At 42.6% G+C, this 72,089-nt stretch overlaps 2 protein-coding genes across 5 annotated transcripts in view; both read left to right on the top strand.

Moving 5' to 3' along the window:
* OCSTAMP (osteoclast stimulatory transmembrane protein) overlaps positions 1-3,657 on the top strand; it is a gene marked incomplete at both ends in the record, with an annotated part of 6,015 nt that extends 2,358 nt beyond the window's left edge. The window contains 4 exon segments of the mRNA XM_080683783.1: positions 153-1,143; positions 3,176-3,529; positions 3,533-3,581; positions 3,584-3,657. Coding sequence (XP_080539909.1) covers positions 153-1,143; positions 3,176-3,529; positions 3,533-3,581; positions 3,584-3,657 — 1,468 coding nt within the window.
* Positions 3,658-32,197: 28,540 nt separating this feature from the next.
* On the top strand, positions 32,198-70,561 carry LOC308256152 (zinc finger protein 510-like). 4 transcript variants are annotated; one of them, XM_080684218.1, is made up of 6 exons: positions 32,198-32,312; positions 35,595-35,653; positions 41,910-42,036; positions 42,312-42,407; positions 55,388-55,565; positions 70,505-70,561. In XM_080684218.1, coding segments are annotated over exons 1-6 (474 nt in total). In that variant the 5' UTR covers positions 32,198-32,299; the 3' UTR covers positions 70,506-70,561. The 4 variants fall into 4 exon arrangements, with proteins under 4 accessions (XP_080540344.1, XP_080540343.1, XP_080540341.1 ...); XM_080684217.1 differs by lacking the exons at positions 55,388-55,565; positions 70,505-70,561 and adding an exon at positions 45,242-51,330; XM_080684215.1 differs by lacking the exons at positions 32,198-32,312; positions 55,388-55,565; positions 70,505-70,561 and adding exons at positions 33,046-33,188; positions 45,242-51,330.
* Positions 70,562-72,089: the final 1,528 nt, after the last annotated feature.

Below are 72,089 nucleotides of genomic sequence, written 5' to 3'. Positions count from 1 at the left end.
GGTTACTCTAATTGGCCCACCTGGGGACTGCCCACTCCTTTGGCTAATGGGTGGAGCCTGTTAGCAGACAAAGGGTTTGTGGGGCACAGACATTGGGCAGACATCCAACCCCCACCCTCCTGATAAAGGTTCCCCCAATTTCTTGTGTGCAGGTGGAGATTCTGGCTCTTGGGGCTCTGCAAGGCCCTTGTCCCACTGCAGGCTGCCTGGGTCGCCTTCTCTCAGCCTGTCCCAGCCAGCTGTGACCAGCTGTTGATCCAGCTTCTCCTGTGTGGTTCTCTAGCTGTTGCTGCTGCAGGTCTGGCCCACCACTGGCTGATGTCCTCACTGCTTTATCCTCTGGGGCCCTCGGCCATGGTGGCCTCTCTCTGTGGCCTCCTGGTCTTACTATGCCTGGGCCTGGTGCCTCCAGCTCGCTGCCTGTTTGCACTCAGCGTGCCAACTCTGGGCACAACACAGGGCCGCCGCCTGCTCCTATCCTGGAGTACTGCCACCTTGGCTGTCACCGTGGTGCCCAACGTCTTGGCTAACGTGGGCGCAGCTGGGCAGGTGCTGAGGTGTGTCACCGAGGGCTCCCTGGAGAGTCTTCTCAACACCACTCACCAGCTACACACGGCGTCCAGGGCTCTGAGTCCCACTGGCCGAGGCCTGACACTCCAGGCCCAGGGCAATGGCTCTGTCTTCCGGCTTCACATGCTCAAGGTCACTCAGCAGGTCCTGGAGGACTTCTCTGGCCTGGAGTCCCTAGCCCAGGCAGCAGCCCTGGGCATCCAGCGGGTGGTTACAGGGCTCTTTATGCTGGGCCTCCTGATAAACTCAGCCCGGTATCTCCATTGCTACCTGACTGACCTGCGGTTTGATAATGTCTATGCCACACGGCAGTTAGCCCAGCAGCTGGAAGAGGCCGGGGCCACACACCTGCTGGCCTCCCCACCAACCTGGCTGCTCAGGGCGGCTTGGCCAAGGCTGTCTCAGGGGGAGCTGCTGAGCTGTCTACTAAGGCTGGGGCTGCTCAGCCTGCTCCTGGTGGCCACAGCAGTGACCGTGGCCACAGACCACGTGGCCTTCCTCCTGGCACAGGCTGCCGTGGACTGGGCTCAGAAGCTGCCTGCTGTGCCCATTACGCTCATGGTCAAGTATGATGTAAGTGTGGTGATGGGAAGATGGGCATAGAGTCATTTTCTTGAGGGAAGGGGTAGGGTTTGTGAAATCCCTGACTTGCGATTGAATTTTACTTACCTTCAAGTCAGAGTCCTGGGGGAGGCTGTGGGACCTGGGGCATCACAGATGAACTTATTTAATTCCCACTACAACACAATGCAGTGGTTCTGTTCTCACCCCCTACTGAAGGTGAAAATACTGATACCCAGAGTTGTTAAAATAATCCCCCCTCCCCGCCCAGGTCACTCGTTTCACATGTGCCAGCATGTCCTAGCTCCTTTTCTCTCACTTGTACAAATGGGATCGATCCTTCTTCCCCTACAAGGTTATTGTGAGCTTTAAAATGTGATAGTCTCTAGAAGTACCTAGTATGCACCATGACCCAGAGGAGAAGTTTAATAAATACTGGCTATTATTAATAGCTCACATCTGTGTATATCAGACTGGAGGAGGGTTCAGGAAGGGTCTAGATCAGGAGTCCACTAACTATAGCCCACGGACCAATTCCTGGTTTTGTAAATGAAGTTTTATAGGGGGAATAAATGGAAGGAGACTAGAGTTGGGGTGGTGAACTCACTACACAATATACAGATGATGTATTATAGAATTGTACCACTGAAACCTGTATAATTTATTAACCAATGTAACCCCAATCTATAATAATAAAAGCATAATATGCTAATTAGACCAGATGTCCTTCCGGACGACCTTCCGACAAAGTCGGGCCTGCGAGGAAAGCCCGGGTCCTGGGTGCCAGAGGGAAGCCGGTGCCCGCAGCTGCGGGAAGGAAGGCCTACTCTTGCACGAATTTTGTGTATTGGGCCTCTAGTAAATCCAGTAAAGAATAATAAAATAAAATGAAAAAAAATTTATTGGAACACAGCCATGTAGTGTATGTAGGTACTGTTCGTGGCTGCTCTCTGAAGGCAGATTTGAGTGGTGGCAACAAACTGTAGAGCCAGCAAAGCCTAAAGTACTTACTATTTTAATAGTTATACATAAAACATTGACTATCTATTGACTCTTAGATATTTTCTATCTCATCAAGATTTGTGGTTTTCAGTCTCTTCTTTGGCCATTTTACTGAAATCACCAAGGCTCAGAGAAGCCAGGGAACTTGCCCAAATACATCCGACATGTAAGCGGCAGAACCAGGGCTGCACTTCTGTGGCCTGGGGCACGCTCACTTTCATGAACTCCTTCCTCCATTAAAAATATTAGTGACCCCACTGGGATAAACACAAACATATTAACAGTATCTAGTGAAACAATCTTCAACTTGAAAGTTCATTTTTAAATTCTGATTTTAAACGAAAACAGAACATTTTCACAGGCCCCTAAAGCATTGTGGGGCCCAGCACTGTGCCAAATGGGGAAGTTGGCTCTGGGCAAAGCCAAGAGTCAACCCAAGAAATCTGGTTTCCAAGTTCAAAGGGTTAACCTCTGACCTTCCTGCCTCTGTAGACACCATTCTTCCTCGCTCCATCATAACTCATGGAAGTTGTAGGACCTGATGCTTATGTCCAGGATATTGGGAACGGCCCAGGCTCGGATGGTCCCACTGCATGCATGACTTCAAGTTTCCATCTTTTACATGAAGTCCATGCAGGGAGGGACCTCACAGATTCGTGCCTATTTGATAGAAAATGCATCTACAATATTCGTTTACAAAGGGGTCAACAAAGTGCTAATGCCCAATAAGCATTAATTTGATTTCTCTAAATGAGAGTAATAATACAAAGTATTCTTCGAAGAGTAATATAAACGAGTTCATATTACTCTTCCAAGAGAAATAATAAAAATAGCCTTTGTCCGGTGCTTTTTATTTGGCAAAAAGCCAGTTTCGGACTCCTGATCTCATATGATCCTCCTCAAACCCCGAAGGCAAAGGTTGCTTTTGTGCCCATTTTGCAGATGAGGAAAGTTGAGCGGGCCCTGAAAGCGGCAAGTGGTGGGGGGCAGGGAATGGCTAGGGCGTCTGTCCGTTGACTTGGCCTTTTTCTCCTTTACGAAGGCTGTCTACACCGTCCTGGACTTCGTCCCCTTCCTCTTCAACCAGCCGCCTCTGGAGAAACCCTTCCACTCTGCCCACAAGTCCTTCCAGTGGGAGCTCCGCTTCACCTCCCCGGGCTGCCCGCTGCTGCCCGCCCAGCGCCCCCTCACGGCCGCCCCCCTGGCCGCCGGGGTCCTGCAGCTCGTGGCTGGTGCCATGGTCCTCCTGGAGACCTACGCGCGCCGACTGCGGCACACCATCGCAGCTTCCTTCTTCACGGCCCAGGAGGCGAGGAGGGTCCGCCACCTTCATGCCCGGCTCCAGCGGAGATACGACAGGAACCGAAGCCAGCAGCGGCCCCTGCAGGCTCCTTCCTGATCCCCACACCTGGACCTGCCTGCAAGCACCCAAAGTGGACAGACATGCCTGGACATACTGGACACCTGGAAGAACAGAGAGCCCCGGAGAAGAGGGGAAAGATCTTCGGAGTCACACAGACCTAAGTTGTAATCTTGGCCCTTCTGCTGCCTCCCTGTGTGACCTTGGGTGGTGGCTGCACCTCTCTGAGCCTCCTTTTCTGCAGCCACAGAATGACAATGATGTGAGCTACTTTCCACACGGGAATGTGGTAAGGACAGAACGAAGTATTGGGCACGAAAGGCCCCCATACACAGAGAAGGACTATGCCAAGCGGAAGGCATGGAAGTGCAGAAGTGGCTCAGGGCTCCCAGGCCAGGTGGGAGTCGGTCAAGGCTCTCACCCGCATCAGCTTGACCTGGTCAGTGGAGACTTCGCTTGTGAATGTGCCTAAATGCGCCTGGAACTTATTTATGTGCCCCCGAATCCTCTGAGCTTATTGATTGTCATCTAAAATTGTCCTTATTTTATAAATAATATATTTATTAAATCCTAAATTAGGTTAGCTTACTCTTTTGCTTCAAACTCCTTTAGGGGCTTCATTTAGGGCTGTCAGGTTTAGCAAATGAAAATACAGGACACCAGCTTCCATTTGATTTTTAGATAAACAACGAATAGGGATTTAATGTCCTGGAGACATATGGTTCTTATGCTAAACATACTTAGAACGTGCCCATAGTGGTTGTGTATCTGAAATTCAAACTGAGCTGGATAACCTGTACTTTATCTGGCAACGCTATCCCCATCGAAGTTATAATAAATTTAAATTCCCTGTGGGCTTGGTACCCCTTGTTTTTCCCTGCAGGTCATTATCTGCCCTTCTTCCACCTGCTGTCTTTCACAGGGGTCTGACCTATGGGAGTCTGTGAGTCATAACACCCGGGCTTGGTTGGACCGGGTCAATGAGAGGCACTGATAGGCCGTCCAAAGTGGGAGGGGCGAGAGAGGTCAGGGTATTTGTTCCTGCAGCCCTCTGGGCTGTTACTGGGCAGAGGTCCCATTCCGTTAGCAGGAATTACTTCCCAGCACCACGGCAGTGCTCTTCCACTACTCTACATTTCTTTTGAAGGAAGCCCCCACTATAGAAAATCTCAGCAGAATCCATGGTTTTAAAAGGAAGACACTCTTAGGTGATAGGCAGAACAACAATCAATTACTACAATCTACGTATTTAGTAATTAGAATGCAAAGACCTACATATTAACTCTATACTCTTCAATCAAAGCAAATGAATGATGGTAATTTCAATTCTATAACCTTCTATCTAGATCTTCATTCTCTTCCCTTTCTGGTTAAAAAAAAAATGGCAGGAAGAGAGGGCAGGGCACAATATACAATGTCATCCTATCGTGTTATGTAAAAATGCATAAAGTGCAATGTGTTTCTCTCACATTGATGTTTCTGTCTTTCCCTATCTCTTCGACTCTCCCTAAAAATCAAGGGAAAAATATCCTCTGGCGAGGATTAACAAAAACAAAAAAAAATCTCTGATCCACACCCCATGTGAAAAACAAATTCCCTAACTAGAGTATCTTTGTGTGCAGTTCTTATCTATAGACTTACAGAATGTAGTCAAATACTCTTTCCAAAATTATTTTAGTTCTTATACATCGTCTTCACTGCAGTTATGTTAATTTTAGTATACAGCAGGTCCTTGAACAATGTTGTTTTGTTCAACATGGTTTCATTATAAAATTGATGAGATGCCGCAGAAACTTTTTAAAATATATATATTTTTTATTGATTTCAGAGAGGAAAGGAGAGGGAGAGAGAGATAGAAACATCAATGATGAGAGAATCATTGATTGGCTGCCTCCTGCACGCCCCCTACTGAGGATCGAGCCTGCAACCCAGGCATGTGCCCTTGACTGGAATCAAACCTGGGACCCTTCAGTCCACAGGCTGATGCTCTATCCACTGAGCCAAAACAGCTAGGGCATAAGAACTTACTTCTTGTTTATATGAATTAGCCTGTAGTGACATTGGTTTTGTTATAGGTTGTTTCACCAAAATCACAGAACCTATCAACGATAAGTGAGAACTTACTCTACTTACGCTCATTTGTTACTGTTTATATACTATCTGGGGTTTCCCTTCCACATCCTGGTTGATTTTAATTATTTTGGGGGTATGTAACATTACCTTAATTCTAAGAATCAGGACTGTATAGAAAGATACACACAGAGAAGTGTCACTTCCTCCTCATTCCTTCTACCCCATTTCTATTCCCCCATTCTTTCCATCTATTCCCACCCATCCCAAAGGTAATCAGTTTTATTGATTTCTGGTTTATCCATTCTGTAATTCTTTTTGTAGATATGTGCAATTACATGTGTATTTCCTTTATCCCCTTCTTTCTTACATAAAAGGTAGCATATTATTATAGAGAGTCCTTTGTACTTTGCTTTTCCCACTTATCAGTGTAGCCTGGAAATCTCTCCATATCAGCTCATAGAGATCTTCCTCATTATTTATACATTCAGATATTGCTTTTGATCACTACTCTCTCTTCTCTGTCCTCTGAGCTCCAGAACCAAATATCCAACTGCTTACTGGGCATCTCTAATTGTATACTTCCCCACTTCGAGCACAGCATCCTGAACAGCAATGCATTCGCTTCCTATGCTCAAGTCTTTTCCCCCCCTTAATTTCAGCATGACGTTAGCACAGGGGTGGGCAAACTTTTTGACTCGAGGGCCACAATGGGTTCTTAAACTGGACCGGAGGGCCGGAACAAAAGCATGGATGGAGTGTTTGTGTGAACTAATATAAATTCGTAGTAAAGGAGTGGAGGGGAGAGCAAGAGAACCGAATAGAACAGCCTTAGCACGTACCTACCCAGTGGATCTTGCAGTATAGACTGGACATTACATCTCTCACTACACAACCTATTAGTGGTCAACTCTTCTTGCTCTTCATCATGTAGGATTGATTTCCTCCTTCCCACTCCCACTGGAACTACCTGTGATCATGTCTCACAGTGGTATGCTAGTTTTCTTCCCCTCTAATTTGACCTTTAAGCCATTCCCATTTTTCTAGAGTAGGAGACAACAAACATTTGCCTTAAGGACCAGAAAATAACTTCTTTTGGCTTTGTTGGCCATATGGTCTCTGTCCAATCTACTCAGCGCAGCTATTATAGCATAAGCAGTCATAGATCATGTGTAAACAAATGGGCCTTGCCGCAGTTGTCTGTCAATGGGTTGGACTTGGCAAATCCTTATGTTCTAGGCCAGTGGTCGGCAAACTCATTAGTCAACAGAGCCAAATATCAACAGTACAACGGTTGAAATTTCTTTTGAGAGCCAAATTTTTTAAACTTAAACTTTTTCTAACGCCACTTCTTCAAAATAGAATCTCCCAGGCCGTGGTATTTTGTGGAAGAGCCACACTCAAGGGGCCAAAGAGCTGCATGTGGCTCGCAGATCCTATTGTATATAATTGGAGACCACTGTTCTAGGACATTGCTTCTAAAATACAGAGTTGGTCACAAGACTCCAGTCCTTGCTAACAAATAGCTCTTCATGGATTTACATTATTCACAACAGTGGTCTCCAAAGTGGATGATAGGGAACACCCCAAGGATCCACTGGGCTTCTGTTCACATTGGTATTTTGGCTAAAAGAATCAGAAAATAATTAAGCTGTATTGATATTAACATATAGCTTAAAACAACTCAGATACATTATAATTTCCAGATAAAAGTATGTTAATTGTATGTGCACATTTTACCGATGTTATATCTCCAAAAAATGTGAACACTTTAATTCCAGAAAAAGTCCCTCTTTTCTCTGCCCTCTGTCCAGCTCATTATCCATTCATACTGAGATATTTATGGTCTCTGAACTTCCCATGTTTTGTGCCTGCATATATTTCTTAATGATCATATCCCTATAAAACACACTATGTTACAGTAATAAATTATCCCCTCATAGAAGCCTGATAATACAAAATAGAGCATGCTTTCTTCTTTTGTGATCACCCTTTATCTTTTACATATGTCCATCTATGCTCTTTACTGAAGATGTGTTTTCTATTTATTCCACCTTCTCAGAATGTACACTCCTTGAGGGTTGTATATTATGTGAGTTAGTAATTGAGGAATTAGAATAGCTCATCTAAGAATGGTGTGAGCTATTCAGGGAGGCTGATGTCTCAGAATTATATCCATTTAGATAAGGCAGCAGAAACCATCCGCCAACCGATGCTCTCGTGTCTACCCTCTTAACTCTTTATACTTTAATTCCTTGAACTGAAATCATCTTTTTGTTCTTTCATCATTCACTGGCAGTTTCTTTTTCTCTCATAGTTTTAATTTCTGATTCCAAAGAGATGGCTTTTCTTTTCCTAACTTAAGCTTAGATTGGGGTTGCATCCTCCCCCTACAAAAGTTTACAACTTTAGAGAGCTACCCCCATAAAAGTATGATTTTATTCATCCAGTGAAAATAGATTATGAACAGACAGCAAAATGAACTTTTCAGTGAGAATGTCTTGAATAGTCTAACTTTTGTATAATGGCTATCCTTTGATCCTATTGTATATAATTAGAGACCTATGGCTTAGAACTAGTGATAGCTCCTAGAAAACGTGGTATATTAGGAATATTTTATTCAGATGTAGTTTTCTATTGAGTCTGCTGGTGGCAACTTTGGAATTCTAGACTGTTCAGAACAAGCTATTCTAGCCTGACCTATTAAGCTTCTTTCTTTTCTCTTTTCCTCATAATATAGACTTTAGAATGAGCAGTTTGGTCCCATGGTGGAAAGTCTTAATACATTTGAAATACACAACATAGTTTCCTTTCAATTTTACTTTAATCTAGTATTTTAAGGACCAAAATTAGGAGTTAGTCTCATGCACAATTTTTTTCTCTGTATCCTATTCAATTTCCATGGTTGTATTGGTAACATATTTTTGTACTCATTTTAAAACTTATTTCAGTTGCATTTTAACTTATATAATTTGAAACCTATAATGTGTCTTTTATTTACAAAGAGTGAATTATATATACACCTTTCCAGTTGAGCAGCCCTGGGCAGTGTTGCTCAATGATTAGAGCATTGGCTTGCACACCAAATGGTTGAGGGTTCAATTCCCAATCAAGGGCATGTACCTGGGCTGCAGGTTCAATCCCCAGCCCCAGCTGGGGTGCATGTGGGAGGCAATATCCGATATTTCTCTCTCTCTGTCCCTTCTTCCCTCCCTTCCACACTCTCTAGAAAAATCAATGGGGAAAAAGTGTCCTTGGTGAGGATTAACAAAGAAAAAAATAGATGAAAGTAGACAACTGAGGGACCATGTCTGGGGATTACACAACAATTTAGCTCTGTGGCAGACACTGTAATATCCAAGAAAGCACTAAGATTCAAGAATGAGCCCCGAAGAAAAAACTGAATATCACCTTCCTATCATTTGCTATGGATTGAGGCCAGTCCTAAAAAAACTTGTAAGACCATGCCCATCCTACTTGACTGAACAGTATGGGAAGAGATGCAGGAAACTGTAATTAGATTTCTGACACAGGGCCTGAAATACATTCAACATTACACACCAGTGTTATCATATACTAGGAAACTCAGCATTTATTAAAACATACAGGAAATCAACTTATTGCAAATAAAACAACACTACAAGTAATGGAGTCTCCATGTCCTGAATCTAAGTCCTAGAATTGCAGTTTCTCCATCTCCTCTTTGTTCTCTAGATACATCTAAGGAGGGTGTGAACTCTTCAGGGAAGCTGGTGTGTCTCAGAAGTATATCCATTTGGACAAGGCAGCAGAAACCATCTTATCACCCGCCCACCGATGACCTTTGGATTTCTCGTGTCTACCGTCTTAACTCTTTATACTTCAGTTCTTTGAACCACGATCATCTTTTTGTTTTTTTGTCATTCACTGGCAAAATTTATTCTTCTCTCATAGTTTTAATTTCTGATTCCAACGAGATGGCTTTTCTTTTCCTGACTTAAGCTTAGATTGGGGTTGTATCCTCCCCCTACAAAATTAACAACTTTAGAGAGCTACCTCCATTAAAAGTATAATTTTATTCATCCAGTAAAAATAGATTATGAACAGACAGCAAAAATTAACCTGTTATTTTCACTATATCCTTCCAGATGCCCATTGACTTACTTCTCACAATAGGAACTGCCTTATCCAATTTCAAGTCTGGGTTGAATATGGTTAACCATTTTTGCTCAAAGAGCCAAATCAATATAATGTAGAAAGTACATTTCTGATCACATATCCCTGTTTCTTCAACATATATGTATTTACATTTCTAAAATATTTCATACAGGATGAACTCGTGCAGAAGAATTGGGCTTTGATCTCAGGTTTAAATTTTAAATTCCTGGTAACAGGTGATTTTTTAAAAATGCCTTTTTGTGTCTTCTATATTTAAAGTTTCTTTTTATCATGAATTTTCTGATGTCGGTTAAATTTCAAATTTCTAGTAAAAAGTGATTTTTAAATGCCTTTTTGTGTCTTCTATGCTTAAGGTTTCTCTTTATCGTGAATTTTCTGATGTCGAGCAAGTTTTGAGTTTATGCTAAAAGCTTTTCCACATTGATTACATACAAAGGGTTTCTCTCCAGTATGGATTTTCATGTGTTTATTAAGATTTGAATGATTGTTAAAATCCTTTTTACATTCACTACATTGATAGGGTTTCTCTTTAGTATGAATTTTTTTATGTTGCTTAAGCTGTGAGCTATAGCGAAAGTCCTTTTCACATTCATCACATTTGAAGGGCTTCTCATCAGAATGAAGTTTTCGATGTTTAATGAGGTTTGAATGATGGCTAAAAGCTTTTTCACAAACATTGCATTGGTAGGGTCTTTCCCCAGTATGAGTCCTTTGGTGTCGAGTTAGATCTGAGAAACGAACGAAGGTCTTTTTACAATTACTGCATATGTAAAGTTTCTCTCCAGTATGAAGTTGTTGATGGCGATTAAGATCTGAGAGCTGATGAAAGGTTTTTTTACATTCATTACATGAAAAGGACTTCTCTCCGGTATGAATTCTTTTATGTAAATTAAGATTTGAGATGGTTTTAAAGGACTTTTCACAACCATCGCATTTGTAGGGTCTCTCTTCAGTATGAACTCTTAGATGTATGATGAATTTTGAATATGGATTGAAGTCCTTTTTGCAGTAATTACATGTGTAGTATTTCTTTTTAATATGAATTTTTTGGTGTTGATTTCTTTCTGAGAAACTGGGAAAGGTCTTTTCACAAGATTTACAGGCAAAGACTTTCTTTTGAGTACGAATTTTTTTATGCTGAGTCAAGTTGGGTTTCTTGCCAGCATGAAACTTTCGATGTGTATTAAAGGATGAGAGAAACCTAAAGGCCTTCTGACATACATCACATTTGTATGGTTTCAGTTCATTGTGCATGTTCTGATGTTGAATAAACTTAGAAGCTCTGTTAAAGGTTTTGCCACATTGTTTACATTCAAAGTGTTGATCCAGAATATACATTCTTTGGAGTGTTGTAAATGATGCTTGGTGCCTAAAGGCCTTTGCACCATACCTGTGGGCTTTCACTACCTTGTGAATCCTCTGATGTCCAATAAGTTGTGAGATGTGGCTGAAAGCTATGCTGCAGTCATCACATTCATAACGCTGGACAGAAGAAGTACAAGGTTTTTGATCCTCAACGTGGTGAGAGCTTTGTCTGACGGTATTCACAGATTCTTTAAGGGCTTGATAATTCACCATTGCCGGTTGACATGCTATTAGGAAAACAGTGAGAAAAATAAAATTAAATCTGGACATCATAACAAACATCAAGATAATTAGTAAGTGGGGTAAGGGGAGGAAAGGGTTCAGTGACAGGGGACTTTAGAGGGGTAGCATGAGAAGTAGCAGTTTGTGGGGTGAGGAATGAGAGACGTTCTCCAAATAGTGCACAAGAATAATTAAATGATCAACATGCAGCCACTGACATTTTTCTTTGAATTTAAAATACTTATATTTGTGACTGTAAAAAATGACTTGTCGAAATTTTAATTACCAAAACAAAAAAGCTTAAAGAATTTAAAATTAATCACATGAAAGTCCCAGTATCGGTTAAAGTCATATTTTCATTAAGGTCCTTTAAAATATCTCTGTATAGATATAACAATTTGTGAAGGTGATTATATTTTAACTATTTTCCTTTAAATGGCAAAATTGGGGAAATTTATATTGGTAAATATAAATCTGGTGTAGCAATTTAACTGATATTTGATATTTTAGTGGATGACAGGCTCATCATTGATCGGGCTACTCATCTGTTTGGATATTTGAATTATATTTGTTTTTGTTATTGCTGAGAACACTCAGAATAATCTTATATATACATCTTTGTTAATTTGTTGAAATACACTCTAGTCATAGATTGTTAAAATGCAATGGAGTCCCCAGTATACACACACAGCACACACAGGTAAGTTCTTATATTGCATGAGCATACCATTATTTTTTGGTATCTTGATAACCCCAGACTCTATCAAACTTAAGACCCACATAGTTTGACCAAAAGATAACTTCTAGCATTAATTTTTTGGTAATAACTAAATCTAAATAAAAAATTGTTTAATTGCAACTGGACAACTGGAATCTCTGAAAGAGAATATCAAGGGATAAGGAAAGATCAGAAAAAATATTTAAGGAAATAACAGTGCAAATTTTTCCAACCACAATGAAAACTATTAACTCACAGATTCAGAAGCCCAACAACAGAATACACATTCTTCTCCAGTGCACAAAGAACATTTCCCAAGATGGACCACATTTTGGCCATAAAACAACAAACTTAAAAGGATTCAAGTCACAGAGTGTATGTTTTCAGACCACAATAGAATTAAATTAAAACTTAGAAAAATCCCTGGAAAATCCCCAAATACTTTCAAACCAAATAAACTTAACCAATCAGATCAAACAAGAAATGAACAGAGAAATCAGGAAGTTATTTGAACTGGATGCAAACCCAATACATAAGAATTTGTGGGATGTACATGGTAAAATTCAGAGCACTAAAGGCCTAGCCTATATAATAAAAGCCTAATATGCTAAGTGTCCCATCATTCAGTTGGCTATTCAACCAATCAAAGCATAATATGCTAATGATATGCTAAAGCTGCTCAACTGCTTGCTATGATGTGCACTGACCACCAGGGGGAAGATGCTTCCACCAGTAGATGAGCTTGCTGCTGGGGTCCGGCCAATCAGGAATGAGTGAGATGGACCAGACATGCCCTGGAGCCCTCCCACAATCCCTCCCGGGCTGGCCAACCTCCTGTGTCCCTCCCTGGCCCAGATCATGCACTGGTGGGGGTCCCTCGGCCTGGCCTGTGCCCCCTGGCAATCCAGGGCCCCTCAAGGAATGTTGGAAAGCCGGTTTCAGCCCAATCCCACAGGCCAGGCCGAGGGTCCCCACTGGTGCACAAATTTGTGCACCGGGCCTCTAGTCCTATCTAATAAAAGAGAAACATGCAAATTGACTGTACCTCTGCTATGCTACCAGCCAATAGGAGTGAGTATGCAAATTAACCCAACCAAGATGGCGAGGCCCATAGCGGCCAGGTGGCGCTGGGGCTGCTGGGGCAGGTGGGAGACACAAACCCCACCATGGCCACGCTGGGGCTGCGGGGGGCCAGATCAGAGACACAAACCCTCAGGGAGGCCGGCACCCAGCAGCCCCAAGCCCTGCCACTGCGGTGCTGGGACTGAGAGGGGCTGGATCGGAGACACAAACCCTCAGGGAGGCTGGCACCCAGCAGCCCCAAGCCCTGCCATGGCAGCACTGGAGCTGCAGGGGGCCGGATGGGAGACACAAGCCCGCAGGGAGGCCAGCACCCCGCAGCCTCAAGCCCCACCACCGCGGTGCTGGGGCTGTCGGGGGCTGGATCGGAGACACAAACCCGCAGGGAGGCCGGCATCCAGCAGCCCCAAGCCCAGCCACCGCAAACCTGGGGCTAGCGGGGGGCGGGGGGGGGGGGGGTGGATAGGATTGGAGACACAAACCCACAGGCCTGGCACCCAGCAGCACCAAGGCCCGAGGCAGAGGCGCTGGGGCTGCTGGGGGAGGTTGGGTGGGTTGTGGGGGCAGCAGAGACACAAACCCGCAAGAAACCTGTGGAAAGGGAGATAAACTATCATAACTTTATCTTCCTTTCCACAAGATGAGAAAACTGCCCCTGGTTTATTTAGTGATGTGGCCCACACCTTTCTACAAGCACAGGGTATCTTATGAACAGTCCCAGGAAGGTCTGGTCAGAATACCGTCTCCAGGGAATAAGGCTACTGTGGCAAATCATCTAAGGGAGGAAACAAGCTTTTGTTGGGTTTATTCTGAAGGTCAGAGAACATGCCACCCCAACCTATGCTGTGTTGTTATATTGATGATCTTGAGCTGCAGATGCTTGAAAAACAGCAAATGCATGCAGAGGCTTTCACTGAAGTCTCCTGATCTGCCTAAAATCGGACCCCCCTAAAGGAGCTTAAATGTCATAGGTCCCCTTGATGGGAGAAGTGTCATCAGGCAGAGAAGACTGACTCCTGTCACAGGACAGGAGAGTAGAAGTTGACATAACACCCAAACTTTGTTACCAACCATTTCCCCCCACCCCCATTCATCTTTCCTAAAAATCATTTACTCTCCTCTAAGAGGCCTACATCTCCTGTCCCCTTTCCCTAGGAAAAAGGTATTTAAATCTGCATTCTAAGCCACCTTGGGAAGTTACTCATTTTTCCCTGGGATCTCCCACATATACACGAGGTACACATGTAATGAACTTTTGTTTTTCTCTTGGTGATCTGTCTTTCATTACAAGGGCCTCCACTAAGAATTCAGAAAGGTAGAGGAAAACTATTTTTCCTCCTCCATAATTCTATCTCGGGAAATTGAGTCCCCAGCTGAACAATGAGGTTGGCTCAAGTACCAAGAAGTCTTGGCTGACAGGAGGGAAGTTTCTAGGGAGAAATCAATGATATTGGCATCAAAGTGGGATGGAGGGCACATGCATGGTTGCTGGTGGGAGTTTAAAGTGGTTCAACATTTTTGGAGGATGATTTTTCAAATTCGATAGAAATGTTCAAGGTACATCCAAGAGTCATCTTCTAGGAATCACATCTGCTGAGATAAAGCACAAGCGCATAAGCCCTGGTCAGAACCCAGGATGCTACTGCAGGCTCCCCTTCCACGATAGGAAAACCTGGGAACAACCTGCATTTTTAGGACAAGGTGGCATCTATACTAATAAAAGGGTAATATGCTAATTAGACTGAACATCTTCCGGATGACCTTCCGGACATCCTTCCTGACAAAGCCATGTTGGCGGGGCCAAGGCAGAGGAGGTTAGAGGCGATCAGGCAGGCAGGGGAGAGCAGTTAGGGTGAACAGGCTGTCAGGGGAGAGCATATTTAACAACATAGAAAAGATATATTACACTGGCTGTCATAGGGTAGGGAGAAGAATGAGATCATGGAGTCCAGATTAAGGGAATATAAAATAATGATGGAGTCTTAAATAGAACAGTGATAATTGGCTACCAGCTGAACAATATGATTGACTGAGTTCTCTGTACCTGATTTCCAGCCCTCTCACTATCACATTGCCAGCCATAAACAGTCTAATTTGTTTTATTTGAATAGATGTATTATTTATGTATGAAACACAAAACAGAACAGAAAGCAAACAGATTTGTTTTCTGAAACCACAAGGCAGTGGAGAGAGTAGGAAAATGTAGTAAATATAAAAGTGATCACAACTTGATAGAAAATATGCGGAAGGGCACAAAGAATGAAAGGCTAAGGAAAAGAGACAAACACATTAATGGAATAAAAATTCAGAAGGTGACTCATCTGTATAGACTAGTGGCCCAATACACGGATCCGTGCTCATTGAAAGGAAATTAATTAGAATAAATATTTTAATATCGCTATTCGCTCTTTCTCTATAATAGAAGTGTCAACCAAATTCACAATTGACAATGACAGATGGAAACACACACATGCGATGGCGCCACCGAGAGCTTTATATGTATCGTGCATGCGCGAGTACAACTTTATAGATGTAGAATAGACTTGCTTAATTAGACCTGCTTTCTGATTTAGCTAAACTTTATCCAGCCCAACTTCTCTTTCAGCTAATTGTCAGCAACACAACAGTAGAATATCAACACAAAGCAGATAATTATTGTAGATCACGCAGGGAGAACAAAGGGTAAACTATTTAAATGCAGCAGTGTTTGACTATATTCTGAGCAGTGAGAAAACCTGAAGTCATTTTCAAGGTCCACCATTTCTTACTTCTTTTCAGTTGGGTCAAGTTTCTAAACTTTCTAAACCTCCATTTTCCAGCTAATGAAAAGAAAATAGGATTCTACTGAGTCTCCCATCTACCTACTCCAGGACTTCTGTGAGGATCAAATGAGATGAGGCACAGGAAAATGCTTCACAAATATTTGGTTAAAGTGTAAAATATTTGCACCTGGCTATAAAGCAAGTTGTGTTCCTGGGCTGAAGAAACTGCAAGGAGGCTAGTTGCTAGGTAGAGGAAGCTGGATGTTGCTAAGTTACGTCATTACCCGGCACCCACAGACACCTTTTCTGGGCTGGGCTGGGCTGTGGGCCACATTTGTGCCATGGGGTCTTGGCAGCATTGGCTGTGATTTGGTGGGGTGTCACTACGGGCTGGTGGCGGGGCCTGTGTCCCACTTGGAGAAAGCTGAGTGTTGCTTTGTGGGTGCCAGGTCCACGGTGCCATTTCTCTGTAAATAGCAAGTGCGCCTCAAAGCAGCTCCTGCATTGAGTGTCTGCCCCCTGGTGGTCAGTGTGCATCATAGCAACAGGTCAGACAGTGGGAGGGATACTTGGCAAATTAGCCTTTTATATAGAGAGATGAATTAGCCAGGTGGGAGAGGAATTTGGGCTAACTTAAGTTTTTAAAGAGTAATCCTATCTGTGGTGGCTCAGTGGTTGAGCATCAATCTATGAACCAGGAGGTCTCAGTTCGATTACCAGTCAGGGCACATGCTCAGGTTGCGGGCTTGATCCCCAGTGTGGGGCATGCAGGAGGCAGCCAATAAATGAGTCTCTCTCATCATTGATGCTTCTATCTCTCTCTCCAGCTTCCTTCCTCTCTGAAATCAATAAAAATATTTTTTTTAAAAAAAGAATAAGAGGGCTCAGGTTTACTTGGAATTCTTGTGAACAATTCTGATAAAACCTTTGAATTTCTTTCTGGATTCCAGGACTACTTCCCAAAATGCCTACAGCATTTTATTCTACTCTTCAGACCTGATAATGACCCAAACTGAAAATCGCCTTTTCATCCCTTGACTTTCAGGAGTTTGTTAATGAGCTATCTTCTCAATTGTGCACTGAAACGTACGTTTCTATGAAATCCCTAGATGATCATTGCATTTTCTACTTTCTGTTAATGATGGGCGTATCATCTTTCTCCACTTAGATAGTAAATTTTCTTGCTTTCCTGGTTGGTTTGTTGTTAATCTTCACCCGAGGATATTTTTTCCATTAGATTGTTTAGAGTGAATAGAAGGGACAGGGAGAGACACAGAGAGAAACATCAATGTGAGAGAGACACATTACTTGGTTGCCTCCGGCATACACCCTGACCCAGGTTGGGGATTGAGCCTGCAACCAGGGTACCTGCCCTTGACCAGAATCAAACCCACAACCCTTCAGTCAGTGGGCCAACACTCTAACCATTGAGCACCCGGCTAGGGCCTGGTTTGTTATTTTATCTCTAATATACCTATTATCGAATCTAGATTAAAAATCCCTCTCTGTAACTCTTTCTTGGAAAGAAAGAAGCAAGGTTTTTCATGACACTTTTCTAGCTAACCCACTCATCCATTCTAATCACTGGTAAATTATTTGACCAGCTATTCATATTTCTGTCCCTTCGTGTGTACTATAAATTTTAAAAATTTACCAGCACAGTATTTAGTGTCCTAAGATGGGAGGTCTAACAAAAGGGGCACAGGGGAGAGTGGTGAATACGGGGTAAAAGTAAGATTTCTTTGGAGGCCTACGGGGAGGTCTCCTCTCCTGTTACCTCAGGGGTCCAGGTTGCTCTGACCAGCTGGGGTGTGAGCTGTGATGGCTTCCACCTGCTTATTGTTTGTCAATTACCTGGGCATGGAGGACCCGTCACCTCTTTCTCCAACATCCTGGACAGTTCCCCTCGCTTCAAAGAGGATATCACTTCTGCCTTGTAAGACCAGTGTCCTAAGAAAAACAAGTGACTTGGAGCATGCTGCGGTTATTACAGAACTTAGACCCACACTTTTGGTCGATAATGAATCTCACCTCAAAATCTCCCAGGAACCTCTAAAGCACTGTTTTTGTTTAAAATGAAAAAAAAAAAAAAGAAAAGAAAAACCATCTATATTCTAACAATTCCCCAGCTGTTTCATAGGCACACCATGGCCTTAAAAGTACAGTTCTGAAGCGAGTTGGGAGGCCAGCGAAGAATATAAAACTTGAGTCCTCACAAGATGAAAATGCCCGTTCCTAACATCACACAGCTCCAATACTTTTCTGAGAAATACTGAGTTGAAATGCAGTCAGGCATTTTCAGGGGCTTTGCAGATAATTCACACGGAAGGAAAATACCACGGGTCATTTTAAACTAACAAGGAAAGATCTCCTTACCCAACGACACGAGGTAATCACAGTTATCCAGCATCACATCCGTGTACAGTTTTCTCTCTTCCGGGCTCAGACAAGCCCACTGGTCCGGAGAAAAGACCACAGCCACATCTCCAAGCTTCACCGACTCCTGAAATAGCATTTCATACTTTATATGTGTACATGCTTCCACGTGGCCCTGAGATAGCGTTCAAGTTGGGCATAATTGGGAGGGAAACAGTATGAGGATATGTTAGAAAGTGTGGTCAAACTGTAATGGAAAGGGGAAACTGTAAAAAATATACCTTCTCCTCATAGAGTTTGGGAAGGCAAAATTACCTATCCTCTTTTTTTTTTTTTTTTTTTTTAAGCCGTAGCTAAAGAAACATGCATTTGTTGATGTCTTGGCTGAGGAGCCAATGGGGTAGTCTTGGCTGAGGAGCCAATGGGGTAGTCTTGGCTGAGGAGCCAATGGGGTTGACGGCTGAACCTGGGGGTTGGAATCCCACCTGGAGCCTGGAAGTTGGGATCCCACCCAGGTGAAGCGAGGCGGGAGCGCCCCCTGCCTGGCTGCTGGGCTGGGACACCAGCTGTTCTGCCTTCAGACGGGAGATGAAACATCACCCTTCCCAAGTCCCAAGCCTGCCAGACTTCCCGCTGACACCCGTGGCCCTCAGCTTTCAGACTGGGACCAGAACTACACCACCCTCTCTCCTGGGTCTCCGGCTTGTTGCCTGCAGACCTGGGCGTTCTCAGCCCCCATCATTATGTGAGTCACTTCCTTATAACAAATCGTGTGTGTATCCTGTCGGTGTGCCGTTTCTCTGGAGAACCCCAATTAATATCACTTGTTAGGGTCCATACAGTGTAGATTGATAAGGCTGATACAGGCTGAGGCACCACGAGAGGCTTTTAAAAATGAAGTGAATTGGAACTGCACATTAAATGCAAGGACGGCCACTTCTGGTTCCAGCGATAATGGAGTGGTTGCTCTGAGTTACCCTCTCCCTGTGAAGAACTGAAAAAGCTAGATAAGCATACAAATCACCATTTTATGCGCTGGAAAGCAATCTGTGGGGGCTGTGACCCTTGACATAATGAAAGCGCACATTATCCTGGAACTGGCTTTGATGGCATCTCTAGAGACAGTGCAGGGACAGGGACCCCCGCAGAGAGCAGGGCCTTGCCGGATGGAGAGGATATCAGAGTTTGGAGTTTCCCTCCAGCACAGCTGGGGCTTCGAGAGCAGGGGGCTACCAAAGAGCCCTAACCACCTGTGGGAGCTTTTCCCGCCGGTCCCTAGCTGACCCTGGGACTGTGTCTGCATAGGGCCACACGTGGGAGGACAGCTGTTGGGCTACTGAGTCAAACAGAGGTTTTGGGGGTCACACAGGGCTAGTAAGAAAGCAGGATTCCAGCCCAGCCAGAGGGGAGAAGGGGGTGGCCAGGCATTTCAGTTGAGGCCACACACGAGTTCTATGCTGAGTGCGGAAGTGCTTCAAAAAGGAAGGCAGAGCCCGGCCCGTGTGGCTCAGTGGTACAGCGTTGAACCATGAGCCCGGAGGTCATGGTTTGATTCCCAATCAGGGCACATAGCCGGGTTTTCAGCTCGATCCCCAGTAGGGAACATGCAGGAGACAGCTGATCGGTGTTTCTCTCTCATCATTGATGATGTTTCTATCTGCCCCCCTCTCCCCCTCCCTTCCTCTGTCTGAAATTATATATATATATGCAGAGATAAACTTATCCACTCAGACTTGAAAACTAGTGACTTCTCTCTTCCAGAAGAAATAACAAGCTTTGATAAATCTGTCTCGGTCTGTATGGATTCATAACAGCCCCGAAAAAGGGTACATTGAAGTCCTAACCCCAGTACCTCAGAATGCGACACGACTTGGATTTTTCTTACAGAAGTAGCCAAGTTAAAATGAGATTATTAGGGGGAGTCCTACTCCTATAGGACTTCTAAAGGGGGAATTTGGACGCAGAGGCGGACATGCAGAGGCACAACTATGTTCCCATGAAGAGACATAGGAAGAAGGCCAGGGAAGATGAAGCAGAGATGGGCCGACGCATCTACCAGCCAAGGCATGGCAACGGGTGCCAGCAAACCCCAGGAGCTAGGACAGAGGCCTGGATCAGATTCTCCCATACAGCCCCAAGAGAAAACCACTCCTAGGCCCTCCAAAGTGGTATTTTAGGAGGAAAATCTTAAGTAAGCAACTCACCTGCGATATCACCCTTAGAAATGAAAGCGCCATTTTCTCCTCCTCCTGCTTCTGTTCTCAGAGGAAAGCAGACTTCCGAGAAGTCTCACCTTAACATTGAGGGCAGAAGTAGGTGAGATCAATCGCCCCAACCTTCCACCTCCACCCCACATCACTACCACCTCAAGCACGCATGCACGGAAGAACCCAGGAATGCCAACAGCCACTGAGCCTTGGCCCCCAGGCTCCCCTTTCCTCCTGAGCCCCACAAGGAGCCCCCAGGTGATGCTGCTACAGCTGGGATGTCAGGTACATGGGGCCTCTCCCCACAGGCCAAAGTGCGCGCCTCGACTTCCCAGATCTGCCCTGAAACACATTCCCTCCACTGCCCAGTGGGACAGAGCACGGACTCACCCTCTCCTCCAGGTCAGCCCCAACACGCCAACAAGCCCGGCACGCAGCTGAGCCTGCTTATGTGGAGCCCAGATCATCGCAGGCAGGACCTTCTCATTTCCTCATCAAGGCCAGCCACTGCCCGCAGGCTCTAGCCCTTTGGGCCCGAGTTTGGTGGGAACAGGAAGGGTTAGGCAGGGAATGCAGGATTGCCTGGTCAAGGATTCAAGGGCTCTTTATCCACGCCTACTGTGCACCCAATGGTCAGGTCATATAATACACACTCCAGAGGGGCTGGTGGCGTACTTACTGCACCCTTGAATCTTGGAAATGAGGGGTCTCATGTGGTGCCCTTCACACACAAGAGGCAGCTGCAAGGAGGAGGCGAGGCAGTTTGGTGTGTTGGGCAGGGAGATGGTGTAAAATAACACCTCTACTTTCCATGCCCAGTGGTGACATGGGGAATCCAGCATGTGCCGATTGCCCCAGATGGGTTGGGAATGACAGAAGTGTGTGGTAGGTAAAACAATAACTCCCCCAGAGAGGCCCATGTCCTAATTACCAGAACCTGTGAATATGTTACTTTACATGACTAAAGGGCCTTTACAGGTTTATGTTAAGGATCTTGAGATGGGGGAGTAGCCTGAATCGTCCAGGTGGGCCTGATGTAATCAAAAGGGCCTTCCAAGAGGGAGGATATTACTTCACATGACAAAAGGGGGCCAAAAGCGAAGGAGTGGAAGCTGGAGATGGTAAGGGAACAGGTTCTCCCTAGAATCTCCAGAAGGCACACGGCCTTGCCATTGATCTTTAACCCCATAAAACCCATTTCAGAATTCTTACCACCAGAACTGTAAGATTATGAACTTGGGTTGTTTTAAGTCACTCAGGTTGTGGGAATGTGTTACAGGGCAAAGGGGAACTGACCCAGAGACTGAGAATGGCCTGGATGAGGATGAGGTGGACACAGCATGGATGCCCAGACCAGAGGCCATGATGAAGGAGGGATGTCAGGTCCAGATGCTCATTTGTGCCCAAAGACCAGGGGGACCGAACGCCGTAGCAGGACGGAAGCCCAAGCCCAAGCCCAAGCAGGGTGAGACGCCCTAGGCAGGGGCCAGCCAGGCCCATGGACAGCACCCAGGCCTGAGTCATCTTTCCCTGATCTTTCACTTCTTGTTCAGCCATCATGAAGGGAACACTTAATTCTGAGGCAAAATAGGAGGAAAGGGAGAGGGCTTTTGAGAGGAGAGAACATGCCTGAGAGCACATGGTGAAATTTGGAATCCGGGAATTTAATTTCTCAACCAACTGGCGTTAGGAGTCTGTTTTAAACAAGCACAAGCACTGAAGGAGAAAAATGGTGGCGGAATAGACAGATGTGTTCCGAGCCTTGTCCCAGAGCAGAAAGAAAGAACAGCTGAGGGTCGCACGAGGAATGTTTGTTGGCAAGTTAAGGGACAGCTAAACTCCAGGAGAAGGCGGGGGACTGCTAGACGGGGTTCCCCTGACCAGGAAGCCCCCACTGCGGCTGGGTCCCCTCCCAGAGCTACGGGCTCGGATGCGGAAACTGCGCCATCTTGAAAGGGAAAGTGGAGCTTATCGGAAGCCTGAAAATCCACAACTGCGGCACCCACCGAACAGCTGCGAGCCCCAGAACACCGGTCCCCAATTGGCACAAACACACGGGTTCAGAGGAGCTCTACACTCCACCACAGAAAGGTCAGATTTTGCCTGGGATAAGGATAGAGAGAACTACAGAACCAGACATCCAGAGAAGAGAGACCATGGGGAGACAAAGAAACAGCCTGCATATGAAAGAAAAGCAGGCATCGCCAGAAAAGGAAGTAAACGAAATGGAGGCAAGCAACCTTCCAGAGAAAGAATTCAGAGAAATGGTCATAAGGTGGCTGAAAAGAATGGAAGACAAATTTGACAATATGAGTAAGAACCAAGAGGAAATGAAGAAGAACCAAGAAGAAATGAAAAATGACATGCTGCTGTAAAGAACTCAATAGAAAGCATCAAGAGTAGACAAGCACAAGCACTTACTGAGTTGGATGGAGTTGTCCTGGAAGTGATCATCTCCTACTACATTTTATTACAGTAGGAAAATGAGAGCCAATGTCAGAAATTTATGGGAAATGAATTCAGGTTCCTCACATCTGCATTTATCAGTATGAGATATTTACATATTCCAGTAGAAAACAAGAGGGAAAGTCTTTCTCTAATGGAAGAGTTAAAAATAAAGACATTGAGATGGAGATGAGGTTGAAAATGGAGGGTCAAAGGTCAAATTGTGTGGGGCTGCCTGAGTTTACGATCTGAATTTCTGTGAAAGAGAAAGCATTGCAGGTGAAAGCAGTGTGGTAAAGGTTGCAACAGTTTTTAAGGGGAATGGAAAGGGGAGCTGGAGAGAATGAAATAAAGGAACTGCTCAGATGAAGTTTGAAGTCTGTGATTCTTACAAATATCCAAGCCATAGATGGCAGGGTAGGGACTAGAGCAGAGACAACAAGAATGGATGTGATCAAGCAAATATTGTAAACTCTGACTTAAGAAGTTACAGTGACAGACCAATGTTACTTTTAGATGAAATGTTGGAATATATAGGTTAGGTGACCTATGGTGTAGGTCCCCAATTCTTAGTAATTAAACTAGAATCTGAAATCCATTCTCCTAAAATCTCAGGCCAACTTTTCCCCCTAGGGCAATTTTATTAGATAATAGCTTAATAGCTCCTCAAAAAAGTGGCCATGGGTTTCTAATAGGAAGGATTTAATGACAAAAATTTGAAAGAAAACTAGACATGTGTATAATACTGTAATATTCAGATATGTCAAGATAAATATGTAAAATCATTCATGACTATAACTTTTATTGTTTTGAAAACACTGTGCTATGAAATGTAATAAGTTATTTATAAAGGGATATATTAAAAATTGGAAAAGTTAAACATAAGATGATTTTACCTGGAGTTCTTTGATCAAGATGTCTTTGAACAACCAAAATTTCATAATGGGTGCCTTTCTGTTTCTTTACTTCTTAAACAGTTAAATGCAAAACTTAATTCACAGGCCGAGATTGGCTCACCGTTAGTGAAAGCCCCAAGTAAACATGGCAATATATAGGGATAGAAGAAGATTAATTTTGGCCTTTAAAAATGAGGGACCAATTACTCTACAAGTCTGATGATGGCCTATTTGCAATACCAGCTTTTCAGAACAAGTTTCTTTAGTCTTATATTCAGGAGTTGTTTTTCGTTCCCTTTCCTGTCATTTGAATTCTAACAGCCCTATGCTGCAATAGGTCAACATCATCATTTTTCTCTAAATATATCTAAGGAGATTAATGATAATTCTATGAGACCAGATGTCACAGATGTTACTGCCATTCAGACAAAAAAGTAGAAGCATTCTGTCATCCTGAACATTTTCATTTATATTACAGATGTCAATACCCATCACCAATCACTCTCTAAGTTTTGGTTTCAAAATTAAGAAGCAAATTAGTCACCTTTTTTTGTCTCTGCATACAGGAATTTTCTTCAATAGTTTTAATCCCAGAAATATAGAGTTCACATTACTTATTTATGTCTACTTGTATTGGGTGTACAATTTTCCTCACAAAATCTTTTTGTCATTTAACATGTTGTCTTTATTTGTTTTAAAAAGTTTATTCATGATCTAATTTATTATTTTATTTCAATAAACAAACAATCTAAATAAAATTAAGTGTCTTAACTTCATTATTCTTCTTAGCTTTCTACTCTCAATATAGGGAATATGATAAAAGCAATGCTTTGGCTTATTTCAAATCCTAGGCTGAATATTCTCAGTCATTTTTCTGGTGGATAGTGCCAAGAATCATGGACATACACAAAGTAAAGTGGAATATACACCTGTAGTCATATAATGCTGTTTCCTTGCCAAGTATGTTCTTAAATTTTACATACTTATTTTATTTTTAAATTTTCATATAGTATGAAATTTGATGAAGGACAGTTAAATATTATAGTCACTATGGGAAGATATTTAGCTATAGACAGGATCTCTCTGGGTGAATTCTCAGGTGTTTAGTAAAGAAGATGTGATACCTAGAGACCTATTCATTATTAACATAGCTTTAGAAATTCTCTTTCTTTGGGTTTTCTGATGTTGAACAAAGTCTGTCCTTCTTTTAAAAAAAATTTTTGTACACTGATTACAAGAGTTTTACTTGTGAATATGTCCTTTTATGACAGTTTAGATTAGAGGCATTTCTTAAGGTTTTTGTCATACTAGCTACATCCATATGGCTTTTCTCCAGTATGAATTCTTTCATGCTGGATAAAAATCATTACTGCTAAAATCATGTCCACACATACAACAATGAAAAACTGTCTCTCCAGTGTTAATTTTTGATGCTGTTTCAGGACTTCTTCTTGGCTAAAGTCCTTTCCACATAGATCATATTTGAAGGATTTCTCTTCAATATGAGTTCTCCGGTGTTTACTAAATTGTGAGTATAACTTAAAGCATTTTTCACCAAATTTGTATACTGTTGGTTCAGTATAAATTGTCCAGTGTTCAATAAGCTTTGAAACGTTGTCAAAGGTACTGTTTTCCTGGAGTATTAATTCTGCTGTGTCATTTCAGGATTGCCTGTTGGCTAAAGGCCTTTCCACATTCATCACACTGAATACGTTTCTCTCCAGTGTGGATTCTGTGATGTCTAGTAAGGAATGAGTAAAATCTAAGGCCTTGTCACATGCATCACACGTGTGTAGTTTTGGTCTTGTGTGCTTTTTCTGTTGTTGCATAAACTTTGAAGCTCTGGTCAAAGTATTTCCACAATCATTGCATCCAAAGAGTTACTCTAATGCCTGAGTGTTTTGGAGAGTAGTAAACGATGAAGGATGCCTCAAGGCTTTTGCATACACATCATATTGTATGTTCTCCACTGTATGAATTTTCTTATGTTAAGTAAAGTGTGAAATGTGACTGAATGCCACCTTATAGCCATCACATGGCTTTGCATGACAGTGTAAAGTCTTTGCTGTACATTCAAGTGTGAGTTCTGTCTGAAGGCACTAATGGATTCATTAAGGTCAGGAGGGAAAAAATCCAACATGGTTGGCATATTAATGGGGAGACAGTAAGAGAGTAAGTTAAAATTAGACTGTCACACCACAATATAAATCACAATGAATTAGCCCTAACCGGTTTGGCTCAGTGGATAGAGCATCAGCCTGCGGACTGAAGGGTCCCAGGTTCGATTCCGGTCAAGGGCATGTATCTTGGTTGAGGGCACATCCCCAGTAGGGGGTGTGCAGGAGGCAGCTGACTGATGTTTCTCATCGATGTTTCTAACTCTCTATCCCTCTCTCTTCCTCTCTGTAAAAAATTAATAAAATATATATTAAAAAATAAATAAATAAACTGTTTAAATCACAATGAATTATTATATGTGTGTGCGAGTGTGTGGACAATACAAGGCTGTAGGTTGGGGAGGTGGCAGTATGTCATTGAGAAGTGGCAGTGTATGGGGAAAAGAGTGCAGCTATGCATTTTAAAGGTATCATTTAAAAGCAACACCAATGTTTTTATAAATAATAAGAAGGCACTGACATAATTCTTTCTTTGAACTAAAAATAATTTTTTCTGTAAGAATTACCTATTAAAAATGTTACACTTAAACAATGTTATGCTTAATAGATAAAGTGCTAATTGGGGTTTTACTTTCAAGTTTTGTTTTTAACCACAGATTTTAATGAGTTACTATGAGGTTAAATATAAATATAGTACATTGATATTAATGCTATTTGAATTCTAACAATTAGAGTGCCATACCAGACTTATCCATTGATTTATTACATAGAATTTGGATTGTGTCCATTTGTTGATTTAAAGAATGATTCACTAACTTGCATACAGATTTTTATGAATTTAAAGTCTTAGAATTCGGCTTTTTCAAAGAGAAATCACAATTACATATTTGCCACATTTTAAAGCACAAAACTCAAGTAAGTTCTTATCAATTTGTATTCTAAACTCTCATATATACATGGGTATATCATTGCTATCACAATTTCTATGACCATAAGTTCTACGTTCTACCTATATTTTATATTTTTGTTAAGCTGACACTAAGTTTTATCATTGATATTTTTATTTGGATTTATTCAGTGACTAGAAAAATGTTTCGTTTGTGTTTTATGAGATAAAACAAAGTAAATTATAAAAATAAAAAATAAAGAAGTAAATGTAAGACTCTCCACCACCACCACCAAAAAAAAAAAAAAAAAAAAAATGTAATTAGCATAGTATCCTGTTACTAGGCCTGCATTCTAGCCATGGATAATGGGATAATGTTACTATGTTACTCTAGTCTTAAATGGATGGATACGAAATTGCTAACATAAAACACAATCAGAAAGTAACTTTAAAAATAAAGTAGAACTTCGAGTATGAATACAGTAGGTAGCATAAATAGAAGTATAATACAGGCAAAGACAAATAGTAAAATGAGGAGTCTCTGAATAATTTAGAAAACTCCAGATTGGATTTAAAAGAATATTAAGTTTAAGACAAATGTAAAATAAAAGTACTGCTCTTTACTAACTATAAGCCTAAGAATAAAAGAAAAAAATTAAATTCAGGGGAAAATTTTCTAGAATGCCTGAATACTTCCCAGAAATAATATGTAAGTCTTAGTGGAAAGAATTTTTTCTTTCAGCATTTTGAAAGTATCATTCCATTACTTCTGTACTCCGTTGTTTTTGAATAATCAGCTGCAAATTATATTGTTCTTGTATATGATAGGCCATTTTTCTCTTGTGCTGATTTCAATATTTTCTCTGTCTTTGGCTTTCAACATTTTGATCATGATGTCTGTAGGTGTGCAATTCTTTGTATTTTTTTCCATGTGGAGTTTGTTCTAGCCAATCTACTGTTGAGCCCTTCTAGGGAAATACTCACTTCAGTTAGGGTACTTTTCAACTTCAGTATTTCAGTTTTTGTAACCTCTATCTCTATTGATATTCTAGAAATGCCCCACCCACATTAGCTGAATAAAAATCTTCATTTTAACAAGGTTCCCAGGTAATTCTGTGCACTTTGCCTAGTATATCCAATCAATGTTAGTGTTATTATCACAGGCTTCTTTGTTTAAGTATCTCGGCTTTGACAAGCTATGAAGTTAGTGCTTAAATACTTATTTTAATAAATAAGTAAAAGAAGTCTCAGATGTGAAGAGAAAATCATATGGCTAGTGAATAGAATTACTGCGATTCAAACAGATATTTTACTCCAAATTTTATTTGTTTAATAAATGCTTATGCCTAAAATAATGAAAACATGTCTGCATCATTTTATCCTTAGTATAGCTGTAACCCCAGGCCAAATCATTGTGGAGAAAATATTGAATTAATCTTCCTATGTGGTGATTGCATTTCTAAGGGTCAGGCAGGGAGGATTCTGAGCCTCTCCTTACCTCTCTAGCCCAGCCCAGATCTGTGCTCAGTAGCTTTTTAGAGTTTATAGCTCAGGCTAAGGTTTAGTTTGTGGCCCAAGTTAGAGGTTCTAGATCAAGTTCATCTGACCCCCCAGGCCCAGATCCAAGATTCACTGGAACACGAGCTCAAGAGAAGGAAGAAGGAGCTGGCTCTCTGAGTACCTTGGAGAGCACCCTCCCTAATCTGAGACCTTTTAAAAGGCCAGGCAGCGTAAAAGAATCCCTAGAAGAATTAGGTCCTAGATAGCTGGGCCTGAAGCAGTTATTGATTCTCCTGCTTATAGTGAACTAAGCTAGGATAATATCACCACATCCATGGGCCATCAAATACTATGTGACAGTGGAAGCTGTAGGCAAACTTTGAGAGGGGAGAGGTAAGCCAGGGCAGAGGGGGACAGGTTCTATAGGGAAATATACTTTATTGTAGGATGTTTGAAAATTTGGTCTTGGAATAATAGCTCACTAACTTCACCAGCTCCTCCCTAAACTACACACCAACTCTATTTTCTTTTTCCCAGGTTCTGGGCTGGTCCCATACTACAAATATTATCAGACCTGACTGGTATTTTCCCCTTAATTATGGCCAATGGGAAGGAAAGGTTTTCCTCTTAGCTACAGAAGAACTGAAAGGTAGTACTGGAGTGAACTTTGCAAGTTACCTAAATCTTACTCCTTGTTTAAAATAACAATAACATTAGGAGAGAATGAGTAAATGACTTGTCTAGGACCACATATATTGTTAGTGTCTACAAGTTTTTTAAATTTCAAAAATTGTAAGGAACCACATAACTTATAGCAGTAAAGCACACAAATGTGAATGGTCTGTTATTGAGGTTTGACTGTATCACCTTAGCAAATGAGCTAAAATGTACACATTTAGTAGTCAAGCCCAGGATTGTTAGTGTTCTTGATTAAGCATACTGTCACTAATGCTTTAGAATATGTTTGAATGATTTTATAACTTTGGCAGTTATTTTAATATTCACTGTTATTAAAATTTAATATATTTTAATTACTACACCAGTCTCATCAAAACATTCATTAAATAATAGTACTTTTAGGGGGGACTTACAAATTCATGAAGACCAATTATGTTGAAGTGGAAATTAGATGTTATAATATACCACAGAGACACTTAAGCAAACACCATAATGCACTGTGCAGTTAATTTAGTGAAGAACTCAATACAACATCAGAGCTAATGCTGAGAACATTAAACAGGCAGTATTAGAGCAGATATACTCCACAATAAATGTAAATTTATGCTCCCTGAGAACGTACCTTTCCTCTTATATGTCTATTCCTATGTGAATATTAGTATTGAATGATGCAGGTTTTGAATTTTTGCAGGTCTTTATAAAGAAAATCTTTGCATAGACTGCTCTACTGTTAATGTATGAGAATAATGTATTTTTAAATCTTTTTTGTTCAATTTTGTTCTTGCATTTGTTTTTATACCCTTAGGACACATGTATGGTTTTTACCCAAAAAATAAGTAAATGCCTTAAATTCTTGTGTAAAGAGAATTTTATTTGAAAATATATTTTAAACTCCCCACCATATTAATTAATATATCTCTGCATTATAATTTTTAATAGTTACCTGATGCCCCACCTTACAGATTCCTACAAGCTATTCTTTTTTTCTTTACATTTATATTTTTGACAGTGTGCTGCTGTTAATATAACTTATAAGAAATGTACTTATACATGTATCTTTGGACAATTATTTTCTTAGGTCATATTTTCTAATAACAAAATTGCTACATTGCAGTGCATGCTCCTTTTAAGTCTTAGTAGAGTGGCCTCTAAATTGTTTTATAAATTATTTTCCAAATAGAAATTTATGAGACTGAATTCTTCCCAAACTTATGCCCACCCTGGATATCATTTTTCTTTCTAATCTTTGCCAATGGTAAAGCCAAAAAACACTTGCATTTTTTATTCGCAGTTTATGTGTTGCTTTCACATATTTATTCCTCATTTGCATTTTTTCTTTTATTACTTTCCCCTTTGTATCCATAGATCATTTTTATGGTAGTGTGATCTTCTTATAAATGTGTAAGAGATAATTAAATGAAGTCAATAAACCATTTCTTTCACATACTTAACAAATATATTTTCCAAGTGATTTTTACTTGATTTTTTTCCCCTAGAAGTAAGGTTTTAAATTTTTCTAGAGTAAAATCTGGCAGTCATTTCTTTTATGGTTTGACAGCTTGCTATCCCTACCCAGAGACTAAATAAGAAAATTATTTTATGTTTTTCTCTAGGTTCTTGGCAGTTTACTGTAAGATGTTAAATCAAAAATCCACATGAAATTTATGTTATAACGTGTATGGCTGAGAGATATGCTCATCCCCTCTCCACCCATCGCCTCTAGTTTCCTAACATGGTTTCCTGCCCACCTCATTTCTCCCTTCCCCCCACTTGGAAATTCCCCCTTCATCATACTCTAAATTCTTATCAACTCTTGGGTTTGTGTCTGTACTTCTAAGGAGCTAGAGGCAATCTTTCAAATTTTATATTAATATTATACATATTCATGTATTATAGAAAATACTGATTTTTTTTTAGACCTGGCTGTTATCCTGTGGTTTGTTATTATTGTTGTTGGTGTTGTTGTTGTTGTTGTTGTTGTTCTTCATCTCCTCCTCCTCCTCTTCCTCCTTCTCCTTCCAGATGAAATGTAGATGTGTTCTGTTAAATAAAGTAAAATAAAAACAAAAAAATAAAGAAGTCACATCACCCAGCTTACTAAGGTTTTGATTGGATTTTGTTGAAGAATGTTGTGTCTTGCTATGTAGGAAAACAGTACATGTCTCCATTCACATCATTTTTTGTGTGTAAGTTCTGCCCAATTTTTGTTAATCTAGCCCTAAATACTGAATGCTACTGTGAATGGAACTTATTTCCTATTACTATCATTGGCATAAGAGAAACAGTTGATATAGTGACATCATGAGAATGAAACTGATCTGGTGTGATTTACTGAAAACATAACGGCCCTTATATTATGCCAAGAAATGTGTAATTTGAATGTAGTTGAAGGAAATGAGAGAGAGAAAGAGAGAGAGAGAGAGAGAGAGGAGAGAGAGAGAGAGAGAGAGAGAGAGAGAGAGAGAACGGGAGGAAGAGAGAGAGCAAAAGTGGCAAAATATTAACAACTGTGAATCTAAATAAACAGTTTATTCAGGTGTTTTATTCAGAATGAATCATTCCTGTAACTTTTCTGTACATTTGAAAATTTTCAAAATGAAAAGGTAAAAGGGGTAAGAAGATGACTAACCAATGTTTAATGTAAAGATCAAAACAACACAGAACTTTTAGGATCCTAGTTTAATAAAAGTATCACCTAACATAGTCATTCCTGGGAGGAACTTGTGTTTGCCTTTGATCAGATCTTCCTCTGAGTTTTGTGTACTTGGTGCTTTACCTAGTTTTAGAATATCACTTTTGAAATACAGTTTGGAGATGTTGTTTGCATTCCTTGGAGAAAACTTGCTGGTAGTGGGTATTAATCTTTCACTATATCACTGGCCTGTATTTTTTAGTAGTTTAGTTAAATATTTATGTTTTCATACGTGCAGCTGACATACATCTGTCCTTATCAAGGTAGCTTTGTATCTAAAGTGACACTGGTTGTAGGTGGAGCCAGTTTCAGATCCTGGGGTTTTGGGGGAACCAGGGCTCCCAGGGAAAGTAGAGATGATTTTGGACAACCAATCACCCAATTCACCAAATAAGGCGGGACTTCTAAAGACTGTCCCTAAGGAGAGGGGCTCGGAGACTTATGGGAAACGGAGTCCTGAATCTGATGGATTGCTGGGAGGAGGCGCAGGGAACTGGTCCTCGCAGCTCCTTCTGCGCATGTGCAGTTCTTCCTTATTGTTCGTCGGCTCCCTTGTTTCCAGTTTCGCGCGGCAGGCAGATAACCGGAGCCGCCCCGTGTACGCGTCGCGCACTGACCGGGTCCTGCACGAAGGATGTGCACTACAGGTGAGAAGCAGTTTGGAGGGTTGCTTTGTCAGGTTTGTGCCCACACCTGGTGGAAGCCGAAGCCTGCGCGAGCCCCACGCAGACTGACACCCCACAGCTCTTGTTCCCCGGTCTGCTCTGCATTTGCCCCTAGAGGAAGCCAAGCGACCTGCAGGTTCCAGGAAAGGGATATGGACGTGGGTTTCCTGGTCAGAATGAAGTGCGCCCAGAAAAGGCATCCGCGTGTTAAAGGACTGTTTCCAGAAGCTCCTCGAATTTGCATGTGCCCTGGCCCACCCTTCGTCAGGGAGTCACATCCACCACACCAGTGGAGATGAGACTCATTCTTGTAACGCGTAGGGTATGCCTGCGGGCTAAGGGCGGGTGGTGGGTCTGCAGGCTAGCAGGCTGATTCAAGAGTTCGAGTTTGAACTACAGATGGTGCAAATTCTAGCCTTGCCACCGAGTCTCCATGGGCAAAATGGTGAGCCTCTAAGACTCCGTTCCTCCATCAGCAAAATGAAGTTATTTCTAAAACCTGCCTCAAGGGTGGTCTGAGGATCGAACAAGGTAGCACCTGTAAAGCACTCAGCACAGGCCTGACATTCACTAAGCACCTGGGAAATGTTACTGCCTTTTTCGCTGTTCTTTTCATGAAGTATATTATTTGTTCTCAAAGACCCCCTGTAAAGTCGGTATTAATCATCCCATTTTATCCAAGCAGTAAGCCAAAGACTCTGGAGGTGACGTTTCATGGCCAGTAATCGAAGGAGCTGGGGTGGGAACCTCCAACAGCTTGACTTCCACGCCCCGTGCAGGGGGTTGCCCAGCGCACATCCTTCACAGCTCTTAGCAGAGCGGCACTTCTCTGGAGCCACCGGGAAGAACCTGGAGTGTGTAAGGACTGAGCCTTCCCTAGAGGCTCTGGAGGATTCTCGGCATCTGGACAGAACCCTCGGATTACTGCACCATTGAGCCTTCTAGACTCTTCCTTCATTGTCTGTCTGCCCAGTGCCCTCAGCAGTTGACAGACCCCGAAGTCATATTTTCTGGCAGTGATTGCCAGCATGCATCAGAATCACCTGGGGGGCTTGTTAAAACCCAACAGCTGCCTGGTCCCACCCCCAGAGTTTCTGGTCAGTAAGTCTAGGGAGGGGCCCAAGAATTTGCATTTCTACCAAGTTCCCAGGTGATGCTGATGCTGCTGGTCTGGGGCCACACCGGGAGAACTGGTGTAGGGGATGGTGAATTCCGAGAGACAGCGGGCAGGGCTGAAGATTCCAGTTAATTGACTTTACCCCTTCCGGCCAGGTCCAAATTTCCCTGATCACACCGCTCTTGGGAGGAAGAGGGTGGGAACACCAGTAGCAGGACTCCCACCTGGGGGATCCCCACCCCCACCCCCAGATCGGCTACCACAGCTGCAGGGCAGACATCCAAGAAACAAGCAGGGTCTGTCTTTGCTTGCTCAGAAGCAGTTCCTGATCCTTCTTGCCCTGAGGTTGTCAAGAACTGTCAGGCAGTGACAGCAAAGGCCGACTTTCCAAAGAGAGAGGTCAGCTGGGCTGAGGATGGGGAGCAATAGGCGGGCTTCGTGGGAAGGGGAAGCCCTGTGGACAGGATGATGAGGACATGGTCTGGGAGGGAGGCCAAGGAAACACTATCTCTCCCCCTCCCAGAAAATCCTCCCCACACCAATTCTCTCATCCCTCTCCCGGGACCCTGCCCAGCCCTTAAACCATGCACATCGCCACATCTGGAATTTAGGGATATGCTGCCACCTGCCATTCCTGCCTTCATAGGAGCACAGGAAGGGTTTTCAAGGGTTCTATAATCCTGCCTCATTTTATTTTTTTAAATATATTTTATTGATTTTTTACAGAGAGGAAGGGAGAGGGATAGAGAGTTAGAAACATGGTTGAGAGAGAAACATAGATCAGCTGCCTCCTGTACACTCCCCACTGGGGATGTGCCCGCAACCAAGGTACATGCCCTTGACCGGAATCGAACCTAGGACCTTTCAGTCCGCAGGCCGACGCTCTATCCACTCAGCCAAACCGGTTAGGGCCCTGCCTCATTTTAAAAGTGAACAGTATTGGGCCTGAGAGAGTCATTGGCATGGGTTTAAGTGTAAGGTCTCTGGAGCCAGACTGCCAGGGTCAGAGCATCACTCCACCATATTACTTTAACGTTCTCCCCTTCAATTCCCTCTATAAAATGGGAGTGATAAGAGCACCTACATCTTGCTTTATTTTAAGGAATAAACGGGGTCACATATATAAAGTACTTAGAACAATGCCGTTACATAGTGAGCAATATACAACTTTTGTCAGTATCATTGATGTTCTTACACCTGGATTATTCTCTCCATTTACATCACTCATTCGTGGCAGAACTAAAAGGAGCAACAAGGCCCCCTGACTGTGAATCCCAAGCCACGGTTTTGTCCATCCATGTCTCTGTGAAATCAAAGCAGGTGTCTTAATAAGAAGTCCTTTGAGGACACTGCAAACCAAGGAGAACAAATTCTTTAAAATAAAAAAAGGATTTTCTTAAAGCACACCCATTCCTGTGGTCAGAGGTTCCTATGACTTCTTTAACCACAAGGAGTTAAAAACATAAAAGTATAAAAGTAAGTGAGCAGATCTCTATCAGGTTTTTATTGTTGTGTCGTCTTCTACATTTTTTAGTGGAAATATTTAAAACATACAAAATAAAGAAAATTACATAATGACTCCCATACACTTGTCATAGCTTCAGCAATTTTCAAAATATGGGCCATTTTATTTCATCTATGCTCCCCCAACAGACACACACACACACACACACACACACACACACACACTCACACACACTTACACTCCACCTTCCACCTTCCTCTACTGGATCATTTTAAAGTAAATCCTAAATATCAAAAAATTTAGGATGTAACATGTTTCATAATGGACCAAAGGTTGGCATATTGTCCTTCCTATGCTACGATTTGTATAACCAGGTCTTTCTGAGTTGGACTTTGCCTTGTATATTTGTCGGCTATTGAATCGAGGGGGGGTTATACCTTGTAAGAAACCATTAAGAACAAATATTTACTCTCCCCAGTGGAAAGCCTGCCTCTCTGAGCTCCTCATGGTTAGACCAGGGTTGCAAGAGGCCCCTCGACATACCTGCCCTCTCTGAGAGGTCAAAGACATTCCACCCCTGTGTGCTGTGGCAGCTAATACGTGTGGATTTCTAGACAATGCCAGGGGGACTTCAAGGTAGACCATAGTTCTCATGATATCTTTTCTCCTTCCCTTTCTCCAGCTCTGCCTTCATGGTTCTCTAAACTCTTCCAGGAGCAGAAGAAAATGAACACATCCGAGGTGAGTTGTTTACTTATTACCAATTTTTTCCCCATGAAATCTAAGAGTTCCTTTGCATTTTCAGTAAACACATTTTCTTATCAATTGTTTTTCTTTATTTTTATCATTTCCTGCATTATTATTTTACTTTCCTTTCTTAATCTTCAGGTAGTTGCCAAGGTCTACATTTTCTTTTTATTCTCCTATTAATTACCTTTGATGTGTTTAGCACAGATGTAAACATATGTTTCCCTCAGCATCAGGAATGGTTTTTATAGTATCATCTAAATAAGATAGACTCCTCCCCCATCTCAAGTTTTGTGGAAAAACCTTATGCTTTTCTTTTTTCTCTTTTTTTAATATAATAAATATTATTTGGGAGTTTTTAGTTAACAGTTGCATCACACCTTTTAACTACTTGGATAATAATTATTTAAATTTTAGCATCCATTTTCTGACTATTTTTGCTGTCCCAAGGTTGAAGACAAAGTGACAAAATAATAATAATTGGTCAGTTATAGTATTGCCTACAAGTTAGGGCTGCTTGTTATGTTCTAGTCACTGTTAATTTTCTTACCTGGATTAGCTCAGATAATTCTGATGTTATGAGGTAGGTACCTTTTTTTTAACTTTTTTTTCTATTTTTTTAGGTAGGTACTTTTATTATGCCCCTTTGTGGAGGATATAAGTAACAGATTTAAGTAACTTTTTAAGAGCTTGTAGATGGAATAGTTCTAAGGATACATCGTTAGAAGTTTGGCCAGAAGGACATTTGAGGCCACATTCACTGCAAGCTTTCCACGCACTGTTGGTTGTAAGTTATCATCTGTTTATGTTTCAACTTGCTCAAGAACTTGGGAGATGTCTTAGGTGTAGGGTTGCCAGAGAAGACACAGGGCATATAAAACAAAGTACATCCTGCATGAGACACACACATACTAAAAACTTATTTGTTGCTTATCTGAAGTTCAAATTTAACTGGCAACCCTACTTAGATAGAAAGAGGGTTTCAGGTGCCCGTGCTGACCAATGGAGCTGGCGGTCCTAGCTCAGCCAGAGGCCCTGACCTTCCCTGTCTTCTATGGCTGATCGCATTACCCCATCCTAGAGGGCCTGTCATGGAACCGACGAGGCCACTGTAGCATCACCGTCAATCCCTGCAGAAGCTCCTCTTCCAAAGTTTCAGGAATTCTCAGGCGTGGTTCCCACAGCTTTGTCAAAAAATATAAAACTTTGCCCACATACCCTTTATAAATAGCTTTAAAACATGTTTCCTGTTCAGTTAGCCCCATGCACTCTTCCCTTTCACACCTGTCAGCCACCCACGGTCAGTCCTTTCTGCTCTACCGGAACCAGTTCTTCAGCCATCTATCTGCCTCCATGATCCTGGATGCCAGGTCTTCTTCCTCAGATTCTGCTGAGTTTTGATAGAATCTCCTGGAGGGTTGCACAGAAAGACTGTGTGGTTACAGGCCTTCTGAGGCTGGGTATCTGAAAGTGCCTTTATTCTGCCCCGTTACATGAATGATGGATTGCTTACAGGATGTGGGTTTGAAATCCTTTCCTTCAGAGTATTAGGAGAAAAGATGACCTCCAGGGTCTCCTGGCGTTTGGAAAGACGTGGAGAAGTCGTGCGGCAGTTTATTCGCGCCTTTTCTGCAGGTGACCTGTTTTGTTTGTCCTTCTTGCAAGTTTGTTACCCTCGGGTTTCAGATACTTCACCAGGCAGTGCCGTTATTTGTTCTTGTTTAAGGCTGCCTGCTTGGTAACGGATGGTCCTGTTAGGATGAAGGCTCACGCGTTCGGGATGTTTTCCGTCACTTCTCAGATGGTTTCTCCTTCCCTCCAGCTCTTTGTTCTCGTCGCCCAGAAATCCCATTAGACTGTCAGTGCCTCTCCCGATCTTACTTTTCCTTCATCATTTTTCTTTTTCTGTGTCTTTTGTTCTATGTGTTGAGAGATTTGCTCATTTTTGTCACCTGTAGGGTTTGTTTTCAAGCCTTCTCTCAAGAGTTTTGTTTTTCTGTTTTCATAAGTCAGCAATAAAACATTTAGTGTCTGTGGACTTCTTTTTCCATACCTCACTTTTCTCATTGCATAGAAGACTCTTTCACCAATTTGGAACATCTGTTTGAATTCTTAAAAGTTATTCTCTTTGGTAGGGGAATTAAACTTGTTTTCATAGTCTTCGATCTGTTCTCAGTACTCACCTTTCAGAAGGGCCGTTGATTTTTATTGACAGTAAATTTGTTTAACAGTCTTCAGGAAAGGTACAAAAGCCTTTCAAATTAAACTTAAATATAATAAAATAATTTAAAACTAAAACAAATAGAAAAGAACAAAATGTGTAAACAGTAAATTAAACATTTTTCTCTGTTCTTGAGGCTTATTTTTCAGATTGTTGTTTCTCCTCCTACATGGAGGCCTTTTTTGTTTTCTGTGTGAAAAGAAAGGTAAAAACCTCGTTATATCAATGTGGGGAGCTGATGTGTGTTGCTTGGCAACCAGAGGCCTGTTTCCTTGGCAAGCTTTTCACTTGAATGAAAGGATGACTCGGGGTCTCCCACGTGAATAGTTGGGACATGTGTACAGACAGGCTTCTCTTTAGTCTGTACAGAGGGGGACAACGCTCGAGGGGACCCCGTTTCCCCTGCCAAGTGGGGCAGTGCCTTATCTGAGCATATTAGTCTGTTTCCCCAGAGTTGCCTTAAAAGAAAAGCTGTGACCGTATCCGGTGCTAAGCACAGTACTCTGATTATCTCTTGGGTTGCAGAGTTCATGCAGACACGTGGAGGCAGTTCCCTGCCTTTTCTAGAGACCTGGCCTCCTGAGTGTTAACCCTCAGCTAACCACCCCCCTAGCAGGGAAGGAACCACCCGCGGAGGAGGCGGTCCTGCTACTCCTGCTCCCTCTTCTGCAGCCCCACGTCCACGGTCCACTAGGTCCACCAACGTTTCCTGAGCTGGGAGGTCGCGCCAGGCTCTGCTCGGAGCCTGAGACTTCGCTACACTCTGTATGAAGGGGTGAGCACAGTGCTGCCACCATCTCCCTCCTCCTCGGCATCTTCCAGAAGCTAGTCAACGTTTCTCACTTGCTGCCATCCTCTTTCCCAATACGCCTCTGTTCTGAGAAACATATTCGTGTTTTTATGTCTCTCCTTGCTGTAGTTTCAGAGGCAGAGGAGGTAAGTGTGGGTGTGTGTGTGTGTGTGTGTGTGTGTGTGTGTGTGTGTGTTTGTGTGTGTATGTGTGTCCCATTGCATTGAGTTAGGAGATCACTTATTCTTGAAATTGTCACCACCAGACACTCTTCATTTAATTGACCGCTGCTTTTTGGACACCACAGTGGACCAGACCAGGACTGTTCTAGATGCTGCAGATACAGCTGCTAACTCCTGGTTCCTGTTCCTTCTTAGTCACCAGGCCCACTGGCCTTGTGCTGCTGCCCCCAGGCCCTGTGCCCTTGGTCTCCATGCTCTTTGTGAGCAAGGTCCCTGTTCGGATGACTTCTGCTACCACTGAGATGTTCCTGGTTTCTAAAAATACCTCCTAACCCTACACCTCTCTCCTGAGCCCCAACTGTCACCTCAACATCTCCACCTGTGCGTGCCACAGACGCCTGCAGTATAACATGTCCAAGAATCAGCTCTCTCTCCTTCTGCCCAATCTGCTCCCTCTCCCATTTTGCAATCTCGGTATCTGGCATCAGCATTGACCCAGCTGCCCTTGCACTTATCTGGGACTAATGCTCCTTCTCCCCACTCATTCCATAAACAATTACTGATTAATTCCATTTGGAATCAGCTCCCATTTCTAAATCCTTTTGCTGCTACATTAAAGTAGGTGGCCATTTCTTTTCATAGTCTAACAGGGGTCCTCAAACTACAGCCCGCAGGCCACATGTGGCCCGCTCAGGACATTTATCCGGCCCGCCGGGTGCCGCTGCCTGTCCTGCTTAACAGCCAACTCGTCCTTGGCCCGCAGTGCGCATAGGAATTTGTTCATAGTTTTTTTTTTTAAGCTATAGTCTGGCCCTCCAACGGTCTGAGGGACAGTGAACTGGCCCCCTGTTTAAAAAGTTTGAGGACTCCTGGCTAGTACCTTCCTCTTTGACTTCTCTTGGAAACAGGCTTTCTTAACCTTCAACACTATCAATATTTTGGGCCAGATAATTCTTTTTTTAAAAAAAACAACAACATATTTTTATTGATTTTGAGAGAGAGAGAGAGAGGAAGGGAGATGGATAAAGAGATAGAAACATTAATGAGAGAGAAACATCACCCATCAGCTGCCTCCTGCACACCCTGCAACCCAGGCGTGTGCCCTGACCAGGAATTGAACCAGTGATCTCTTGGTTACTGGGTCGATGCTCAACCACCGAGCCACCCCAGCCAGACCAGACAAGTCTTTGCTGTAGAGGCTGGCCTATGCATTGTAGGATATTTAGTAGCATCTCTGGTCTCCACTCACTATATACCAGTAGCACCCTTCCCTCAGTTGTGACAACCAGAAATGTCTCCAGACATTGCCAAATCCCCCGCGAGAGGCAAAGTGATGTCTGATTGAGAACCACAGCTTCGAAACACCTTGCACTCGGCCTCTAGAACACTACTTTCAAATTGTAGTTCTGATCGTGTCACTTATGTACATGGCCCCATCGTCCCAGAAGCAATCTCCAAAGCAGGCATGTTGTTCCCAGAGAACTGCACCATCAAGTCTTCCGTGGCGTGTAAGTAAAGCACTAGAATGCACTTTTATGTTTCCTTTGTATCTAAAAAGCTCAGGAAAGGTAAGCTTTACTTTTGGTGTATGGCTGGAGAGTCACATACATCTAGTATAATTTATAAGAAATACCCAGTAACGCCCTAACCGGTTTGGCTCAGTGGATAGAGCATCAGCCTGTGGACTGAAAGGTCCCAGGTTCGATTCCGGTCAAGGGCATGTACCCTGGTTGCAGGCACATCCCCAGTAGGGGGTGTGCAAGAGGCAGCTGATCGATGTTTCTCTCTCATCGATGTTTCTAACTCTCTATCCCTCTCCCTTCCTCTCTGTGAAGAAATCAATAAAATATATTAAAAAAAAAAAAGAAATACCCAGTAACTTTTTTTAAACTATATTTTTATTGATTTCAGAGAGGAAGGGAGAGGGTGAGAGAGATAGAAACATCAATGATCAGAGAGAATCATTGATTGGCTGCCTCTGGCATGCCCCCCACTGGGGATAGAGCCCGCAAACCTGGAGAAATACCCAGGAACTCTTACTGATGGGGTGACCAAGTATTTGGAGGCCAATGGTCTATAGAGGAAAGTCCAAAATTTCTCCATGTCTGACCATTAAATACCTCCTATCGTTCTATGTCTCATCAAAGCCTCCAACCTTATTCTATCATGCTGTACTACTTGCAATTCCCTTAACTCAGTGATCGGCAAACTCATTAGTCAACAGAGCGGCAAACCGCAGCTCGCGAGCCGCATGTGGCTCACGAACCGCGGTTTGCCGACCACTACCTTAACTGAAAGTGCATTTTTAGTGTGTCTATATCTTTGCTTATACTATTGCCTCTTATTCACACAAAACTCACTATTGGTGTGCAACCACTTCTTTATCCCCTCAATGAAGCGTAACCTGAAAAAGCACACAAAGAAATGTAACCCTCTCTCCCCTTGTGACCTCACTCTGTCCACACAGTTTTTCATGGCTCCCATAATTCACTATTGCGCATGTCTCTTTCTGTGGAAATTCACCTCATCGGTCTGTAAATCCCTTAAGCACAGGGCCAGTGTCTTATTCTCCTTGGCGTCCTCCAAAACCAGGACAGTTCTAGGCAGGTAGAGGAACTCAGATAGTTTTATGAATTAACAAACAAGTATGGCAGCAGAGTATTTCTGTTATGATTTCTGTTTTTCCCACAAGTACACAGACATCCCTTGTAATATTGCCTGGTAAACTCTTTTTTTTTAAATATATTTTTATTGATTTCAGAAAGGAAGGGAGAGGGAGAGAGATAGAAACATCAATGATGAGAGAGAATCATTGATCAGCTGCCTCCTGCACAGCCCCCACTGGGGACCAAGCCCACAACCCAGGCATATGTCCTTGACCGGAATCAAACCCGGGACCCTTCAGTCCACAGACCGATGCTCCATCCACTGAGCCAAGCCGGCTAGGGCTCCTTGGTAAACTCTTAACGGTGAACACAGTAGGATTAGTTCCCAGATGTATTTCTCGTGCCCTCTGGTCTTGAGCACTTCAGACTGAGCAGGATTGGGCTATTCCAGGGGTCAGTATCATTCGAGGATATATCTGTGGCCTTCACCCGGGATGAGTGGCAGCTGCTGGACTCTGCACAGAGGCACCTGTACAGGGACGTGATGCTGGACAGCTACAGGCACCTGTTGTCCCTGGGTAAGCACAGCCCCATGCAATTCCCAACAGCATGCACTTCCTTTCTTAAGAACCAAATCAATGTAGAATATTACGAGTTTTCAGCTTGAGAATTCGGATTAAAAGATCCTTTTAAGGAACTTGAAAGAATATTGTATTCTCACCTCCCCAGTGAAAGAGTCTTTTTCGACAAGGGCTCCATCATTGTACAGCTTCTAAAGCTTCTCCCTTCTGAATCTTCAAAGGGCCTGAACCCTAAGAAACGTTGCCAAGTCCCCTGTCATTTCCCATAACAGGGCACTGTGATACCAAACCTGAGCTGATACTCAAGTTGGAACAAGGAGAAGAACCATGGACATTAAAGGGAGAATTCCCGAGTCAGAGCCATCCAGGTGAGTTAATGAAGTCAGGTCAAGGCAACTGGTAGATACTGAATCCCAAAAGTCCAGTTCGGGGGTTGGTATCTTTGAAATATGTTTCAGAAATCTCTTATAGAGGCTCCACTTTCAGACATGACTAAAGACAAATAAGTACCATACCTTAGATATTAAACCTCCAAATTTCAGTTTCATATATAACTTATAAATTTTCTGTTTGACATGTACAGAGAGAGATTTGCTTGGTTTTTGTGGAATCCATTTGCTGCCTCCCTCATCTTAGACTTTTATTTCTCTGTTTTTCTCTCTATTCAATAATGGCCATTGTTCACCTTCCCACCAGTGCTACCCTCTCTCTAGATATGCATTTATTGATACATTCTTTTATTCAACAAATACCTAGTTATTTAATGCCTGCTGTGCACAGTCATGTTCCAAGCATAGGGGTACAAAAGCAAGGTCTCTAGTCCTATCCATAGATCTGGTGAGCAGGGAAATATGCAGCATGTCCGGTAGTAATCAGCACTCTGAAAAATTAAAGTCAGGTGAAGGGGATAGAAATTGGCAGGGAAGTCAGGAATGGCCTCTTTGAGGAGGTGAACATTTGAGCAAGAAAAGTGGAATAGAGTGAGACATGGGTTACCTGAGAGATTTCCAGATGGAGGGAGCAGCAGGTGCCACGCCTCTGAGACAGGAGTGGACTTGGTGTAATCAGCGAACAGCAAGGAAGTCAGAGAGGGTTTATTGAGGAGAAATTAGCAAATGATGGCAGAGAGTTAACTGGGGGCAAAACTTTACATGGCTGGAAAAGACTGAATTCTACTCTGAGTGAGACAGTAGGTAGGAGAAGAAGTCAAGAACTATACCCTTAAGCACTATATTTGCAAGTCAGGAAGACACGGGATTCTAGCAAGAGAGGTGAGAATGAGCACCCACTCTATAGGGGGAGAGTCAGGAGATATGGGGTGTTCAGAAGCCACATAAACAGTGTTTTTTGAAGGAAGGAGTGAATTCCAATATACAGATGCAAGTGTAAAGTCAGCCTTGTCCTTTCTTTTCCTGAAAATTACCCAAAGGCCACAAGGAAAAAAGTCAACTCTGTATTTGTTGTAGGTGGGAGGCAGCTAAAATCCCAAACATAATAATAATAATTTTTAAAATGTGGAAAACTAACAAAAGCAATGGATATCAGGCTTGATCATGAAAGTAGAAGTGCTTAGGAAATAGTGTGAGAACATATTGTACAGATAGTATTTACGTGTAATATTTACCACAAATGGAATTTAAAAGAATGAGGATATATTTTTTAAACAACAGGAAAGTAGCATTGCCCTGAAGGATGCCTAGGTTCTGAGAAGAGCTAAGGCTGGAATGTGTGCTAACTCAGTGAAGAACATGAAAGTGGGTTTGCGTTTGAAAATGCACAATATATGGGGTCTAATATCCTGATTTTGTAGAAGCTAGCAATATTGTAGACTTGTGGGATGATCATTTGAACATATATTATGAATTTAGGCATATGAAACTAGTATCAACTCTTAAGTATAAACATTCAACATCAAATTTTCCTCTATCTGCTACAGAAAAGTCATAAGCTTTTAAGCACACAGTTGATGTTACTGAATAAAATGAGAATAGCAGAGGATAACAATAATTACCCATAGACAAAAATGTTTAAGATGAAAATTGGTAATGGTCCTAGGATCAAGTTGAATAGCCAGGTACTTGAGCTCCCACAGACAAGAGAAATCAGAGAAGAAGAAAACATGACATAAACATGAAATTAAAAATTAGTATTGTGCCCTAACCGGTTTGGCTCAGTGGATAGAGCGTCAGCCTGCAGACTGAAGGGTCCCAGGTTCGATTCCAGTCAAGGGCATGTACCTTGGTTGTGGACACATCCCCAGGAGACGGTGTGCAGAAGGCAGCTGATAGATGTTTCTCTCTCATCAATGTTTCTAACTCTATCCCTCTCTGTAAAAAATAAATAAAGTATATATTTTTTAAAAAATTAGTATTGTGACTGCAGACTGAAAGTGGAACAAGTAGAGTGTCAATCAGGACAGATTATATTGATTAACTCTGATAGGTCAAATGATAGCGCCAGCAATCAAAACACAGAGGGGAGTTGGATCCTGTTGTAAGCATGGCTTGTCCTCTCATATATTTTAACATTCTCTTTGGACATTGTTTTTCCATATCACAGCTATATGGAGAGATGGAGCCAGAACTATAGGACTGACCTTTAGACCAGAGGAAATGAATGATTTTATAAATATAAGTGTGAGTTGGTATGCAGAATGGAAAAGAAGAGGTTGGAAGCATGTAGACTGTAAGAAGGATCCTGCTGCATTAATTAAAGCATAAGGAGAGGAGGATAAGATTCTAGTCTTTAATCTGCCCCCAAACTTAATCTTTGCTCTGATACATCCCTTGGTCACCCTTTAGTCTTCCTTGTCTCCCTACTCAGTGTCCCTTATCTTTGCCCCATTCTTTGACTAACCTCCATCCTTGGATCAATTGTTTTCCTGACATCCTTTGTTCTCAGTTCACCATTCCTTCTGCTTTATTTCAAACTCTCTACCTATTTTAATGTTATATTTGTAACAAGCCAAACCTACTTGATTAATTTTCAGCTTTTTCTCTCTTTTTCTACTATGGTATGTGTTTTTGTCTTTGTTTTCACATTATCAAACAAAAGAGTTAAATATTTGCTTAAGAGTTCTTTCATCCCAGGAGACTATGTCTAAAACCTAAGGATCAACTCAACATAGGGCACTTGTATACAACCCCATTGCTTTAAGAATATGTTAAGATTTATAATGTATGTTAATTTTTAATATTTATAGAAGTCCAGAAAGTCAATAACATGAAAGAGAGAAGCCAAGAAAATGAAGATATATATCCAAAGCAAGCTTTATTCAGCAACAACAAAACACTGACTAAGGAGAGAAGTAAAACCTTAGAAGAAGAATTAAATATGGCCACAAACCCAGTGTCTTCAAGAAAAATATCTCATAAATGTGACTCATTTGGAACAAACTTGAAAAATGTTTCAGAATTAATTCTTAGTAATAGAATCCATGAAATAAAAAAGCCCAACAATTTCAATGGATGTGTATTCCTTGATACTATGCATGAGAAAACTCATACAATGAGCAAGCCCTGTGACAATGATCAAAAGAAGTCCCACAGTCATAATGATTACTTTAGTCAACATGAGAAGAATTCAGCTTCAGAACAAATTCTTAAATATAATAATTGTGGGAAAGCCTTTCACAAAAAGCAGCCTTTGTTACATATAAGAGAGTTCACACAAGAGAGAACCCCTCTGAAGGTAAAAAACATAGAACAACCTTCAAGCAAAAGTTGAAGTTCAGTGCTTATCTGAGAACCCTTAGGGAAAGGCAGCCACATGAATCCAGTAAAAACGGGAAATCTTCATGGGTAAAGCCAAAACGTACACATCAGAGAACTCACACAGGGGAGAAACACTCCGAATGTAATAAACTGGAGAAATCATGTAGCAAGAAGTCAAACCTTACTCAACATCAGAGAATGCACACAGGAGGAAACCCTGATGAGTATAATGAAAGTGAGGAAGCCTTGCAGAAGTCATACCAGACTCAAGATGAGATAACTCACAAAGGAGAGAAAATCTATGACTGTAATAAATGTGGGAAATCCTTCCATGAAAAGTCATGCCTTTCTCAACATCAGAAAATTCATACAACAGAAAAACACAGTGAGTGTAATGGAAGTGAGAAAGCCATAAAGAAGTCACACCTCACTCAAAACCAGAGAATTAACACAGGAGAGAAGATCTTTGAAGGTAGTAAGTGTGAGAAATCCTCCTGCAAGAAGTTGAAACTCGGTCAACATCAGAGAACACACTTGAGGAAAAGAACCAATAAATGTAATGAAAGTGGGAGGGCCTTAAGTAGTAAGTCAGACCTCACTCAAAATCAGAGTGTTCACAAAGGAAAGAAAACCTATGACTGTAATAAATGTGGAAAAGGCTTCCATAAGAAAACAGACCTTACTCAACATCAGAGAACACACATAGGGAAAAAACCCTATGAATGTAATGAATGTGGAAAGTCCTTCTTTGTGAAGTCCAACCTCACTGAACATCAGAGAACTCACACAGGAGAAAAACCATATGAATGTAACGAATGTGGAAAATCCTTCTGCCAGAAGTCAGCCCTCACGGTGCACCAGAGAACTCACACGGGAGAGAAACCATATCGATGTAATGAATGTGGGAAAACCTTTTGTGTGAAATCAAACCTTACTCAACATCAAAGGACCCACACAGGAGAGAAACCCTATAAATGTAATGAATGCTGGAGATCTTTCTGTGTGAAATCTAACCTTGTTGTACATCAGAGAACTCATACAGGAGAGAAACCCTACAAATGTCCAGAATGTGGGAAAACTTTCTATGAAAAGTCAGCACTCACAAAACATCAGAGAATTCACACAGGGGAAAAACCCTATGAATGTAATGAATGTAGCAAAACCTTCAGCCAGAGGTCAGCCCTCACCAAACATCAAAGAAGAACACACAAGAAGAAAACTTCTGTCAACAATCTCCATGGGCAGAAGCCTGCATGTACAAGTCAAACTTATTGAACATCAGCAAGTTTGCAGGGCAGAAATGCTAAGATGTCAACACATAGGGAAGTCTTTATCAATAGGTTATAGCTAATTGAAATGAGAGGATTAATATAGGAGTGAAACCGTTTGTATACTTGGAGTGCATGAAAGCTTTCAACAAGTACTCAAAGATGTTGAGGGAAAATATGTCATTTTAGGAATATGAATTAAAATGTTATTGTAGAAATATTGTTTAACTAGAGATCATATTTCAGATGTAACATCAAACCTGTTACAGAAAAGATAACAGAAAATATTCGGTTTTAAATGGAATGTGAAATGTGGAGCTATTGTAGCCAATTATTAACTGATATGTGAATTCAACTTGTTCATATTGTTTGTGATAACTTATTGCTTTTTATTTTTATTTATGTTTACTGTACTTTGATTTTTTTTCATTTTTACTTTCATCACTTTTTATATTTTGTTCAAGGTTCATATTATTTTTAAAAATACTAGGAAACAAAGGAAAATAATACAATCAAGAAAATCAAGAAGGCTAGGCCCAAATGATGAGTGGTGGAGATACTTGAAAAACGTTTTGAATGCAGAAAAATAAATGAAAGAAAAAAATCTTAACTATGATCCTCACACCAAAACATCACTTTTGCTAACATTCTAATGCAATTATTTCAAGCCTGTTTCTTGAAAATTAAGTCCTATATAATAAAAGCCTAATATGCTAAGTGTACGGTCATCCAGTTGGCCATTCAACCAATCAAAGCATAATATACTAATGATATTCTAAGGCCTCTCAACTACTTGCTATGATGTGAACTGACCACCAGGGGGCAGATGATCTGACTGGTAGGTTAGCTTGCTGCTGGGGTCCGGCTGATCAGAACTGAGCAAGACGGGTCAGACATGCCCTGGAGCCCTCCCGTGGTCCCCCCCAGGCTGGCTAACCTCCCATGTTCCTCCCTGTCCCTGATAGTGCACCAGTGGGGTCCCTCAGCCTGGCCTGTGCCCTCTCGCAATCTGGGACCCCTCAGGGGATGTCAGAGAGCCAGTTTTGGCTTGACGGCAGAACAGCTGGTCGCTATGATGTGCACTAACCACCAGGGGGCAGACACTCAATGCAGGAGCTGCCCCCTGGTGGTCAGTGTGCTCCCACAGGGACTGAGGCACTCCAGAGGCAGGCATGCGGAGTGGACAGGCCCGCCTGGGGGTGGACCCGGCCTTGCCATGCCCCTGCCACCCCGGCAGGGCTGAGGGGACTGGGCGCCACCATCTTGTGGCTGTGGTGCCACCATCTTTGAGGGCAGGGCAGTCAATTAGCATATTCCCTCCTTATTGGCTACGGGCGCCGCCATCTTTGAGGGTGGGGAAGTCAATTAGCATATTCCCTCCTTATTGGCTGTGGGTGTCGCCATCTTTTGCAATGGCGTGAGGGTCAATTAGCGTATTCTCCCTTTATTAGTTAGGATTATATGAAAAGACATGAATATATAAAGTGAATTATATACCATGGAGTTCATTGCAAGAATGCAAGGCTGGTTCAATACTTGAAATAAATCAATGTAATCCACCATATTAACAAACTAAAGAATAAATTATCTTTGGTGGCTATCACATGATCATATCAACCAATGAAGAAAAATCAAATTGACCAAGTTATTTGAAAGTCATGACAAAAACTCTCAGAAAAATAGGAATAGAGGGGAACTTGATAAACAACATCTGAAAAAGCCTACAGCTAACATTATACTTAATGGTGAAAGACTGGATGCTTTACTCCTAAGAGTGGGAACAAGGCAAGGATATCTGTTGTTACCATTCTTATCCAGCATAGTGCTGGAAGTTCTAACCAGTGCAGTAAGGCAAGAAAATAAAATAAAAGCATACACTTCAGCAAAGAAGGAGTAAAATTGTCCTGTTTGCAGATGACATGGTGATTGTCTAAGTAGAAAAATCCCAAAGAAACTAAAAAAATAAAAATCTCCTCTAACAAGTGAGTTCAGCAAGGTAAACATACAAAATTCAATTGTATTTCCATATTCCAGCAATGAACAAATGGCACCAAAATTTAAAATACAATATCATTTTTTTATTTTTTAATACTTTTAAAAAATATTTTTATTGATTTCAGAGTGGAAAGGAGAGAGATAGAAACATCATTGATGAGATAGAATTATTAATCAGTTGCCTCCTGTACACCCCACACTGGATGCCCTGACTGGGAATTGAACTGTGACCTCCTGGTTCATAGATTGATGCTCAACCACTGAGTCATGCTGGCCAGGCAAATCTTACTTTTTTTCTGTTGATTCATGTATTTATAATCATCTTGGCCTTGGGTATGTCTCCAGGTCAATTAAATTTGGTAAGATTTGATAATAATTGCAGCCATGGGTTTTCATAACATTGTTTCTCCCACAAGTTAATTATGTCCTTAGTCAAATAAATTGCCATTACAACATGAGAAATTTATCAAGTACTCTAACAAATTTACCAACTATAGGAAAACAAAACATTCAAAGCAAGTATTAATGTTTTAAATGAAATTCTATGGATCCAATGCCTGGATTAAAAGAATATGACTTAAAACATAACATTTTATTATTATGGTTTTTAAAAAACACAATTATATATCGGTCTTTACCTATATTAAGAAAATCTTGTTTACAGAGATTTATAGATTTAAGAAATTAATTTGACAAAAGATATAATACAATATCATTTTAGATTCAGGCTCTGTCCTGGCCCAATCAGGGTGAGGGCAGAAGGCAGCCAATTGATGTATCTCTTCACATAGGTGTTTCCTTCTCTCTCCTCCTCCTCCTCCACTCTCTCTCTAAAAAAGTTAATGGAAAAATATCCTCAGCGGTAAAGATGTCAATTCTCCCCATATTGATATCTAGATTTAATGCAATTCCTATCAAATTCCTGAAGGAATTTTTTGTAGCTATAGGCAAGATTATTCTAAAGTTTATATGGAAAGAGAAAGAAACTAGAAGAGCTAAAACAATTTTGAAAAAGAGGAATAAAATTGATCAGTTTGCTGATTTGAAGATTTATTATAAAGCTATAATAATCAATACCATGTGGTATTGATGGGTAGATAGACACATGATCAATGGAACATAACAGAGAACCCAGAAATAGACCCACACAAATATGCCCAACTGATTTACAAAGATGCAAAAGCAGTTCAATGGAGGAAGAAAGACTTCAACAAATGATGCTGGAGCAATAGGACATCTATAGGTGGGTAAAAGAGCCTCCACCTCTAGAGGAGGAGAGAATGGGCTTTAGAACTGGACAAACCTGACTTGAATTCCAGCTTTGCCATTTATCACTGTATGGTTTTGACTCGGTTATTAAACCTTGCCGAGCCTCAAACCCAAGCCTCATCCATGGCACATTACAGATGCTGGAGAAACAAGTACATGAATGGGCTATTTAACTTACGGAGGCAGTTTCCCAAAGTGGCCAGCAGGGGGCTCTAGTTACACATGAAAGACTCCACCATGTCTCTGCTCTGAAAGGTGCCTGCCTTCCAAACCACCTTCTCATTTCAGCCACCCATCTTCATTAACCCATATTAACGCATAGTGCTGGGGAGACATTTTTCACAGTTATGTGTGTTACTACGTTTCCATCAAAGAGTCAGAGCAGATTATTTTAATTATAATACCACTACTTCCTTGCCTGCTTTAATTTTTTTTTTTTTCTTATGGAATAGGCCTGCATTCTCAATAGGGCCAATATTGAACCCAAGGTGGTGAAAATTAGTCAAATAAATGTTCTTCCCCCCCCCAAAAAAAAAAATCTTATATATTACAGTGGTTTGTGGTCCTCAAAACACCACAGTACATAAACAGATATATGGTATATCTATGGTATTAAATGTTTATGGGGAGGACACAATTAGTGAAAAATATCTTAAAAGTCTCCTTGCGGGTGGGGGTTGCTACAACTTAAACTTGAACTCAACTGTTCCATTCTAATCATCCCCACAAGTTTCCCTTCTTCCCATTTCCCGCCCCTGCATCCCCAAGCAACCATGAATCTGCTTTGTGTCACTAAAGATTAGTTTGCTTTTTAAAGAAACTTATATAAACGGAATCAAACACTATGTACTATCTTTCTGACTTCTTTCACTTGGCGCAATTATTGTGAGATTCATCCATGTTGTTGGATGTATTAACAGTCCATTCTTTTTATTGCTGAGTAGTATTCCATTGTAAGGATATACACAATTTGTTCGTTCATTCATTTGTTAATGTCTGTTTGGGTTGTATTCAGTTTGAGGCTATCATGAATAAAGCTGCTATGTGTATTCATGTGCAAGTCTTTAAATGGACATGTTTTCATTTCTCTTGAGTTAACACCTAGGAGTAAAATTACTGGGTTGTTTGGCAAGTGTATGTTGCTCTTTATAAGAAAGGGGCTGTTAATGTCCCCTCCCCAGGCAATGGGGCCCCTTCCCCATGCCTCTGGGAGAGGCCACCTCGATTCTGGTTGCTTGCTCATGCAGCTCCCTGCTGCCACCTGGTCCTCCTCTGCTCAGTCCCAGATGTACTGGGGCCACCCATCCTGGCATGCTGCCGGGTCCATTGATCTTAGGAGTTGATTGATTTGACAGTATCCAGCTCATTGTGGATAGTTCTGGCTGCACAGCCATGTGCATGCCATGGTCAGGGGCCCATCCCTACCTGGGCAAGCAGCATACGCACCTTACAGAAAGGTGTGTGCTTCTATGCTGCAGGTGATGTGGCCTGGCTCCAGAACCCGAGGGACCCGAGTTGTGTTTTCCCCACAGGACTCGACCAAAACTCCACTCGGCGTCTTATCTCTAACCCGTAGGGCCTGCTGGCCAGATGGGCCAAGCCTGGGGGCCACGTGCACTGCAGTCTAGACCTGCGGCCAGGCTCTTTCCTGCTCTGGACCTCTCTCTGTGATGGAAGCCTTCATTCCAGGAGTCTTTCCAGGGGAGACTTCTTAAGTGATGCCAGATACCCACCCCCACGCTTTGGAGAGTGGGGAGTTGACAGCCACTTCCAACTATGCCAAGATGAGTTTATGCACCTCTCTCCAGAGAAGAGAAAACACACATAATTTCAGGCGTGGTGGAGTACACCTGCTATGGCACCAAAGTGTGAACAATACAGGAAAGGACCACGAAGAATATGAAAACCGTCCACAACACCACCATACTTACCACGAGAGGTGAGGATGGCTAAGTCTGTGGTGTTTCTTCTAGTCTTTTTCCTATGCGTATTACACATAGAAATGTGTGGTGTGTGTCTCTTCCACATGTTTTTCCCAATTTAACTTTCCGGATCAGGTGGTTGGCCACTTCTCAAGAGTCACAATATCTTACTCAGTTTCCAGATCTGAGCCAGTTTTAGGATTCCAGACACACGGAATGAAGGAGAGGCTGGCAGTGTGGCTCAGTGCTTGAGCGTTGACCTATGAACCAGGAGGTCAATTCCCGGTCAGGGCACATGCCCGGATTGTGGGCTTGACCCTCGGTAGAGGGGGGAGCAGGAGGCAGCCTAATCAATTATTCTCTCCCATCATTGATGTTTCTGTCTCTCTGTGTCCCCCTTCCTCTCTGAAATCAATAAGACATATTTAAAAAGGAAGGAGGAGGAAGAGGAAGAGGAGGGAGAGAAGGTGGCTCCCTAGAAGTCTGAAAGCTCGTGACAAATACCCATATGCCGGGGAAAGGAAAATACACAAACATCTTAAGAGCTATTGGCACAGGATCCAAGTTGGCCACAGAGAAGGAAGCACTGGGCTGGGTAGACCTCTTTGGATTCTGGAGGCAGCATGTCCAAACCTGGGACTACCACACAGATCCAAGCGCTGGGGGGAATGAAGGCTTCCATCACAGATAGAGGTCCAGAGTAGGAAAGAGCCTGGCCGCAGGTCTAGACTGCAGTGCACGTGGCCCCCAGGCTTGGCCCATCTGGCCAGCAGGCCCTACAGGTTAGAGATAAGATGCCGAGTGGAGTTTTGGTCGAGTCTTGTGGGGAAAACACAACTCGGATCCCTCGGGTTCTGGAGCCAGGCCACATCACCTGCAGCATAGAAGCACACACCTTTCTGTAAAATGTGTATGCTGCTTGCCCAGGTAGGGATGGGCCCCTGACCATGGCATAGCACATGGCTGTGCAGCCAGAACTATCCACAATGAGCTGGATACTGTCAAATCCATCAACTCCTAAGATCGATGGACCCAGCAGCATGCCAGGATGGGTACATCCGGGACTGAGCAGAGGAGGACCAGATGGCAGCAGGGAGCTGCATGAGCAAGCAACCAGACCCCCATTTCACCCACTGTTGCCTCTCCCTCTGCTTACCCCTGTGGCTGACTGGGATGAATGAGGGTCCCTCATGACCAGTCCACAGAGGAGGACGAAGCCTCCGCTTGGTGTATGGATGTGTTGCCCAATTTTGATGGTAAGTGGACGTGCGCATCCATTGCGGCCTGGGACCAGGGAGGGCTCAGATCCCTGAGGAATGAGCGTTGAGGTCACACCACCAAGTAAGCTACCAAGACCAGCAGAGGCGCTAAGGGTGAGGGGAATCTAGAAAGGACAGTAGAGAGGAGAGCTTTTCTGAGCAGCTGCCCCAGCTCAGCACCACCTACCTACCCTCCTCTTGTTACAAAGGCAAAATGAATTTCTTGTGTTTAAGCCACTGTGATTCAGGTTTCGGTTGCATGCAATTCTTACTAATACAGTATTCCTGAAAACAGCACATGTCTGGGTTTTGTTCTTTAATCTTATTTAGCAGACTTTGGGTTTTAATGGGACAATTCATCTCATTTGAGATTAGTATAAAATGGATACGCTTTATTTTATTCCTTCCACTTTAATCCAGGCTTACTATTTACTTTTCTTTGTTATTTCTCTCTTCTTTTTCTTACCTTTGCTGGCTTGACAACATAGCCATTTATTATCTTTTCTTCTTTCTTTCGGATTTTGGTATTCTATAGAATAGCAGTTACTTTTCCTTTTTAAGGAAGGCACGTTGGTATTTTCCTTTGCTGGCTCACAGGGGTGCACGTTCAGAATAAAATACATAATCACACTTATATCATCTTCCATTATATAAAAATGCCATCTATTTCTCCACATTAAGATGACCCGTTTACAATACGTTTACATCTCTGTGTCCCCAACCCCCAAAGAAATGTAAATGCTTTTATTCTCCATCTCCCCAAATACCAGATTGAGACCCTTCCATACTTAGAGTCCCGTATTATTAGTCTTTCCCTCAGGATTCTTATTCCCCCTCAGAAGTTGGTAGGTATTATTACTTCATTATTTGCTTCCAGTTGCAGATGAAAAATCATTGTTTGCTTTCAGTATTTCAGATAAGAAGTCCAATACTAGTCTCATTGTCTGTCTTTGTAAGTCACCTATCCTCCCTCGCTGAAAGCTGGGAAGCTTTTTATTTATACTTGGAGCTCAGTCCTTTTCCCAGGACGTGCCTAAAGGGGAGTATCATCTATATATATAAAAGCCTAAGCGACCGAATGACCGGAAGGACTGGAATGACCAGGACAACTGGTCAACCAGTTGCTATGATGCACACTGACCACCAGAGGGCAGGCACTCAATGCAGGAGCTGCCCCATGGTGGTCAGTGTGCTCCACAGCCAACCTCCCGTAGCTGGCCAACCTCCTGCAGCCCCTCCCCCTAGCCGGCCAGCCCCCGTTCGGCCCCAATTGGGACAGGGCCGGCCAGCCCACCTCCTGTGGCCCTTCCCCCAGGCCGGCCAACCTCCCATGGCCTCTCCCCCTGGCCGGCCTGGTCCGATGGATCCAGATTGCTGGCCAGGCTGAGGGATCCCACCCATGCACAAATTCGTGCACTGGGCCTCTAGTATTTTGTAACTTCTGTTTGGAATTCAGGGAGCCCTTCAAATCTTCAGATCAAGTCTTTATTGGAAAAATTTCCTCCACTATTTTGTTTAATTATTGCTTGTCTTCCATTTCCTTCATTTCATGAATTTCCAACATTCCAATAATAATAATAATACTAATTCCAATACTGAATAATTTAAATACACAAGTATTTGGTCAACTACGTCATTTCCTTGGACCTCTTCTATTTCACCTCTCATAATTCCCATCTCTGTGGATTTCTGATTTGTGTGTTTTATTTCTCTATTTGGTGTTCCAGGTCAGGCTTCAACAGTGACCCTCCTGTCCCTTGATTCATCTCCTGAGAACTTCAGTGTGAACACGAGATTTTCCCTTGATCCAAAATGTGTGTGTGTGTGTTAGTGAGCGTGAGTGTGTGCACAATGCACCTACAACTCCTTAGGTGTTGTTTTCATCATCGGTTGCTATTGAGGGTGTCCTCTCTCTCCTCCAGGAGGTTGTGCTCGCTGTTCTCTGAGATGTGCCAGTTCTTTCTCCTCTCACTCTGAGGTCCCCGTGTGCACGTTGGCATCTTCCTTTGCTGGCTCGCTGGGGATCTGTGGCAGAGTCAGCTTCCCGAGTAATGGACAGCGCAGCAGTCTTGGCGCTCTGGGTCTGCGGCGCCCCAGCTGGTGAGTTGTTGGTCCCAGAAGGACTCCCTCTGCACTCTTTCCCCTCAGCCGGCATGTTCTCGGGGAAGAAAGGCTTTGACACATTTATTTACTCCCCCGCAGCTTTCTGAGCGCCAGAGCAGTGAGCCCCAAGCACAGCATGTGGGCAGGTGCAGCCTCTCCCTCAGGAGCTCCTTAGATTTTCATAAGTCAAGTGTTCCCAGATTTTCCCACTTTCCTTCTGACCATCGCTCCTGGGCCTAGACCTCTGGTCCTCGAGCTCTTTCCGGACCTAGAGGGGGAAAGTTGCTCTGCCAACTCCCTCCTTCTGGACCTGGGAGATGCACTAGATCTTGCTTTTGCCCTAAACCTCAGCGCTTGCTCAACAAAGGTTCAGGAGCTGGTTTTAAATGGAAGGATGTACTCAACCATCTCCCCAGAATTCTTAGAGGAAATTTTATTATATTCCAAAAGGCAAAACATACCACAAGCCATTTCACAGACCACAATGCAAGAGAACTGGAATTCATCAACCTGAAAAGCCAAATAATCAAACCAAAACCTCACCTCCAGCAAAACTCTTATAGACACAAATATCCAGAATCTACTCTTTTAACTATCTCCTCTCGGGTCAAAGAGAAAATCAAAATCCAAATTATAAATTATTTCTAGTGACTAGCAATGAGAACACAAAATATAAAAATCTATGAGATTAGACCAGAGGAGAATTCAAAGGAAGGCATGCAGGTTTAAATAACTGTCTTAGGAGAGAAACCAAGATGGCGGCATAGGTAAACACCTAAACTGCTGCCTCGCACAACAATTTCAAAACTACAACTAAAAGACAGAACGGACACCATCCAGAACCACAGGAAAGCTGGCTGAGTGAAAATTCTACAACTAGAAGGAAAGAGAAAAGCTCACAGAGAATTGGAGGTACGGCAAAGGGTCTTTATGTGCGCAGAGAGGAAGGGCGGCTGAGAGCCTGGCTGACTTTCTCTGGCGGAAGGGGGAAGGAAGCCCCCGACCGCACTGAACCCCAGTTCTGACTGCACTGAACCCCAGTTCCAGGCGAGCCCCTGGGGACCCATGCTCTTACGGGGGGAGTCTGGACTCTTGGGCGGAGACTCGAGCCGGGGAAGGCAGAAGTCTAAAGGCGCACGCGTGCCAGTGCGCACAAAGGCTGTGGAGGTTGCCACAGGCTTTCCCTAGTGGAAGGGAGTCAGAGGCTCCTGACTGCACTGAGCCCCAGTTCTGACTGCAGTGAACCCCAGTTCCAGGCAAGCCCCTGGGGACCCACGCTCTTTTGGGGGGAGTCTGGACTCTCGGGCGGAGACTCAGGAGCCGGGAAGGCAGAGTTCTGAAGGCGCGCACGTGTGCGCAAGGGCAAGGCTGACGGGAAGCCAAGACTGAGACTCCACCCCATCCAAGCTGAGCACAGAGGCTATTGCAATTTGGCAAGTCTAATCCTATAAGGCTGTCTCCAGCACCGAACTTCTCCCAGCATAGACACAGTTGATCCTTACAGCCAACTGGCCTGAAGGTCAATTCTTCCCAGTGATACCAACAACAATAAAGACTTAATTACAACAAGGCTGTACACACAGTCCACAAAAAGGTGCACCAAGAGTGTCCACCTCAGGTTAACTGGGAGGCAGACCCACTGGGCCATATTGGAAACCTAGCACACAAATCTACCCTACCAACTCAGGGAAGCAGTGAAAATGCGGCGTCAAAGAATCAGATCACAAACGAAAGAAATGGAGGAAAACAAACGACTGGATATAGAATTCAAAACCACGGTTATAAGACTTTTTAAGAATATCCTAGAAAAGGCCGATAAATATAACGAGACCCTCAAAGATATGAAAAAGGACCAACTAGAAATTAAACATACACTGACTGAAATAAAAAATATTATACAGAGACCCAAAAACAGACAGGAGGAACACAAAAATCAAGTCAAAGAATTGAAACACAAAGAAGCAAAAAACACTCAACCGAAAAAGCAAAAAGCAAAAAAAAAAAAATCCAAAAAGTTGAAGATAATGTAAGAAGACTCTGGGACAACTTCAAGCATACCAACATCAGAATTATGGGGGTGCCAGAAGAAGAGAGAGAGCAAGATACTGAAAACCTATTTGAAGAAATAATGACCGAAAACTTCCCCCACCTGGTGAAAGAAATAGACTTACAAGTCCAGGAAGCGCACAGAACCCCAAACAAAAGGAATCCAAAGAGGACCACACCAAGACACATCATAATTAAAATGCCAAGAGCAAAAGACAAAGAGAGAATATTAAAAGCAGCAAGAGAAAAACAGTTAGTTACCTACAAGGGAGCACCCATACGACTGTCAGCTGACTTCTCAACAGAAACTATGCAGGCCAGACGGGAGTGGCAAGAAATTTTCAATGTGATGAATAGCAAGAACCTACAACCAAGATTACTCTACCCAGCAAAGCTATCATTCAGAATTGAAGGGCAGATAAAGAGCTTCACAGATAAGAAAAAGCTGAAGGAGTTAATCACCACCAAACCAGTATTATATGAAATGCTGAGAGGTATTCTTAAAGAAGAGTAAGAAGAAAAAAGTAAAGAGAAAAATTATGAACAACAAATACTATCAACAAGTGAACCTAAAAATCAAGTGAATTAAAAACCTGAGGAACAGAATAATCTGGTGAATATAATAGAATCAGGGGCATAGAAAGGGAGTGGACTGATAATTCTCAGGGGGAAAGGGATATGGGGGGTTCATGAAGAGACTGGACAAAAATCATACACCTATGGATGAGGACAGTGGGGGGGACGTAAGGGCAGAAGGTGGGGTGGGAAATGGGTGGAGGGGAGCTATGGGGGGAAAAAGGAGAAATAATTGTAATAATCTGAATAAAGATTTATTTAAAAATAAATAAATAAATAAATAAATAAATAAATAAATAAATAACTGTCTTAGAAAAACAAACAAAAAGATTTAAAATAATGACAAGCTCCCAGGTAAAGATAGCTGATTGGACATTCAAGTTTAATTTTGCTCACACTGAGACACCTATTAAAAATAGAATACAGGGATTTTATTTCCACCTTTGTATTTTGTACCATTTTAAATCCCCAAATAAGGCAGAAGAATGTTACAATCAACATTTCTATATAAACCATCTGGATTCACCTATTGTTATGATTCTTTTTATCTCTATATCTCTTTGTACATAGTACACATTTGTTTCTGAATCATTTAAAAATAAGTTACTATTATTATGACACTTCACTCTTAAGCATGCATCTCTTAATCATAAACACAATCTCCTATTGTCATAGTTGGCTTCCTTAGAAGAAACACTCTGAAACAAAGATGTGTGTGTGAAGGGCCCTTGGGACCAACATCTGTGAAAGGGAAGGAAGGCTTGGGCAGAGTGAGGAAGTGGGCTGAGATAGAGTCAGTAAGAGCATCAGCCCGCTCTTTGAGGGGCTCTGAAGCTATGATGGCACTTCAGAGTTGTGCGAAGTTGGCATGAGGGGAGCTGAGTCTTTACAGCCCCGAGTGACTCGGTAATTGGACATGGGCTGCCCTGAGAAAGGGCTTGACCTTAGGTGAGGCAAGTCTCTTCAGCCCAGGCACACCCTGAAGAGGGCTGACAACTGAAGACTATTTGCTGGCAGTGACTCCAGCAGCCATGGGAATAAGTCCTCACTCCTGACGGGCGATCTGGGCAGGGCATCCAGTATCGGCTACAGACCACCCCTTTGCCACGCAGTGCCTCTTCCTCCATTGAACTTCTAGGGGCTACTCCTCAGAATTCCAATGGGCACCCTCCCTGAAGGAAACTTGTAAGAGGAAGGCTGCAACCCCAATGCATCTGGTCTCAGGGCCACAATGATACGCATGCTCTGTCAATGTGTTTGGGATTCAAACATTGGCTTTGACCAGGGAGCAAACGAAAAAGCAGGAGAAGCACTATTCACATCAGACAAGTTAGACTTCAAGATAAAAATTCCAAAGTGAATAAAGAAGTGCATTGTTACTGCACAATTCATGAAGAGCATGTAATGAGCATAAACCTTTCTGCCCCGAGCCACAGAGCAGGTAAATACAGAAATAAAAATTATTAGAAATAAAAAGAGGATCTCATGAAAACACAACTTCAGTAGGAGGCTTCACGATATCTCTTTTAAAATTAGTTGCTCTGATAGGGAAAAATATATCTACAAACTCAAACAAACAAATAAACAAATATTTCTTCAAATACAGAGTATGCATTTTATACATACACAAGCATTTACCAAAATTTATCATCTGATTGGTCATAAGGAAGCCCTTGGAAAATTCAATAAATTAGATATTTCATAAGCTATCTTCTGGGCTCATCATTCAATAAAGAAAAAGAAGTAAATCATTTAAAAGGTTGCCAAAATGTGCCAATTACTTGGAAACTCAGTATAAGAAACACACTGTTTGGTAACTCTTGGATCAAAGGAGAGCAAAAGTGAAATTCCAAATTATCTAGCAAACATTAGGAGACTTCTTGAAAAAATGTATGGGGGATGCAAAAAGCTATACTCAAAGGAAATTTTATAGCTTTAAGTAACTTTGCCAACAATGCAAAGAACCTAATACTTGTACCTGAGTCAGTTTGAGCATTGCTCTGAATTTGTAGCCACACCCTACAGCCCACTCTTCTTCCCCACCTCTGTTACCTCCTTATGCCCTCTGTCTTCACACATATTGCCATAGAAGTTGATTCTAATGATTAAGCAGAAAACAAGTTTATTAAAGGGATATTGAGTAGCTCACAATATTGCTGTGAGGGCTAAAAAGCCAGACTCAAGGTTAAGCAGTGCCCTAAACCATACCCAGTGCTGCCTGATGAAGGAACTGCCCACTGCTGTCACCATCCCTCCAATGCCAGGACCTTGACCTTGAAACCACTGCTGGGACTGCCACCATCAAAGCCCATTGCCTGAGTCACCTGGGCCTATGGAAATGGAAACTCCATGCAGGACTCGATTCCCCATGTAGCTTCCTTCCCATTCATTCCACGAAGGTCAAACACAATCTTAATAGTGAGGGACGCTGGGAATTCGAGTTCTGATTAGTTTCTCCAAACACAAAAGAGCTACTCAAAAGATGATGGGAAGTGATGAATAAGACAGAAGTCTATTTCAAGTAATAAAATAGATATACCCCTCATGAGGCAGATAAAAGATAAGTGCAAGAGAACAAAATGTGTAAGAAATAGTTCTGGCATAACTGATTATCTGGAATAGTGCCGTTTGATAGAAACATAATGCAAGCTGTGTACATAATTAACATTTTTCTGGTAGCTATATTAAAAAGAGTAAAGAAAGAAATATGTGAAGTTCATTTTAATGTTTTATTTAATCCAGTATATCCAAAACATTCTGGTTTTACATGTAATCAATATAAAAGTTATTAATAAGGAATTTTACTTTTTTTTGTCTTGGAAATCCGGTGTATGTTTTAAACTTACAGCCCATTTCAATTCAGAGCAGTCACATTTCAAGTGCTCACTAGCCACATACGGCTAGAGGCTACCACATTGGAGAGTGTAGAGTGAGAAGAAATAAAATCGAACCCTGTTTCATGTCATTTACACAAAAATAAATTCCAGCTGAATCAATGACTTAAACCTAAAAAAATAAAGCCACGAAGATCTTAGAAGTAAACATACAACACTATATCTACTGAGCACTCAATGAGATCTTTCTGTCCATCTACAACACAGATGGCAGGTACAGGGTTAATATCTATATATACAAAGAGCTTTTGCAAATTCATATCAGAATCAGAATGGTCAGAAGCTATCACTAGACTATTTTTTTTAAAATCCAAACGCAGAATAAACCTAAAAAGATGTTCAGCTTCCCCAGGAGTCAGGGAAATACAAATTAAAAAACAATGAAATATCACTTCATTCACATCAGACTAGCAATTTGGGAGCATGATAACACCTGCTACAGGCTGGGCAGGGACTGTCTTCATCACATCACAGTAGTTAGGACCTCGTTGGAGAGCAATCTGGCAACATTTATCAAAATAAAGCAGCTCCATATATTCTTTGAGCCAGCAATCCCTCGCTTGAGAATCCAGCCCATCGAAATAAAATGTATGTAGATCATATCAACAGTGATCATGGTGGCAATAAAACCCTACAACCCAAGTGCTATACCCATAGGTAGAATGGTTGAATCACTTGTGGTACATTTATATCATGGCATGTTGTAACGCTATTAACAAAGAATGTCTTAAACGTCTATGTACTGACTTGAAGGAGCTTCCATCTTCCATCTCTGCAAGATGCAAAGAAATGGCCCAGCCGGCATGGCTCAGTGGTTGAGCGTCAACCTATGAACCAGAAGGTCATGGTTCAATTCCTGGTCAGGACACATGCATCATTGATGTTCCTATCTCTTTCTCCCTCCCCTTTCCTCTCTGAAATTAATAAAAAGGTATTTATTAAATGATGCAAAGAAATGTACAAACTATGATTCCATTGTTGTAAGAGACAGGGAGAGAAATCGACTTAGGTATGTATATATGTACATCTTATTTTATGAGCATAAAGGAAGATAAGAAGGATATAGTCACTCAGCAGGCAAGATTTCCTGGGGAGAGGAGGAGAAGCAGGTGGTACAGATAGAAAAATGGAAGGGGAGGAAAGAAAAATATGAGACTAGGAGAAAAGTAAAAAGGGGGAAAGGTTAAAAGAAACAACTATTATTTCAAGTAAGGATGATTTTGCAAAGTTATCATGTGTGTTTGAAAAGGGCAAGCATTTTTCTCCATATTAATCTATTCCATAAAGCTTGTAAATCATGATATTCAAATCCTCACAGCTCCGCACTGGATTTTCCTAACTCCTAGTTCTGTAGATTCCTGTATATTAAAGTTTCCCACAAAGCTGTGGATTGGTTGTTTTCTCCTGAAATTCTATCAGTTTTCATACCAGAGATCTCAATCCTACATTACTAGGCACAGGCAAGCATAAAGGCTACACTCATTGGTAGGCTGAATATCTTATCAATATATATTTTTGTCTTTTCAAATAATACTGATTATTTTTGCCTTGAAATCCCTTTTGCCTATTGCTACGATTGCTTGCACCACTTGCTCCCCCTTTGCTGGCATTTGCCTGATGTATCTTTTTCTATTTCAGTATTTTTTCAGTCTTTATTACTCTGTTTTTGCTGTCTCATAAAACAGCATACACTTTGACAATTTTACTAAATTCAAGTCTCTGTTTTTTAACAGTGAATTTAATATATTCACATTTTTTATTATTACTAGAGGCCCGGTGCACGAAATTCATGCATGTGGGGTGTGTGTCCCTCAGCCCAGCCTGCACCCTCTCCAATCAGGGACCCCTCAAGGGTTGTCCGACTGCCCATTTAGGCCCGATCCCGGTAGGATAGGGCCTAAACAGGCAGTCGGACATCCCTCTCACAATCCAGGACTGCTGGCTCCCAACTGCTCACCTGCCTGCCTTCCTGATTGCCCCAACTGCTTCTGCCTGCCAGCCTGATCACCCCCTAACCACTCTCCTGCCAGCTTGATTGATGCCTAACTGCTCCCCTGCCAGCCTGTTTGCCCCTAACTGCCCTCCCCTGCAGGCCTGGTCACCCCCAACTGCCCTCCCCTGCAGGCCTGGTCACCCCTAACTGCCCTCCTCTGCAGGCTTGGGTCCCCCCCCCCAACTGCCCTTCCCTACAGGCCCAGTCGCCCCCAACTTCCCTCCTTTGCCGACCTGGTCACCCCTAACTGCCCTCCCCTGCAGGCTTGATCATCCCCAACTGCCCTCCCTTGCAGACCTGGTCCCTCCCAACTGCCCTCCCCTGCTGGCCATCTTGTGGTGGCCATCTGTGTCCACATGGGGGCAGGATCTTTGACCACATAGGGGCAGCTATCTTGTGTGTTGGAGTGATGGTCAATTTGCATATTACTCTTTTATTAGACAGGATAGAGGACTGGTGCATGGGTGGGGGCCGGCTGGTTTGCCCTGTAGGGTGTCCTGAATCAGGGTGGGGGTTCCCTTGGGGCGTAGGGTGGCCTGGGCAGGGCCTGTGGTGGTTTGCAGGCTGGCCACACTCCCCAATGAGCCAAATGGAGGCCCTGGTATCTGGGATTTATTTATCTTCTATAATTGAAACTTTGTAGCCTTGAGCGCAAGCCAGGGCAGGCCAAGAAGTTTGGCTTCCTCCATCACCGGGGAAACCCAAACCTCCTGCTTGCTCTGTGGCCGCAGCCATTTTTGTTGGGATTTATTTATCTTCTATAATTGAAACTTTGTAGCCTTGAGCAGAGGTCTGGGCCAGCCAGGGCAGGCGGAAAGCTTGGCTTCCTCCATTGCCAGGGAAACCCAAGCCTCCTGCTTGCTCCATGGCCGTAGCCAGCTTGTTTGGGTTAATTTGCATACTCGCTCCTGATTGGCTGGTGGGTGTGGCTTGTGGGCGTAACGAATGTACGGTCAATTTGCATATTACTCTTTTATTATATAGGATTGCCATATTCACACATTTCTTCCCATTTACCATGCACTTTTCTACTGGATAGGCTGTTTTCATGTTTCTTTTTCATCCCTCCTTTTTAAAATAGTTGATAGCATTTTATTTGTTCCCAATTAATTTGTCTTCTAATGACATGGAATATATATATTCTTTCTCTTCCTATTATATGTATATTTTTGAAACACATAATTAAGTATATTCTTAATCAACATCTAGAGTTAAATAGTATCTTTATTTTCCTACTACATAGAATGAAAATTTTAGCATGCTATTACTTCCCTCTCCTTCCTCCTTTCCAAACTGCAAGCCTCTCCATCCCATGTGATCATCTCAAACTTTAGTTAGTCATTAAAAGAAAAGATATTTATTTTAGACTTATAAATAAACGTTGCTGGTTTCCTTACTTACCTCTGCTTCTTATACCCCATGTTTTCTTCCTGGATTCATTTGCTCTTTTATACCAGTGGGTTCTCAAGCAGAGGCTATACCACACCCCTTTCTAATGTGGGGTGTTTTGTGTTGTCACAGTGAATAAGGAAGGATGCTGCTGGCATTTAGTGGATTGCATTGTGTGGGTCAGTCTTACACAATAAAGAATTGTCTACCCAAATGCCACCAGTACCCTACTGGGAAATGCTATTCTACATGGACTGTGAGTTTAAACTTTTGAAGTCCATTTGTGTCTTAAAATGTCTTTAAGATGCTCTCACATTTGCTTGATAGCTTGGTTGGGTAAAGAATCCTAAATTCACAAGTATTTCACCAGAGAACTTTGAAGATAACATTCTGTTGTCTTGCTTACAAAGTTGTAAATGAGAAGAAAGATTGAGGTCAATCTTATTCTCATTCCATCCTTGATCACTTTTTTTTCCCCACTCTGGAAGCTTTTAGGATTTCTTTTTTATTCTTAGTGTCCTGAAATGTCATCACCAGGTACTTAGATGTAGGTTGTTTTACATCCTTTCTGTCACAGGAATTACTTCCTAGGTCCTCTCAATATAAGAGCTTTGTATTATATTGAATTATAATAGCAGTCAGCTATCAGACCCAGCAGGGGTTACTTGAGCCTCCTGTGAGACCAACTCTCTGCCTCTGATAGAAAGAGAAGAAAAATGACTAAGTTCCAAATAAATTTCTTGAATTACTGCCTCTCCTTCCTCTGTTTTCTTCTCTCATTCTGTAGCTCACATTAAGGGACAGTGGAACTTTTGTATCTGTCCTTCATGTCTCACAACACTTTGTTCAGACTTTCCATTTATTTATTCTTTTGCACTGCATTCTGGGAGAATTCCTTAGTTTGATCTTCTAGTTCACTGATTAACTCTTCCGTACATTTTGCTATTCAACCCATCTATTGAGATTTTTTATTTTAAAAAGAATTATTTTTCTTTTAAAAAGAATCAAACTTGGTAGTTTTTAAAACCTGTAGGTGCTTTAAAAATTTTGATGCAATAGTCTCTTTCATTTGTCCAAGATATGAATGATGCCTGTTCTATGGTCTGGTTCTGTTTGCTCTCTTAACTCAGATTCATCATCTGTTAAACAGGAATAATAATAATACCTACCACTCAGTGTCACTGTGATGATTAGAGTTAACATAACATGATACCTGGCACATAGTGCACTAAAATACCTATTTAATGAAAAGACAAAGCAAAATAATATATATAGAATACCTGGCACATACCTAGTTAGCGCTCATTAAGTGGAAGCAAATTACTATTATTATCATTATCCTCATTTTCAGTATTCGCTGAGACAATGGCATTCAGGAATTTTACATTCTTGTTTCAATATGAGAACACCACCACCCTTCCCACCCCCAGATCCACGACATGGACTGCTTTGTGACTTTGCAGAGGCACGAATTTGAACTACAAGTTCCAAGGCTGGTGAGTAGGAGTGGGAATGTGCCCAGCATCTGTCTCCAAAAACGACTGTATGATTCTATTTAATCCATGAAGCCAGTTAGCCCTCACCACCCACCCTGAAAGACAGACATCATTACCCAGTTTCATAGGAGGATAAACCTGAAGAAACGACAAGCTCTAGTCACAAGGCCGTGGGCTAGGCAGTCAGACAGATGGAGTTTTCTGACTCAAGAAATGAATTCTCTGAGCCTCAGTTTCTTCTTCTGTATAATAGGCCTTACAGTTGCCTTTTTTGTCAATTCTTTTGAAGTGCCACCTATCACTCTTCTCTCAATGCCAGTACAAATGCACTGTGGCCCCTTCCAAGAGTTAGAGCCATTCAGAGTGAACTTTCACCACATTTCACTACTTCCTTGTCCCTTCTTTCACCAAAGGCACCAGACTTTGCTGGGAAATCAGCTCATTGTGTGCGCCTCCGCCCCCACCACCAGATAGGGAGCAACTTGAGAGAAGCACAGGAGGCGACAATAAGATGACTTCCCAAAAATCTTAGAAAAAAGGCTGCCCTCTGATAATAAAATGATAAAACAAACAAACAAAAAATGGGATGGAAACAGAGATTTAGAATGTCACCCGTGTGGTTATTAAGCTTCGGTCTCTCTGCTCCAAACCCACCTTGCCATCTCCTGCTTTGTGATGCTGGGGCTGGGCTTCCTAGAACTGCTGTGTGGCTTTGCCAGCAGCTCCCTCCAAGTCTCTGCTAATGGGGGTACTCGTGGGAAGCTGCAAGCCTGGAGGAGGAAATGGACTTGCTCCTTCCTGTTCCCATGGGAGTCCTATGACCATCACCCCAGCACCACTTATTCACCTTGGCAGGTGAATCCAGTTCAGTTTTCCCCACATTTGCAGAGAGCCTCCTTATGCCCCTGCAGACACCAGCGCAGGCTGAGCAGCAGCCCCTCCTCAGCTGAGCTCCTCACAGCTCCTCCTCTGAGCTCAGAACCCCAGCACAAGCTGACCAGTGACCCCCTCAGAGGGCTGAGTTTCAGGAACCTCAGGACTTCTCTAAGTTTTAAGAATTCCAATGTCTTTCCTTTGTTCCTTCGGCCTTAGAGACGGTGGGTAGATGCTTCCTGAAGTCACTAATCTGTGAAACCAGAGAGTCCTTTTAATCCTTCTTTAGATCCCTACTTAACAATGTGATCCTAGTAGACAATTCCTTATATTGATTTCTCTCTTTCAAATACCTGGTGTCATTTCTATCTCCTGGCCAGACCCTATTCAACACATCCCCTTAAAGGAGTAGACCATCCCCCAGGACAAGAAGGGACTGTACACCTGAATGCAGGCATAAAACCTCCAAAGGAAGAAGGTGTCCTTCAAAAGGGGTTAGTCAGCCATAGAAGCCTAGATCAATGAGAGTCAGCAGCACAAACCCAGCAGGACATCCTCAGCAGTGACAGAGGGCAAACCATCACCATCTCTAGCCCTGATCACAGCAACCAAGAGAGATTTTTTTCAAAATTTAAATTACATCGTGTTATTGCCCTGCTTACAACTCTCTAATGGGTTCCCAGTGCACATAGAACAAAAGTGAAACTCTTCACAGCAGAGCTGACAAGGCCTGCATTGGCTGCCTTCTTCCTCACTTCCTCTTCCCTTTGCTTTTATGATCCAACCACCCAGTTCAAGCCAGGATCTCTCCTACCTCCAGATCTCCCCACGTTGTTGGAACACTCTACCCTCCACCCTTCACCTGGAAAACTCCTATTCATCTGTCAAGTCTCCACATCATCATCACCTCCTCAGAGAGAACCCCCATGATCATGCAACCCTTCTGCTTTAGCTGCCAGAATGTAGAGAAGTGAACCTAATCATTTTCCCATAACATGCATCACAGTTCGTAATAATATATCTGATTTGTCTCATTTTTGTTTGCTGTCTATCTCCCCTATGGGGCTGTGAATGCTCTGAGGACAGGAACTACATTTGTTTTGCTCACCACTATATAACCAGTGGCTGGCTTACATTGAGCACTCAACCAATGTTTATGAAAAGAACAGATAAACTCTTGTGGGGGGGGGGGGCAGGCGGTCTTCCTACAATAAATAGGAGCTTCTCCAGATGGTCTCCTCCCCCAGCCAGACCTCCAGGCCTTCTGGAAAGAGTGGGCCTTCATTTCTTCCATGATGGCTGCCTCAGCTTCTCAACAAATAAGCAGGTGCTCTGGCCAAACCAGTTCAATAAAACTCATATGGGTGCCTATAGGAGCAAAGAAACCCCTAGCCACCACCCAGGCTCTGATCTCTTGGGCCAGGCTTACAATTAGAGGGATATAGGCAAGGGATGGTGAGACAGAGGGGCCCTGCGTTAGCAAGGTTCCCTCCCCCTCTTCCCTCTCCCCTCCCCCCTCTGGCCCCCAGACACATAAGCACACCCACACTCAGAGCTTTAGATGTTGGAAGATGATCTCCCATGCCAACAGAAGGCGCTGGTCTCACAGGAGGCTCAAGTAACCCCTGCTGGGTCTGATAGCTGACTGCTCACCATGGTCTCCAGTCCCTGCCCCCCACTTCCATCTCTCTCCAAGCCTCTACTCACACAAATATATGATAAGCCCAGTTCCTGGAAGAACGATCTTCATAAATTAAGTTATCATGAGTTATGTGAACCCCCCAACCTGCAAGAGCCCATGCTAGACTGGCTGTCTGCCTCCTGCCCTTTGCTTCTTGCTTAAAGAGCCAAGTCACCATGAATTTTCTTAATGATACGCTATGCGCCTGTGTTAGTCATTTTTCTTCTCTTTCTAGCAGAGGCAGAGAGTTGTCTTAAGGGAAACAGCACAAGGTTGCGGAAAAGACCCAGGCCTTGAAATTAGACAGAACTGGATTTGAATATTGGCTTTGCCATTCCACCAAATAGACCTGGGGAAGTGTCTCAATCTTTCTGTGCCTGTTTCCTCATCCTATATAATAAAAGCCTAATATGCAAATCAACCGAATGGTGGAATGACCGGTCGCTATGATGCACATTGACCACCAGGGGGCAGACTTTCAATGCAGGAGCTGCCCCCAGCCTGCAGGCCCCAGGCCCGCCAAGGTGGGTGCCACAGAGGGAGGCAACCGGCTGTGGTGGCGGGGGGCGATGGGAGGGGAGAGGCCAGGGCCGGTGAGCAGGCAGTGCCAGGCTGGCCAAGGGAGGTGCCAGCGGGGGACTGCCTGTCACCCCACAGATCAGCCCTGATTGCCAGCCAGGCCTAGAGACCCTACCCGCTCATGAATTTTGTGCACAGGGCCTCTAGTTTGTATAATAAAGGCAATAAGATTATGTACCAAATAGGAATGTGAGGATCAAATGAGATAAATCATGTAAAGACCTTAGCACAAAGTATCATATAGCCAGCCTTCATAAGTATTTTAAAATAAGAACAATGTGAAGAATGAACTGCCCAAGTATATGGTTTTCATTGAGTAGAATAAAGAAAAGGACAGATACTTTGGAGTCAGCCTACTCATATTTTGGGTACAAGCCAGGCTGTGTGACTTTAGCAAACTTCTTTGCACTTCTAAACCTCAATCTTCCTCATGCTCTGTAGGAAGCTGACAGTTTTAAATGAGTTGATATATTTAACAGTCCCCAGCACAACTCATTAGATACTGGTTCTTTTTCTTTTAGCACATAAGCATAGGTTTTGACATTTATAAGCAACCATATCAGAAATCCTTCTTGTAATTTGTTTATTCAATGATGCAATAAATAAGATACTGATCACATATTATGTACTAGATATGCTCTACAACTACGTGCTGGGGTACAGTTAGGAACAAGACATTCAACCTTCCTGCTGCTGCAGAGTTTACAACAAATGTGGAAGTCAGAAAACAAAACACTAATATGTCATCAAGTGCTATGAAGAAGATTAGAGCCAGCTAAGGGAACAGGGTGGGGTTAGAGGGGCTGGATTAGAGAAAATAGAGTAGTCAGGGAAGACTTCTCTGAGGAGGTATTAGGGCCTGACCTAAACAAAGTGAAGACGTAAGCCATGTAATGATCAGGGGGAAGAGCATCCCAGGAGAGGGAATAGCAAGTACAAAGTCACAGAGGTAGGAAGAAACTCTGTTTGAGGAATTAGAAATTAGACCCATAAGATTCAGGCAGAGTGAGCTAGGGGGAGACCATAAATAGATCAAGTCAAAGTAGTCAAGTGCCAGGTGAGCTAAGGTCTTGTAGTCCATGGTGAAGATTTCACCTTTCTGAGCCCCCAGCATTCTACAGACGGGCCATATTACAGCTGAGGTGGTGCTGATGGGAGTGACAGAAGCACTGATGTTAGAGGAGTAAGGGGATAACTGCAAGAGCAAAATTTCTGAGTAGGTGAGATGAGATGGAATCTAGGGTACCCCTGCAGGGTTGCCTTTACAGAGGATCAGAGGAGGCACATTTATGGTAACAGGAGAGAAGGCAGAGCCCTCAGGTACTGATGCAGATAGATCGGTGGATTTGGCAATGAGAAGAGGAGATGGTTTTCTCCTTAATGTTTTTGTTTTGTATTGTTTTTGTCAGAGAGATAAGAAGGCCATTAACTAAGAGTGAAGAGGTGAAGGCAGAAGAGAGGAGAAGATATGAGACAGGCTCTGGGTGAGTGGAAAGTAAACTGACCATGGAAATAGGCACTGTAGGATTGTCCCAGGGTGGGAGGACCCACTTGAGCCGGAAAGGGTCTCTGTCTTTCTCTGGCCCTAGTCCACTGCTGTGTGCATGTGTGGAACAGGCAGTGAGGTGGGGCCAAGCACTGTTGAGATTTTCCAGGTGAGTAGATGGAGAGAGAAGGGGGCATTGAGTGATTATAGTGAAGACCAGGGTTCTAAGCTGGGGAAGGAGGGAAGTGAGGCCACAAAGGGAATGATGAACTATACAAGTGTGGAAGGTCAGTGGCTTAGAGAACCGGGAGGGGTATTTCAATACACTCCAGTTTCAGATGTGATTTTAGAGGAACTCAAAATACTACAGATAATTCACTCACACAGTAAGTACTTATTGAAGACCTATTATAATTTTTAAAACTGCCTACAATTTATTGAGCACTTATTATGTGTCAGACATTGTGCTAAGTGTACCTTTACTGCATCTCATTTAATATTTACAACGCATTAAAGTCAGTACTGTTATCATCCCCATTGTACAGATGAGGAGACTGAGGTTCAGAGAAATGTAGTAACTTCCATAAGAATGCACAGCTGGTAAGTAGCAGAGAGCTCTGTATGGTTACAAAGCCCAAGGATCTTAACTACTGTGTTCTATTATGTGCCAGACACCATGCTGGGTTCATGTAATCATGACATTCAGATTCAGGTAATTCTCCTACTTGAGCCCAGCCTGAAAACAGGGCACCTGGCCTCAGTTGTTCAGGGGTAGAAGCTGGGAGTGGAGGTGGCGGGATCTGGCATTCTTCCCTTGTGTGCAGCCTTGATAGAGCTGTCAATCAAAGCGCCCACCCTCTTTAGCTAAGGAGAGGACATGTTATCTGAGCTCAACCAATTGGACTTGTTCCAGAGACTTCAACATTGATCAAAGAAAGATCGATAAAGTGGAGAAGAAGATGGAACTGATCCATGTTGGCCCAAATGTCTCCAGTCTCTGTTCTTTTCTAAGCCCGGTTCTCTAGCTTCAAGCCACCCCTGTGAATGCGCCACTGGCCTGCCAATAAAATCCTTTCCTGCTAAAGTAAGCCAGAATTGGTTCCTGACTTGCAATGAAAGAATCTGCACTGGCATATCAGAAAAAAAAAGACAAAGTATTGTAAGCTAAAGTGAATGATTCATTCCTTGGATAAAATATGCACTGAGCAGGGTCAGAACTATGGTGAGGCAAGTGAGGCACCATGGGCACAGAACTTAGGGGGGCTTTCACTCTCAGGGTTGTGTAAGTGCAGGGCTGGCTCTAACAAGCAGGTGCCCCCCCTCCAAAAAAAAATAAAGGTTAGTGGCTTAAAGAACAGATTATTTCTCTTTCACAGAAGAGTATGAAGCACTCTTTGTGATCATTCTGAGACATTGGCACCTTCAATGTTGTGGCTCTGTCACCCCCCACCAGCACATCCTCATCATAAGGTCAAGGCTGGGCCCGGCCAGGGAGAAGGCGAAAGAGC

Source organism: Plecotus auritus (genome assembly GCF_963455305.1).
Source record: "Plecotus auritus genome assembly, chromosome: 8".
Classification (NCBI taxonomy): Eukaryota; Metazoa; Chordata; class Mammalia; order Chiroptera; family Vespertilionidae; genus Plecotus; species Plecotus auritus.
Note: the sequence above shows the minus strand (reverse complement) of the source record. Positions and strands in the feature narration are given on the sequence as shown.

Bases quoted from the DNA above. Each gene is read 5' to 3' on its own strand.
- LOC308256152 (XM_080684217.1), top strand. From the start codon at position 45,951: ATGCACACAGGAGGAAACCCTGATGAGTATAATGAAAGTGAGGAAGCC.